The sequence below is a fragment of the Akebia trifoliata genome, chromosome 10 (genome assembly GCF_017979445.1).
Source record: "Akebia trifoliata isolate Shusen 1 chromosome 10, ASM1797944v1, whole genome shotgun sequence".
NCBI lineage: Eukaryota > Viridiplantae > Streptophyta > Magnoliopsida > Ranunculales > Lardizabalaceae > Akebia > Akebia trifoliata.
Window position 1 is genome coordinate 24,287,370 of NC_141384.1, and position 60,948 is coordinate 24,348,317.

A 60,948-nucleotide genomic window follows, 5' to 3' on the forward strand; every position below is an offset into this window, starting at 1 on the left:
TTTCGTACCAATGAATATAATAACACAGGTGTAGCCAATAGTTATAAAACTCACCAAGTAAACTTAACAAAACATTAACTCACTCATCAATTCAACTAAATCAGGTTGAAAATGTTATGAGTTGTTTCCAAAACTCGATCAAGTTATTTAGCAATGTATAATATTTTGTGAAGAAAAAATAAATATCGTTATTTATTCTTAAATAATAAAATTATTTTCAATATTTATATATTATTTATATTTTCTTTGACACTCTACGGGATGAAATTTGACATTGCTTTTCCTTGCGATTTTTAGCAAAGAGTCAATCAAAATCGTCTCCAACCATTGTTATTTAGCGGTAGTATTACTAATGATCTTGGTCTAATCACCATAATAATCAAAAGAATGATGCTAGAGTGAGTGTGTGGGACACTTTTTTCAACACTAGGCTGATGTGGAAGTGTGCTCAGAACCATAGATTCTATAATTTTCACTTATATATCTCAAGGAAAAGTTTCATGTCAGTGCAATGTTGTACACAGTAGGAACTCACTTTAGCATTTTTCTAATCAAATTAATCAATTTACAAATTACAAACGGATACAATACGAATCAGAAGAGCAATCAAAATGCTATAGCCGACCCAATTCAAATTGAGAATCCATTGATTTTTCAAAGTGGATCTTTTAAAAATTTGTATTTTGTACTTGTAATGAATTTTTCTTTTCTCAATATCATCTTCTTTTTTTTTCCTTTTTTTAGAATTAGGATAATTACGTTAATCTCTCCAAGCCAAACTTTTTATTTTTTTCGAGCTCGACACTGGATAAATCTTCACAAAATAACCTAAATGTATATTATAGTGAAAAAAAATAGACTCTTAGATCAAACAATATGATTCAATCTTTAAAATTATAAATATGTCGTTCTTCCTTCATCATCCTTCGTCACATATATCATTGAAGTAGATTGAAAATTACATTTAAATCTTTACAAGCAATGTATGTAATTCTCTTTTCATCATTTATCGTCATAAATAGATCACAATAACTATTGAAACTCTTGTATAAGTTAAAAGAGGTGAGAGAAAACTTATTTTTTATCTTCAAAACTTACCCAAATTTCTAACCTCATCCAAACGTTTGAGGCTTTCCATTAAACAGATTGTTTAGTGTGGGGATGTAAATATGGGTAAACCTGAACTAAGCCGAATTTTCATGTTTGGCCTAGGTTTAGCTAAAATTGAGACCTACCCAAAATCCTTGGTTAGGGTTTGGTCCGAATTCAAGTTACAACGATCGAAACTAAATCGATATTTTTTAGTACTTTTCGGGTTCATGTTGGTCCGGGTTCAGGTAAACCGAAAATTTTGAAATTTAATTAAAACGTTTAAATTTGGATTTTTTTTTTTTTTCTAAACGGGTTTGGTTTGGGTTCAAGTAGATCAAATTCAACATTTCTACTTATAAATATTAACCTATATAAGTCTATAAATATAAATCTATAAGTTTATAATACCTAATACATAAGTATATGAATATGAACCTATATAAATTTATTAACTTATAAACATGCACCTAAATAACTTATATATATATATATATATAGTATTATTATATAAAATATAAATTATAAATATACAATTACATAACTTATAAATAAGTATATAACTTTTTTTTACCTAAATTGTAGTGATTGTATTAATAAAGAGAATAGACACGGGACAAAGGCCTTTAATGAACAGTGCGGACTAGAGCTATTTCAAGATTATCCCATATTACACATTTTCTTGTAGATAGCTGAACTTTGAAATACAACCTTGACAATCTTTCACATTCGATAGAGGCATCTAATTCTAGCAGCCAATTCAAAGCTCGTTGAATTACAACTTCAACCGAAGTCTTCTTCTCTTAGAAAATGACTTCATTTCGTGTTATCCATAAGCTCCACAAGACCACCCAAGGAGTAATTCTAGAAACCAGACCAAACTGAGATTTTGAATGATTTTTCCAAAGGGAAATCACCTCTAATGGCAACAAAGGGCAACTCCTATCAAGAAGGCGCAAAGAGAAAAAAATTCTAGACTTGGGTAGCCCCTAAGCACGTGAAGAACATTTTGAAGGGAGATTCAAAGACCATTTCTTCCAAACTTCATCAATTGGGACAGCACCAAGGAGAAGTTTCCAGTCAAATGTCTTCATCTTTGTTGGGACATAAGCTTTCGACTTCCAATGAATCGTACTCCTTACTCAAAGCGACTCCCAGGCAAATTTAGCAGATAAGTACCCCGAACTACTATCAACCTAGATCAATCTTTCTATAGGATAGACTTTTTGGAAGATCAGAAGATTTGATAGCATATGTGGAGGATATTTTTTGGAAATGCAATATGCGACAATCTCGAGGAAACATAGCCGAATTCCCGAATTAATCTAACTTGCCAAACGTCGAAAATAACAAAGGGATAAGAAAGGCCAAGCATAAACTGTATCCACAAAAATCAAGGCAAATCCCTAAATGGGTGGAACCATTCAAAGGGAATTCAAAGAGAAGATCTAGGAAGATCTAAAGGAGGAAACCCCTATAAAAATATGGGTGCAAGGCACTGAAAGATATGAGATTTCTCTCTTAAAAAAGACCATATTCTACTTCTTATACTAAATCCTAACTTGGGCGTCGGAGTCGTGTTGTTGCAAGCTCATCCAGAAGCATAGGAAGGTGAGGGATCTTTATTAAGGAGAATCACGAGGTAGTGCAAGTTTTTGTATCTACAGCATCAATAGCAGCTTGGTCACCTATCAATGCTCTCATATGAGCCTCCACCCAACGCCTATTAGCCTACGCATCTCCTATATAAAGTTTTTTGTTAGCCTCGGGAAAAATAGAAATGATAGGGTCATCACCTTTCCAATTAGCTATGAATAGAGAAGTCTTGTGACCATCATGAACTAAGCTTTTTTATTTCAACAAGGTATGATACATTTGAGATTTAATACTCCTCCAAATCAATGATCCTCCCTCCAACTCCATACTAGCATTCCACCAATCATTATCCTTGGCATATTTCTCTCTCAAGTAATCTACCCACAACCCTGTTTCTATTTGGATCCTCCAACAAATTTTAATCATGCCTGACTTGCAAATATCTTGAAGGGTCCGAATACCCAGCTGACCTTCATTCTTTGGTTTGCAAATTTTCTTCCATGAAACCAAGTGATGTTTTCTCCTATTTGCATTGTCATTCCAAAAGAATTTAGCAAAATAAGATTCAACTTGAGAGGTAATCGATTTGGGAAGAGGCAAGATTGAAAGAACGAATTGGGATAGAAGAAAGAGCCCAGGAGAGAAGTGTAAGACGACTTCCTTCTGATAAGAATTTAGCCTTCCAACCTTCTAGTTTGCTAGAGATTTTAGCTACTAGATCTCTACACATATCCCTTGTTAGTCTTCCACTGAAAAGAGGAACTCCGAGATAATTAGATGGAAGTGATCCTTTCGCAAAACCCAACAAATTATTGACTAGTGATAAACAACTATTATTTACTTGCCAATCTTGAGATGAAATATCGGCTTTTCTCAATGCTGATTTGTTGCCTCAAAAAACTCTTACTGCCTGAGGAAAGTCATAAGGGAAGACAATGAATTTCTAGTTGGCTTGGTAAAAATGACTAGATCATCTACAAAAAGAAGATGGCTAGGAACAAGGTTGCCACCAGCGCCAACGAATCGATCCATCTTACCCGAAGAAATTAAATTTTGAAGATCAGCACTTAGAGCTTCTTTTGCCAAAATGAACAAGGCTGGAGAGAGGGGGTCGCCTTGTCTGAGACCAGGAGATTAGTTCTGAAAGAATCCATGAGAGGACTCATTTATCAAAATCGAAAATGAGGAGGTTGCAAGGTATCCGCGAACAAGCTTCACAAAGTCATCAGAGAAACCCAATTTTGAGAGGACTGAGAAAAGGAAATGCCATTTGAATCTGTCATATGCCTTCTTCATGTCGATTTTGAGCATAATATTTTTTTTCTCTTGTTTTCCTCTCTAAATCTTCAAAAACTTCATGGGTTACAATTACATTGTCATAAATATTCCTCCCTTTTATTTAACTTGTTTGTGGAAGGTTTTATCCCTAGATAAAACAGTCCTGAATAAGCATCTGGGACAGTAGATCCATAGGCATTCATACCCTGAATTGCAGCGAAAATTTCTTCTTCATTTGGAATAGCACAAAGGCAAGAATTTTGATCTTGGGTGACCACCTGATATAAGCCCTATAGGAAATCTGAGGAGATAACTTGAGAAGCAATTTTTGTCCTTCTGGACCTTGTGAGCTTCGGAGAGCCAAGATTTGAGTAAGGGTATGTTTGGTAACACTTCTAAAGTCTGAAGTTTGAAGTCTAAAATCCATTTTTTGAAATCTGAAATTTGAAATCCGAAATCTTATTCTGGAAAAGTTGTTTATTTATCATTTTTAAAAGCTTATGGTACAAATAGAAATTTAAAACATAATGGTCATTTTGACAATATTACCCTTTTGTACTTCTAATAAATTGCTAACCGAAAAACATAACATGTTATGCATAATGAAACCATCCACACATTTAATTTCGATTTCTAATAAATCAAATACCCCAAAAGTATTGTTTTCAATTTGAATTCATACTTGAAAAATTATATTCCAACAAGGTAATACTCAAAAAATAAATAATCATTCGTTTTCTAGTTAAAAAATATAGGATTTTAGGGTTCGTATAAAAATATAGGATTTTCGAACACGAAACAAGATAAAGGGGAGAGACCTAGACAACACAGTTGTAGAGGAAAGAGAGGTAGAAAAGTTAAAAATAAAGGTTTTAGGATTTGTATAAAGAAATGATAAGTGATAGAAATTAGGATTTTGAAAAGAGTATTTTAAGAATTAAAAAAAAAAATCAGATTTTAGAAGTTTCATCCAGCATCCCTCCATCACTGATTTAAAACTTCTAAATTTTGATTCTAAAATTTGAAATCTAAACCAAAACAAACGGAAATAAAACTTCTAAAGTCTAATTTTAAAGGTGAACCACCTCCATTCAGACTTTAGAAGTGTTACCAAACACACACTAAGATCTGTTTGGACTTTTTAGAAGTGCAAACACTATCAAAATTGTAGTCCATCGAGTTGGGAACTAGATTTGGGTCATAATGAAGAAGTAATTCTGGTTCAGGTTGAGGGGGCAATGGCCTAGTCTATAATTACTGCTAACGAACAGAATCTCCCCAAAGTCCTCCTTTAATTGCTTTTGAAATAATCCAATTCCAAGATCTTTGATTGCATCCTCCAATAATAGAAGGAGTATTATCAGTTAGGATTTCACCTCTAGGGTAGTCAAATTATCACGACTCATTCAAAGTTGGGCAAAGGAAGATACGTTGAACCTTTCAAATCAGTTAGGATTTCCTCTTCGAATTCCAAATTTACAAGTACTTGAGTCTTGAGTCTTCCTTGATAATGACTTGATCTCGATGCGTTTGAGCCAAAATGATGACTTGATTTAATAAAATTGAGATCAAATCCCAATCTAGTAATATAGAAACCTTAGAGAGATTAAGAAAATTACTATATAATTATTGCAATAATATAAAAAATAAAGGATTAGAGATAATTAAAAAGATTAAGAGAATTTGTATAGTGTTGAGAGTAGTAGATTATTTATACATATATGGGGTATTTATAAAGTTATGAAAATAACTTTATTAATGTTATTAAAAAAAAAAATCAATTTTCCCCTCACCCCCCTCCAATGCATTTATAAAGGTCATGAATCCATTGGGGAGTTGGGGAGAAAATTCAAAAATTTTGAATTTTTTTATTATTTTTAAATTTTTGGGTTTGGTTTGAGTTGACAGTTGGGGGGGAATTAAAATATTTTTCATTTTTCAATTTTTTTTTTTAATTTTTGGGTTTTATTTGGTATGGGTTTGAGTAGACTTGATGAGTCTATAAATCTTTATTTGATATGCATATGTGTTTCTCTATTGAAAATTACTACTCTAGTAGGAATTAATTTGTATTGCAACCTTATACTCACATATCAGATCTTTTACATGACTTTTATAGTATTTGTTTAGATGTTGATTATGTTCTTATGAATTTTTATTGATTGCAGGTAGTGCATTATGGTGTTCATAATTAAATATGAGAGAACAACAACGTCAAAAGACCACATTTGAGTAGTTAATTTTTTATTTCTTAATTTTATTTTCTTTGTTTATAATGTTAGTGTTTCAATTAGTACTTGGTTTGTCACTATAAGAATTAACCCTTGTATGTTTTGTAATGTGAATGATGTGTTTTATTCTAATTATGGTGTGATAATTAATTGAAGTATAATAAGTAAAATGTGTGGTGTCAATAGCATTTCTTAAGCAATTGAAGAATGATAAGTGAAATTTGAGGTGTCAATAGCATCTCTTTTTCTTTGTATAATTGCAAGTTTTATTTTGAAATCAAAAATTTTAATAAATTTTTTGTACAACATTAGAGGCAGTTTTGAACCGCCTAAAATAATACTTATTAAAAAAAAATTGTTATTAGAAACAGTTTTAATCCGTCGGGTATAGTTAATCTACTTAATTATAGAAATTAATTCAAAGTGATTTTCAAATAGTCTCTAAAAATATAAAAATCGCTCTTAAATCACATTAGTTAGATTATAATTAGAAGTACTTAGAAGTCTCCAATTTGAGTTCTAATAAGATTAGAAAGTTAGTATTATGTTATAGATAGGTTAGGAATATTAATTTTTAGTTTTATTTGGATTACAAGTTGTTTGATAGAGTTATTTATATAAGGAATTCCAAATCCAAAAATTTTAAAAAAAATCAATCAATTCAATTATCTTTTATCTTTTAATTACTTTTTAGTTTTATGTTTCTTTTTCTTTCAAGCTATTGTTTGTTTATCACTTGAATCTATTGATTCAAATTGATTTTGAATGTTTCATTGAACACAACATATTGAATCTATTAATTCACAAGCTTCCGCTACGTCACTAGGACACAATATTGTCTATATATATATGTTGTCCATTAAACAAACTTTTGATACGATGCTCAGGAATTCTAATTAAGAATAATTTATCCTTGAATCGTGATAATCCGACTACCCCATGTGGTACACTCAATTGACTCTCCTGACGTGAATCGTTCGGGAACCATAGATTTGTACGCCTCTCGAGATACACAATTGCACTTCCCATAAAAAAAAGTGTATCCCAAAATGTACAAATCTAAGGTTCCTAAACTTATCACGTCAAGAGAGTCGATTGAGTGTGCCATGGGGGGTAGTCAGATTATCACGACTCTTTATCCTTATATAAAATTTCTATAAATCTCTAGAAATCAATATTGATCTCTATTTATTTATTTTCCCTCTTGTCCCAATTTAAAAGTTCAATAAACAAACAATTGAGATTATGAGTGTTTACGGGTACCCATTTAATTAGAACCAGAATCAAAGACCCCAATCTGGATTCTTTTTTTTATTAGAACCAAGTAGAATCAATTAAGTTGATCTCTTGGAAATGATCAATTTAGAATCAAAATTGATAGGAACCAAGAGTGAGAACCATTAATTTAAAGAGAAAATTTTGGATGATTCTAATTTTGGTATCGGCTAGTTAAGAATGGGAACCAATAAAATTTAACGGTTCCTTAAGGAATCAGATTGGAACAGACCCATTAAATAATTGAGATGCCACGAATTTTCATGAAAAATGTAACCCTAAGAAAATTATACAAATCTCGATCTAAAATAATATACTAATTCTAGAAGGCTCGAACGTGGGTTAAGATAAGAAAAATCCATCAACTTTGGACTCTTCTTCAAACGGACGTACAGCTAGGATTTGAAAAGAAAAAACATTTGAGGCTATCCATTACACATAAAACAAACGAATGAGGCATCTCAACTCCTCATTTAATGGAGAGCCACATTTCAAACGTGAGGTGAGGTGAGGCTTGCCATCTCAACTCCTCATTTAATGGAGGTAAGGTGAGGCTAGCTTTTCAACGGTAGAAATGATATAAACTAAATGTCACTAGTGTCTCTTTCTGCCCTTCACTTGGTAGGAGTAGGATGCACGTGAAACAGGCCCAAATCAAATCCAACTAAGTACTATTTACATTATCCTCCTAAAATTAAGAAATCTCACTACAAACCTTACTTTTCTATCTTTCTTACAAATTCTCCCCTTTCATAAAATCATTCATAACCCCGTCAACCAATTGTGCTTAGTACTTTCCGAGAGGGCGGTGTGTGTGGTTATGGGATTAGTCTCACCCAAAGGGTGAGGATACCCACAATTATATAATATAAAAAAAAAGGGTTCACTTCATTTTGGATAAAATACAAAAAGATTTTGGTACTTAAAAAAAATTAAGTCTTAAAAAAAAAATGTATATTTCTCAATTGACTGAAAACATCGAGTTTATCAACAAGTTCTAATTTTTTTTTAGAATGTATAGAGAAAGTAAATCACACTTATTATGAATAATATTGTGTAATCACCTTTTAGAGTCGTGATGAATGCACACGATTTTTGATACATGGTTGGTATGCACGTGGCAAGGGCACAGAACCACGGATCTTTTCTTTGGGATACACAGGAAAAAGATTTGTGATTTTGTACCCTTGCCGCATTAGTCATGTATCAAAAGTCGCGTGCATTTATATCATTATTCATATTTTTAAGGGTGTTGGAAAATATACTTGATAGATGCAAAATGGGGGATCATCCTGTCATTTAAACATATGTTTTAAGAGGGGAGAATTTGTAATAAAATTAAAGAAATAAGGTTTGATGAGAGTTTCTTTTACTTTAGGGGAGAAAATATAAATAACACTTTAGAATTTGGGGTAAAGGACTCTTAAAACTTCTTGGACTATTTCGATAATTGCGTCAGCTACCATGACGACGTTGGAGTCTATGCTTCACGTGATCTGTAATTGTCGTTGAAGCATACATAAGAGATATTATGAAATATGTAGGTGTAAATAAAGGAACTCTATGAGGACATAATGGTAATTTGACTCTCAATTACACATTATAAGTGTTTTTGAGATAAGAGAGAGAGAGAGATAGAGAGATGACGAGTTCATTCAAATTGATTATATATTCCTCTTGACCATGGTCTTCTCTTATAGATTAATTATAAATAATCAAAATGCCCTCACCTTCAATCTCTAGCCAGATCGGAGATAAAAACTTCAGGCTATTTTAATCTATTTAAGCTTATCTTCAACACCTTGCTTTAGGTTTGAAGCTTGAAGTAGATATATAGTATCTTCAGGTGAAGATAACTGGTTTTGAGAGAAAAAAATATATTAGGAAGGATATAGGTTGAAGATGAGGGCATTCAAGTCACCTTATGTCAGTTTCTAAATGAATACTGAATTCAAGGGACGTATGTCATCATTTTGGAAAATATAGGGATATCTCAAATACTTTTCAAAACGGGAAGAGATATAGTTAAAGCACCCAATCATTTATTTTTTTCTTTTAGAGGTGTGCAATAAGTAAAAGTTGGGGTGCTAATAAAAGTTCTCAAAAAATTTGAGATTCCTTGCCCATACCCTCCAAGTTTTGAAAAATATTTGAGATATCCCATGTTTTCTAATTAGATGACATGCCCTTGGTTTCAATCTTCTCTGATAGATTAATAAGAAATGACCCAAATGCCCTTGTCTTCAACCATTAGATGAAAAAAACCTTCAATTTTTCTTCTCAAAACGAATCATCTTCAACTTATTGTAAAAATCTTTATCCTCAACGCTAAGATTTTATTTATAGTTCAACTTTCAATCCTCAAGACAAGATAGGATTTCTAGGGAGTAGAAAACGATGGAATTTTGAGTAGAAAAATCAAATATTAATTTCCCACAAATAATAAGGCAAGGTCGATGAAAATGATGTATTAAAATTAAAATTATTTTTTCCTAATGGTTGAAGAGGTTAAAGATGACTTTTTTCGGAAAAGATTTTTAGAAAGTAGATTTTGATGGATTTTAATTAAAGAAATCAATGGTTTCCTACAAAGGATATTAAGATTAGGTCAAAACGATGAATAAATGATAAGGTTGAATATATTAAAAATAGAGAAATTTACTGGCTCAGGGACCAGAGATCTTGAAATTATTGTGACAATACAGATTTATCAAATCACATTTTTATGGTCTTGGCGGTAATTATTAATTTATTTTATTTAAAATAAACGTAAGACATAATAATGTATATAACAAGGGCATAACCAGTATTTTGGGTGTTTACTAATAGATTTTTAATCATTTAAAAAAAATAACTCATTCATCAAAAATGCCTATTTAAAAACTTTGTAAATAGTTTGAGGAGTCATCTTGGAGTGACCTCAAGGTACTTCATACCTCACTTTTCTGATGTGGAAGAGTGTAGGAACCATAGATCCACATCAGAAAAGTGAGATATGAGGTACGATCTTTAGATCACTTCAACATTATTCTAGTTTCATAAATAGGATGATATCACTGCATGTTTTGGTAACTCACCCTTAAAAACATATATTATATCGTAGAGATCGACTTAAGAGAGTTGACGATGTGAGTTAATTACAATTTTACAATTCTAGTACTATTTAATCGCCCATGGAAAAAAGTAATCCAACCTTGAGTTGCAGAGAACTCCAATATTTGAATGACCAACTCCCAGTAAAATGATATATATATATATATATATATATATATATATATATATATTCCCATGCAAAATGCATGTATCAATCAATAAAGTCCTTTTAATTGATTTCTAACTTTGTTGATCTTACCAATAGCCTTAGTAATATAAGGGTTCTCACTTCTCACACACATAGGGGCATTTGGGTCATTTCTAAATAATTTACAATAGAAGTCTCAAGGTCAAGGAGCATAAAGCAACAAAAAAAACACACACAAAGACAGATGTAATGTGGTTCGGCCATATGCTTAAATCCATGGAGGAGGAGGAGAGTTTTTCTTATTATTCTTGCTCTTTAATAAGCCTCAAAATACATAGAGATAATTAACCAAAACAAAGAACAACTTTCCTAATACAACTTGGACAGCAAGAGTCCACGACGTGTATAGTAAGAATCCTCAAATAATAAATTTTCTCAAGATCAAGTTTCCAATATTTTAAGGATTCTCAAGATTAAGTTTCCAATACTTTCTTTCTTCCTTCTCTGCCAACAATCCTCCTCAAGTTGGAGTGTAAATGTCGATCGAGCCCAACTTGGACAAGAACTGTTGGAATTGTGTTGATGGCAGGCTTTGTTTAAAAATGTCTGCTAGCTGTTGTTTACTACAATCGTATGGAGTACAAATGTTGTTGGCTTGAACATTTTCTCGCACAAATGACAATCGACCTCAATGTGTTTTGTTCTCTCATGGAACACAAGATTTGAGGCAATGTGTATGGCTGCTTGATTATCGCAAAACATTTCCGTAGGTTGAGAGGAAATAAACCCCAAATCATTTAATAAAGCACGGATCCAAATTTATTCACTTGTTGTAGATGCCATTGCTCTAAATTCCGCTTCAGCACTAGAACGAGCAATTACATTTTGTTTTTTTTTTTACTTTTCCATGTAATCAAATTTCCCCCAATGAACGTACAATACCCAGTTGTAGATCTACGATCAACTGGGCTTCCCGCCCAATTGGCATCAGTGTAGACAGTAATTCAAGTATGACCATTTTTTTTCATCCATATTCCTCGACCTGGAGAAGCCTTCAAGTATTGAAGGATTTGAGTAACTGCTTTCATATGACTAGTTCTTGGAGCATGCATGAATTGACTATCTATGCTAACTGCATAGGCAATATCAGGACGAGTAATGGTTAAATAAATTAAGTGACCAACTAGTCTCTGAAATTGACCAATGTTAGATAGTAGTTCTCCATCTATTCCAAGTTTTCCATAGCTATCTGTAAGAGTTTCTATAGGCTTGACACCGAGTTTCCCTATTTCCTTTAGCAAGTCCAAGACATATTTTCTTTGATTGAGGAATAAACCCTTTTTTTTTAATAAGCAATTTCTATTCCTAGAAAGTATTTTAAGATTCCCACATCTTTAATGGCAAACTTCTTGTGAAGAAGAGATTTCAGCTTCATTATCCCATTTTGGTCATCCCCTGTAATAACAATATCATCAACATAAACCAAAGTCACAATAGTGCCAGATACTCCCTTTTTAACGAACATAGAGGAATCTGCTGCACTTCTTTGTAGCCCATTATTTACAAGGACAGAACTAAGTTTAGCATACCAGGCTCGGGGTGATTGCTTGAGACCATAAAGGACTTTGTTCAATTTGCAAACTAAGCCTTCCTGTGACTCTTGTGGATGTCCTGGAGGTAGACTCGTATATATTTCTTCTTCCAAGTCTCCATGCAAGAATTCATTTTTTATATCCATCTGAAACAACAATCAATCCTGATTAACTGCTACAGACAGGGGCATCCGAACAGTACTCATGTTTGCGACTTGAGTAAATGTTTCCTCGTAGTCAACTCCATGAGTTTGTGTAAAACCTTTAGCAACTAATCTTGTTTTATGTCTCTCGACGGTTCCATCATTGTTGTACTTGATTTTATAAACCCATTGACATCCCACAGGTTTTTTTTCAATTGGTAATCTGACAATGTTCCAAGTATTATTTTCATCAAGACCCTGAAGTTCCTCCCTCATTGCTTTTCTCCACACTGATTGGGCATTAGCTTCTTGAAAATTAGTAGGCTCAATTGTGTTGGAAGTATGACTCAAGAATGCTAAATGAGAGTGAGAGACATTGTTATAGTCTAAATCATTTTGAATGGGAAAAGATACAGCATGATAAATAAAAAAATCTTGCATCCGGGTTGGTGGCCGAGTAGTTCTTGATGATCGACGTTGAACAATGTCAGGAGGGGAATCTACAACTTCTTGAGGTTCTGGAGTAACAGAATCAAAAATCATCATCTCATTATTTGGTTCTGATTCATTCAGTGTGTTTGATCGAAGTTGGAATAGATGTAGTAATTGGAAGAGGAACAGTATCAGTGAAACACTCCCCCTCAAACCAAGCCCCTGAATTGCTACTCAACTGACTTTTAAAGAAGGATTCTTTTCCAACGAAGTGAACGTCACGAGAAATAAACTTGTGATTTTTAGGATCATAACACTTGTACCCCTTTTTTTGTGGAGGAATACCCAAAAAATACACTTTGTGGCACGTGGCTCAAGTTTGTCTCGTTTTTTTTGCTAAGACGTGCACATAACACAAACATCCAAACACTCGTAAGTGCAAGAGATCAGGTTTTCGATTTCTAAGAACCTCAAGAGGAGATATAAAACCAATAACACGACTAGGAAGTCTATTTATCAGGTAAGTAGCAACAAGGACTCCATGAGACCAATATTATTTAGGAACCTTCATCTGAAACATCAGAGATCTAGTTACTTCTAGAAGGTGTTGATTTTTTCTTTCAGCAACACCGTTTTGTTGAGGTGTACCAACACAACTAATTTGATGGATAATTCCTTTACTTCTTAGATAGTCTGAAAAAGGTACTTAATGTACTCTGTCATTATCAGGACGAACAATCATAATACGAGCACCAAATTGATTTGCAAGCATGAAGTCCTTGAAAATAGAAACAACTTCAGTTTTAGATTTCAACAAATAAGGCCAAGTAGCACGAGACCGATCCTCAATAAATAAAACAAAATATTTATAACCATCATAAGAGTCAGTTGGAGCAAGAACCCCACAAATCAAAATGAATCAATTCAAAAGGTTCAGTAGATTCAGATACTGAAGAAACAAATGGAAGACGGGTCTATTTAGAAAGTTGGCACACCTCACATGTATGTGATTTAGTAGACATAGAAGGGAAAAGATGAAACAACACCCGATTAGAGGGATGGCCCAATCATTTATGCCAAACATGACTAGCCTGAAGAGAATCAACGTGCAATGCTTTATCGGTTTAGTTAAGTAAGTATAGGCCATTAGAATAGATGCCCTCACCAATCTTCTACCCTGTGGTTCGATCCTGAAATACCACAGACGTCAAAGAAAAAATGACATCACAATTTAAGTTGTAAGTGATTTTCCCAACAAATAAAAAGTTGAGTTGGAAAGGAAGGAATATAAAGCACTTCTGAACTAGGATAATCTTTAAAAAGATTTATTTTCCCATGGCCTTGGATAGGGACTGAAATCCCATTAGCAACAAAAACCGATTGTTTATCAATTTTAGGTGTGAAGTTGAGAAGACAATCCAAATTATGCAATTCAGCCACTGGTTTGGACTCAGTGCTCATGATCTTTTTTCTTGGTTCTTCTCACTGAATAATCGCACAAACATTAGAAAATGATGGAAGCTCTGAACTCATAAGAATGTAGCTTCGAAGACTTTCATACTCCGATTTCAAGCTACCAAGTAACTGAAATATTTTATCCTCTTCAGCTCTTTTTAATAGAACGTTGGAGTCCTTGGTATGGGGACGATACATGGCTAGTTCATCCCATCCCACATGCTCTTCATTTTCCCAAGATGTTCAATAAATGAATTTTGACCTTGGTTAGATTCAGCAATCTCATGTTTTCATTGGAAGATTCGAGCAGCATTATTTTGGTGTCCATACATTTCCTTGACAGATTCCCATAGGTCCTTGGCAAATTCGGAAAAAGTAAAAAATTTAGCTATCTTGGGTTCCATAGAATTGAGTAGCCAAGACATGATGAGTTGATCATTTGATTGCCATTCTTCAAGCTTAGGATCATCTACACTCAGCATACCATTTTTTCCATTAATGTAACCTAGTTTAGACTTTCCACCAAGAGACAAGGAAACAGCCCTAGACCAAGGGATGTAATTAAGCTCATTCAAAGGAACTGAGGAAAGCTTCATGCTTGGATTAATCTCGAAATCATGGACTATGGTTTTGGTATTCTCAGCAGCCATTAAAATAACAGCGCAAAAAAAATAGGTCTAACTGAAGGACCGACCTATGCGCACGCACTTGATGAACAGAGATGAAAAACTCCGTTCTTTGATAATGACCGATTGAACTTCTCACTCTGATACCATAAAGCAACAAAAAACATACACACAAATACAGATTTAATATGGTTCGGCAATGTGCCTACATACATGGGAGAGGAGATAGTTTTTCATATTATTCTTGCTCTTGAATAAGTCTCAAAATACATAGATCCGAACAACTTTCCTAATGTTGGATGTAGTACTAGAGTGGGTTCTTTTTGTGTTGTTGACTTTGTTGTAAGTTGTATTTCTCTAGTGTGTATGGGGAAGTATGGAAACACATAATTCAGATTGTGTAAAAATGAAATCCGACAATCAACCGACATTTATTCTCTAAATAAATATTCTTAATATATGTTTTTATTGTGATGTGAATAAATTTCGACTATTAGATATCACATTTACACGGTCGGGATCATATAATTTTTTCATTAAGAGATTGGATTGTATGGACCAAATTAAAAGACAATCTATCTATGTGGACTAAACATTTATGTGCCATCCAATAATATGATTGGGTGTAACATATATCAATACTATAGAGCATACAATTTATAAACTATAGCTAAGACAAAAAAAAAAAAACACACACCGTGATTTTTAAAATTCAAAGTTCAATGGCCATTCATTTTAAGAGTCTTTGTTCGACAAAAAAAAAATCTTTATCCTAAAAGAAAATTCAATTTTGATATAGATCATGAATTCTAGAACCCCGAGGGGTTGGCTTAATGATTATTTCGAATCCAATAAAGAGTGAGAGTCTGTAGGTTTTGTGTTAAATGCCCAATATGAAAAGTGGCTTCTCGAGGCCACCTGTGATGACGCACCCTCACTTACTTGGTGTGTGTAATGTGCAGGCATTGCACGTGCTTGGGGGAGGGAGCCATATGCCTTGGTCCAAGCCCTAGCTCACCCAATCTCACTAGTCGGACGTAAGTTCGGATACCCCACCCCCCGAGGTTAACAAAAAAAATCATGAATTCTAGAGGGTTGATGAGGCATTCATTAGAACTAACTTCACAATCCACTTGGATCAAATGAGGACACCAACCAAGATCTACATGATTGTCCACAACATTTACCATATATATGTTAGCCCTGATTCTCTACTACCCCTTTTCTCGCACGCATAAACCCCCAATTTTCGGAGCTCTTGAGGTGGTCCACGATTTCTTCATCACGTCTCTTAAGGCTTAGAGACGTGACCCACTAATAGATCGAAGTGTGGCAACTAATTCGATCATGAACGAATGCTTGATGGAAACCTCGTTCAAGGTTAGTTATTTAAGTTTAGTTTTGGTCCTCAAACTCCTCACTCTCTTAATCTCTCCTTCATTATTTTACACCATCGATCAAGAGTGATTCTGAGTTTGGAAGTGCCAAAACCGAAACAGAGACCAGTGGAAAGACGTGCATGAGACTCAATGGCCAGTGATACGAATTTTGGGCATTTTCATATTTGATTCTCGTAATTTTATTTCCGCATTATTGAGAATCAATTTTCAGATTAATTTATGATTAACAATATAAACTCAATTTAACCAAATTATTATTGTATCTAAAAATTGAATTCTAATATGAAATTGGCCTCTAGTTTTCATCGTCTAGATGAGGATTGAATTTTTTTTTTTATTATTATAAATTTGGTCAAATCTAAGTCTTTGAAAATGTACGGCCACCGCTAAATTTAAAATTTAAATCCCATTGTGAAAATATATTTTTTCTTAAAAAAAATTTCATTTTAGAATATTTAAAATTTCTTTAAAGAGTTAATAGAATATTATACCTATGTGACCATAGTCACAAAATTCTCCAAAAGTTTCAAAAAATTAGTCAGAATATCCGAATTAGAGGTTAGCCGATTAATTGGGCGAACTGACAAATTAATCAATGATCCCTCAATTGATCATAGAATATAGTAACATTTTTACTCTTCACCTCCAAAATTTTAATTTTTTCTACATTCAAACATCAATAAGATGGGATTTAGAGAGAGGTTGAAGATGATAGTTTTGGGTAAGAAATTCAATAAAATATTTTATAGAATCTCTGAAAATTTACAGACTTTTTAACGAAACTTTCTCAAATTTATTCAAATTAATCGAATTGAACACTCACCAAATAATTGTCAAACTTTGTTACTAGAATAATGTTGAAGTGACCTAAAGATTGTATCTCACATCGTTCAATGAAATGCATCTATGGTTCCCACACACTTCCACATCAGGAAAGGGCGATGTGAGGTACGATCTTGAGGTCACTCCAACACGACTCTTGTTACCATGTATGTGACAAACATGTAAAGAAATTGAAAAGATAAGATTTGGGACAAAAAATGTAAATAAGAAAAAGACTTGTATATGTCAAGAGAAAGAATATTAAAATTTGAGTAATTAAGGCATACCTCTCCACGCTTTGGTCAATATTAGAAATACCCCTATGTTTTCAGAGTGATGTTATGCCTCCCTTGTTCTAGTTTTTAAGAGACTAATGTAAGATGAATAAAATGTCCTTGTCTTCATATTTTGTTTGTTAACCAAAAATCCATCATCTTCAAGCTCTTTAACCTATATGAAAAAAGAAGTTAACTTATTCGTCCTCTTATTGAATTATTTGATTTAGTCTTGCGTTAACCTCTTGTAGAAAACCCTTGCATTTTTTACCCATAACCAACCATCCATTTTTTACTTTCCAAGAAAATCCTATCTCGTTCTTTAGATTTGAGAGTTTGAAGTTTAATTTTTAAGTTGATGACGAAGAAGATAATGGTAACTAATTTGGAGAAACCCATCCTTGCACCTGGCTAAAAATATTATCTTTATTATTGAGGTTGAATGTTGAGCAAGATAGGATCTTAAGGGTTGAAAATTGAGTGTAAAAAAATATTTATCTTTTGGTCAAAGAGTGGTTTCGAAATAAAATAAAGGGGATTCATGCTCAATATCTAAGATTGGGCATTTAGGTCATTTTATCCCTCTTAAGAAGACCTAGGAAAAGTGGAACTTCCGCTCACAACACCTTTCATGAGTCGACATGTGGCAAAGAGAAAACGGAAAAAAGAAAAAATTTCTCTCTCCTACCCACATTTCTTCTATCTAGAAATTTAATTTTAAGATTTCAAATCCTACTAAAGGTCGTTGGGCTCACAAGGATTACTACATTGACAATCTAACACCACATCCGTCTTGCTTTCATGGAAAACCTCAGATTCAAAATTCATAATAAATAATCTTTTTTGAACTTGATCCAAGGTATTGAAAATGGACGGTTACCAAACTTCCAATTTTAAATTTAATGATGAAATAACTTTGTTTTAAAATTGTTATTTTCAAAATTATACAATTCATCCTCTACAACCATGTGGCATCAGTTCATGCTTTTGGATGCCACAAGGTGATGGGATAAGAAAACGAATCAGGATGGTATGCAACCATGGTGAAGGATTGAAACTAGACCACAACACATGCCACATAAGTCACAATCCAAGGACTTAATGCATAAAATCTCTCATTTTCAAAATTTCCTTGGATTATGACTTACGTGGGATTTGTTGAGATGTGGGATGAGGGTTTCAATCCTCCATCCTAGGTGCATGTGATCCAAACTATAAGGAAATTTCATTTGAAAAATTCTCCTTCTTTTATTGTGTCTTCGACACATGTCAAGGAGGTGGTGTGAGCAAAAAAAATCTCGTCAAGTGGGCATGTCATTAGTTTGAAAACATAAGGGTCATGTCTAATATTAGCCAAAGAGTAATGTTGGGGTGACATCGGGATTTACTATGATTTTCACATTTCTGACATGGAGGTACACACATAACCATAGATGTTTTTACTCATATCTTAAGGAAACACGTCTGTGGCTATCACATCAACACAATGAAAATTATAGAGGTATTTTTTGTTTACCTCAAGATTCGCAAATTCTTAAATGGTTGATGTGCAACTCCTTGAAGTTCCCCCTGTTCCACAGAGCCTCCTATGCCAATGTCAATTCACAAAATAAGACTATAGAGGATTTAAGAGCAAGAATCTCATACCTTTTTGTGTGTTGTCCTCCCCTTATTTTTAACGAAAGAATTCTCCCCCTGAACGTTTCTTCCCCTTATCCCCCTTTATTTAGAGATTTGATTCGTAAGATATCCTTAGATAAGAGTCCTTCTTGGGTTTTGGCTCTCAAATCCCGAGAATTCTATGATTAGAACTCTGTTTGTTCACGGAATCACGTTTCTTTGAGCTCATTTCGAGTCCCTCTCTTTGGAGCCTTACTTGAGCATTATAAATCATCGATTCGGACTTCATTCCCTACTGAGCCATGCATTTTTGTGGACACATGTCATTATCTTAGAGGTCAAGGATTTTATCCCTCTATAATGCCCCCTCTCGAAAGGTCAGGGAGTATCTCATCATTTCGAAAACTTATGTTTCTTCTTCCATAGGCTTGATGAGATCTGATTGAGACTTTTTGGCATGTCTTTTGATAAGAGAAACTCAATTTCTCTCAACAATGTTTGGATTGGCAAGAGAAAACTTAGGACAACTTTAAAATTTTAAAATATCTTAAAAGAGATCTATAAACAAAGTTAGCATTATAAAATATTTTAAAAGAGTTTCTCTCCACTTTTGGAGAGAAAGATAACTTACCATTTTTTCCTCTTTTCTATTCTCTCCCCAGTTAACAATCCAATCAAAAGAAATGGAGATAAACTCATTTATTTTCTCTCCTCTTCTCTCAATCAAAACACAACAAGGAAATTTCATTGGGAAAATTCTCTTATTTTTAGAGTCGTGACGAATGCATCCGGTACATGTTTGACGTGATAAGAGCATAGAACCATTGATTTTTTTTTTTCGAGATACATAATAAAAAAGATCTGCAATTACGCGCCCTTACCACATCAGGTGCGTACAGACTACGTATGATTTATCGCGTGCATTCGTCATTATTCTCATTTTATAGTTTGTGTGACACATGTCAAGGAGGCGGTGTGAGCCTTGTCAGCAAAAAAGAAAATTTTATCGTCAAGTGGGCCTCTCTAATATTAACCAAAAAGTAGAGGGTCAATGTCTAAATCATCCTAAAATTTCTAGATAATTGTGGAAGATAACATCATGAAGTAGGAAATAATGGAACTCTAAGAGGACAAATTCGTAATTTAACTTCCTCAATTATACACTATAAAACTATCCAATGCCCCGCCATCTATGATTCAACGTCACAAAGAGTGAGTGAAAGACGAGAAGGAAAGATGACGAGCCGCCGCTTCTGGTCACTGGTTCTACTCGTCTTCTTCCTGTCTGCCGCAGCTGGAGAATCCAAATCGGTAAGTAGATCATCTCAACCGTCCATTTTCCCCTAATCATCATAAAAATCATTTTTTTTTTTTTGTTTTGTTTTTGCATCACTAGATTGATTGATCTTTTTGACGACGCAGGAGGATGATTGCGTCTACACCTTATACGTAAGAACAGGATCCGTTCTTAAGGCTGGAACCGACTCCAAGATCACGGTTACTCTTGGTGATCCGAATGGCAAATCAGTGAGGATCCCAGATCTCGAGGATTGGGGACTAATGGGATCTAAACACGACTATTTCGAGCGAGGTAACCTCGACATATTTACTGCGAAAGGACCATGTTTAGGTTCCCCACTTTGCTATCTCAACCTAACATCAGATGGATCTGGATCACACCACGGATGGTATTGTGAGTACGTGGAGGTTACATCAACTGGACCCCACAAGGACTGCAGTCAGAGCCTCTTTTACGTCCAACAGTGGCTTGCGACAGACGCTCCTCCCTATCAGTTAACCGCTCTCCTTGATGGGTGCGCACAGGAGACAATTAAACAGCCAGCGCACGATAGAAAGGGCCCTTTCGTTGTTGGGAATTCTAAAGGATCTGGGGTTGGGGTTGGTGTTGGAGCTGTTTCTCAGTAATAATAAGTTGGATCTAATCGTAATCAAGTGTTGTCTGTCTTTTGTGTTGTTTGGTTGGCTTTTGTTTTGTTGTAAGTTTTTTCTAATCGTACTTATGAGGAAGGAGTGACGTGGAGTTATTTTGAGTATGGAGCTAGTTAATCCAGTAGAACTCGATGCACTTTAATACATTCCTACTCTTTTTTTTATTTATTTAATTTAATTTAATATTCTGTTTTGATATGATCTGATTGAGACTTTTTGGATTGTCTTTTGATAAAGAGGTTTGACAAATCTCACACATCTCTTTTGATCAATAACACACATCTCGATGATACTTATCTCACATATAAATCTTGACCATAGGATTTGCTATTTTACCACTGTTGGGTTCGTGTGTTTTTTTTATCATTCTTCACCCTTTCTTTAAAATAATCAATTTTTCAGAAAGCGGTCAACAGCTTTTAAAAAGAGCTTTTGGATCTCAAAAGGCATTTCCATAAATAGTAGCTGCCGGAATCCATTAAAAGATGATGACAGTGTAGATCCAACAAGAAGCTGTTTACCCTGGAATTGAAAAACCCCTCCCAAAAAAAAACAAAAACAAAAACAAAAAACACTGACTTATCAAATGCAATCGGTCCATGAAGAAGTTATTCAAACAAAAGTGTTTCCAGGGAAGCAATTCTGTTGAAAGCATAGGTGCCCAATCAATGTTGCAATCCCCATCATGATTCTTATATGATTACACATTTTGACACCCTGTTACTTGTATGGCATAATTCCAATTTGACTCCCTAACATGTACTAATTGCACTTACCTCCCTTGTAGTTGTCAAGGGATTCACTTACCCCTTGCACCAAATTAACAGTTAAATTCCTTTTATAAAGACTATTTTACCTTTTTTTTTAATATTAATTCTTTATCATTAACAAAAATACACTTGTAAAAAAATGAGTTTAATTAGTGAATGCCTAGGCGGGGGCATTTCAATTATTGTTTTAAAACAAAAAAAAACTTCTACTAAAAAGAAATAACATAAAATAAGAGGGTAAAATAGTAAAATAACATCTAATTTTTATCCACGTCAATAAAGGGGGAGGTAGGAGAAATTATCAAAATATTAGGGGGTCAAATGGAATTATACCAAACTAAAGGGGGTCAAAGTGTATTTTACCCTTAAAAGTAATTCTATTATTAATGTACAAAAGTGAAAAAGCAAAGCTGCACCTCCATCCCACCCATTAAATGCCTCACAGATCATAAGACAACCCAAAATAACAGGTCTTCTTCCCATACTTACAGTGTGAAACTGAGATTTTAAAGCTCCTACCAAATAAAATTGATTCCCTGATAAAAATTGACATTTAATAATATATAATAAAAAAAAAACAAGATAAATCCATCTACAAATAAAACTTTGAAATATCTTTTTAAAATTTATGAAAGTTCCTGGACTCATCCAATTCCAGGGTGGGGGGGAGGGGGTGTGTTCACAGACCAACTAATTATGAAAAAGATTATTACTGAAAATGCCACAGATTTTACAAAACAGAATGAATTACATGATGAGGAGACAGAACCAACAACCCCTATTATATACCCACCCCCACCCACCCCTACATTCACAACCAAAACAAAACTCTTAAATCTCTCTATTCAAAGCTGAACCAAAACTCTGCATCAAAGATCGATCACCAACATCCTCTCTCAGAAAGAGTAGCCGAAATCTTACCACCAGTTTAAACCGACGAGCGAACCTCCATGGGGGCTTTCTTTAGAAACAGTAGGGTTGTTTGTTCTGGTGGATCTGCAAATAAAAGGAATATTCCTATGGCTCCAAGGTGCTAATTGGGTTGCATCATACTTTACATATAAGGAAACTTGAGAACGTGGGCGAAAACCTATACCCCATAGCCCTATTCCACAAATATGAGATGCAACTTGTATGGATTGGGTTGGGCGGGCGAAAAATCACAGATTTCTGTCAACAATTTTTATAAAAATCCTTGATACAAATGGGAAGTTTCGGTGAGAGCCAGAACCTTGTTGCAGATTGTTTGATCCAGAAGGCAGGTTCACCTCTTCTGCAAAGCCAAGACAGCTAAAGGTTCTCATATGTAAACGGGTTTCACATCGTTAGGCCCGAAACTTGTAGCACATACTGCACATTTCCGATGACGATTTTCAAGAATTTTCTGGACGCAAGTGTTGCAGAACAGATGGTAGCATTTGGTGATGACAACCTGAAAGCCCAGTATAAGTTACATCTCAGTTCGGAACAACAAGAAGCAAAAATTTTAAATTTTATAATAAAAAAAAACAAAAGAGAGAGATGGGTGAAGCAGCAAACTTACGAGTGTCAGAGAAAAGGGTGCAGGTCTTTTCATAAATTATGATTATGTATTTATAGAAAATGTATCACCATCAGATATTCATAAGTGGGGCCTATACAGAACATACTTAAACGTGCAAATACGAGAGATTTTATGAAAATCGCCCTTTTCCAAAGTCGAAACCTCAAACAATGTTTGAAAATCCAAAAATGAGGGAAGACAAGAAAAGATTTTCCTGGGCTTAGACCCATAGCTCAGTTGGTTTGACACATTGCAAAGCAACTTTGAGGTCATGGGTTCAAGACTAGTTTACCCATCAAAATATAAAAAATAGAGTTTCCACGTTTTTTGTGCAAATGGCACAAAAAAGAGACAAGAATGTTCATATCATCCAATGCATATCAGACATTACCAACTGAGACAATGCATATCAGGATAAATTTAAGAATTGTCTTATCTTTTGAGAAATTGTATGGAGTATATCTTTCCATTAACAAAAGGCATAAAATGTTTTCCCATTTCTGAATTTCCTTTGAAAAAATAATTAACTCAAATTTCAAAATTTAGTCCCAAAACTTTAAATCATGGTTTTAAATCTTTTCTGAGACTGAGATGACTCACCCAAGTCATCTTGGTATCATTCACCAACGAACCGGATTTACACAGCGTCTCAGGAATCACATATCTCACGAAATAACAATACGACACGGATGATATTTTTGAAAATCTCATCCGAGTCAGTAAAACTCGGACGAGTCAACCAGGATTTTGTATATTTTAATTAAAATTATTATTATTTTTTAATAATTTCAATATTTATTATCTAAATAAAATATGAATTTATGATTAAACATCTTCTAATCTTCCCTATTTCATAAAGATATTTATAATTATTTTTATATAAACATACATGAATAAATAATTGTAAACAGAGTTAAATGCTTTATCTCGCCCAAAACGAAATGACTCGTCAGAGACAACTAGATCTCATCGATGAATGAGATGCGACGTCAAATCGAGATTTGAAACCCATGCCTTAAATCCTTGGTTGGAAACAACACCTGAAAACCTAAAGGCACTCTTCTTTCCATGAGAGGAAATCCCATATCCTATTTGTGTTGGGTGCTCAAACACCATAATTTTAGCGTGAATCAAACAATAGACACAAGCCCCCCATAAGATGCTAGAGAAACACAATTAGATCCTTACCTCTTTGGTCTTTCATGGCAGATACTGCACTTTAGTATGTCCCTGTACTCTCTGACTTCTTGCTGAAGCTTTTCCAAGATAGACGAAGCCTCGGTGCGTACACTAAGATGTGTTGCTTTCCTTCCTACGACTTCCAACTCCTCCTCTATCCTTTTCTTGTCAAACCTATAAATTTAAAAGAAGAATGAGTCATCTTGGAAACCTCGGATTCACCTTAACAAGTAGAGCAATGGATTACCTCTCTTTCTCTAGATCTATCTGCAACTCAGCAACACCCAGTCGGCCTAATCCAACCTTGGACTGGGATTCCTCTAAGGATTTCCTTGACTGCTGACATTCTCCCCTCACATCCAACATCCTTTTTTGTGTGGCTTCCAAGACATTAGAGCTGTGCCACCTGTCTTCTGTGAGTTTCCCAATGTGCTCTGAGCACATTCTCAACTGCAAAGCAAGTAACGATTAAAAATAATCTCTAAACTATGGATTGATTTGGTTTGAATTTAACTGAGGTTTAGAGATACCTGTTCTTCAATCCGCGCTCCTTTCCGGTCATAGAAATCCAGAGATACATTTCCTTGATGCAACTCCTTTTCCATGGTCTGTTTTTCCATGCGCAAAGCATCTTGCATCTGTCTTGCCCTCACACCCTCTAAAACTAGCTGGAAAAGCAATCAACAATATCAAAAGATTACATTCAAGGAAAAATGCTTCAAAAAACTTCGTAAAACTAGTGAGATAATTAAAAGCCCATGACAGTTTCCAGTCCATCGATGATAAAACAAACCAATTAGGATGATCCATAAGCAAGTACAACAACTATTTTAAAAAATATCAATGCGTGTGAGGCTTACTCACTGCATTGAGGCATAGATTCCTAGCCATGAGACCAAGTCTTCTAGTTTATAATAGGCTTATGGTTAAGCGTCGAGGCAGGCTTGAGATGTGCGGTGTAGAAAGGCTAAAGGCCCAAGCACATACATAGGCACAAATATATAAAACTATAATTTTAAATTTTTAAATAAAAAGCATTAGAAATTTCATTAATTAATTCTACCAAAAAAAAAATCAGACAGATTATTTATATTTTTTCCCAGCAAACCCTAATTTTATCTATTCTGCCATAAAAACCTTAATAAAAGCTACTTAAATCACATTGCCTCTCAACAAGGATGCAAATTTTTTTACATCTTTGATAAAATCAGAAAAGTTTAACTCACATAAAAAACAGTTCAGACCAATACAATTACACTAAATTATGTGCACCTCCGAAAACTCCTCTATCTTAACAACTTGGATTGACATTCTAAGAACCAATGTACATGCAAATATTTTATGAGAACTCAACCAAAATATTAGATGCTGTGAATTTCTTCTTAATTGATACATATTTACACTACTTTACATATAAAAGGAATTAAGCAGTGCATGGAACCAACTTCATGATTCTCGCCCTTCAAAATCCATCGAAGCTTTCCAAGTATCTAAAGATCACTTGGCACTTAATACCAAAACTATATGTTGTACCTTTTGATCAAGCTGAGGTGTGTAGAAAGATCCACCACCCAATAAAACCCACTTACAAAATTAATATTCGAAAAGAAACAATGAGCCATGTTGGGACGAATACATCCATAACTGACCAGATTATTCCAAAGGATGGACAGGAACCCGACCAATCAGCTTGAGTAATCAATTACCCATTGATACAACTAAAGAAATTTAGGGCCTTTTTTTTTTTCCCTTTGTTGGTAAAACACTAGGTCATATTGTACACAATGATTTCAATGTACAGTTTTGAGCACACACCTCTTAACAGTGAAGCAACTGTCTAATTTTTTCACGAAGAACAAATGGTCATAAAAGGGAAAAGAACAAACAGAAACTGCCAGTAGCCAATATATATAGGGAAGCGTTCGGAGGCCCTAAAGAGATCCAAACATTTTTCAAAATAGGGGTTAGGAGTTCCGGAATGGACTGATTTTTTGTGAGGATGATCTCTATGGTGAAGAGATCATCCTCACAAAAAATCAGTCATTCCGAACACTAGTTTGCAAGTTGAAGAATCGTGGACTGTCTGATTTTTGTAAACCAGTTCTGATAGGGTTAGAAGTTTTGGAATGGGCTGATTTTTGGTGAGGATGATCTCCTCATCATAGAGATCATCCTCACAAAAAATCAGCCCATTCCGAAACTTCTAACCCCCATACATTGAAAAAATGTTTGGCTCTCTTTAGGGCGTCCAAACGCCACCCATATACATATAAATTACAAGCATACCAACAATATTGAAACTGAATATCGCTTTATAGCCTGACAAGATAAAAAAAACAAATTTGCCACCTTGATGTTGTAGTCATCCCTCTCCGTGATTTGTTGCAACAGGTGCTGGTTTTGAGTCTGTATATCTCCATATGCCTGCCCAATTGTCTGCAAGTGCCACAAGCCAGATAATGTGATTCCTGAACCCAAAACGGATGTATTTCATATACAAACGGGGGAGAGAGCTAACCTCAATCTCTGACAAGTAAGCTTCACCTTCCTCGTGTTTCGATCTTAGGACTTCAGAAAGATTGGATGCATCACTGAATGATTTAAATCTAGAATTAGTGATCTATTTTGTGAAAAATTGCCCCAAATCACTATATCCAAAGAAAAAAGTACTCCACAACAATACACTATAACATAAAACTTTGTTTGGAACTACAAAACAAAAACCATGTGTAGAAAATGCTACAGCATACAAGAGATGGGCACAAAAGCCTTGCTTAGTAGATGAGTTTAAAGATTTTAACTACATGATAATATAATATAAAATTCTTAGGATCAGACTGGAAAATACACTTCACAGAGGTCTAAAGGCTTGCGATGAAGAAGCTTTGTCCGAAAAGTGGTAGTGATAAACTTAGATCCCTCTCTTATTTTTTTATTCTTCTATTTATATTTTTTCCTTTAGAGGTAGGGTGATTCTGAGAACCCAAAGAACTATTACATAAAAATCTTGAGACATTAAAGCCAAAAAAAATAGGAAAGAAACAAATAAAAAGGACCTTCCAGAAGCTTCCAACTTCTGCCTGAGGTCAGCAATTTCAGCTTCAGCTGCAGCCAGCTTCTGTTGGGATATGGCTTCAGCTTCATTTGCTGCCTTTACACGAGACTCCAAGCTGTGTTCATCAAGAGAAGATTTAAGACTTTGAACATGTGCCCATGCCTGGTACTCCAAATCCCTAGCCTCAATGACATCCCTGCACAGTCCAAAAAATAAAAAGATATCAGCATTATAGCAACATTTTAAACTACGAAGTGAACAACTCACATTCTCTAAGGAACATATTTCAAGTAAAATTCCAGAGTTGAAGCAATTTCAATGAATTGAGTTAATACAGATATAAATTGAAGTCATCTCAAGGACAGGGTTCAAGTAAAATGTATGGATCAACTAGAAACGCCAATTTCAATGAATTTAGTATGATATAAATTACCACATATGAAGGTGCCAGCTTGCTTAGTTGGTTAAAATATGTGAGTGTTCATACCACAACTTGGATTCAAAAACCACCTTTTTTGAGAAGGCTTTAACGTACCACCCTCTCAAGAAGATCATGGACCATCTTTGGAACAGTCCTTCAAATGCCGGAAAGCACGAAGAACTTCACCCATATCTACAAAGAAACTGGGCAATGCAATTGAAAATAGTTCACCTTTTTCTCTATTTCCTTACACATGATACACATTCCAAATTGTGAAGCCTCTACTAATGTAAGTGACTGTGGTAAAGATTTTATTCAACACTGTAGTTCATGCAAATAATTTATCACGTAATTCAAATATGGTTCATGTTTAAAATTGTAGAAAATTAACCATAAAATGAGGAGGGCAACCAAACCATCATAGTGACAAACAGCTAAAGTTTTTGAAGTTGATATAAGCATTCATCTCGTGAATCTAGTTCTGGGGAGAGAGATGGCATTGTAGGTTTTGGGTACAAAGAAACGTAGGCTCCAAACGAAGCACTGAGCAATCTTGGGTTCCAACAGCCAGCAAAATAAATTGAACTTGAATATAATGAGCCAACCGAAGGTAAAGAAGAAAATTATACTCAAATGCCCAACGATGAAGGAATAGCACTTTAAAAGGGATGTTTGGTTAGACAGATCCTATATCACAAGCTGCTTAATATCAAGTGAAAGAGCCTGTAGGGCTCTTATGCTAAGTTTGAAAGGCTCACTAATGGGACTACACCGATGATGGTGGTTTTTCTTACTTCCAGTTTGAAAACTATCAAACAAAAATGGAATTATGGAGCTTGGCCATTGCATGCTAGGGCTGCAACTTGGGCGGGCCAAACCCTACCTTAGGTAAGGCCTGGGCATAGTTAGCTTGGGTTCGGTCTCAGGTTCGGGCAATAAAAACAAATGCCTGACTCAAATCGGGTTGGGTACGGGCGTAGACATTGGGCAACCTGATTTACCAAAACCAGAACTTAATATGCTATAATTTAAAAATATTTCTTATATCTTAGTTTCTTTTGCATTCATTTAGTATTTATACTTTTGTTTCTTTATATATCAAAACTGATGTGTGATTATTTTCATAAAATAAACAATTACTTGTTATAAATGCTTTTGTTTGTGTAATTCTATATTGACATACAATGTAAATGTCTGTTTTGTTAGAAATTACGACAAACAATAAATGAAGTAAGATGCTAGCTTTAGTTAATCATCAATTTCTTCGCTTTTTTAAATTCGCTTATAATTTTATGTGTAAATTTTAAAACACAATTTTAGGAAAAATAGTGTAAATTGTGATGTTCTTTTACGTACCACTTATGTTTATAAAAGCCCTTATCATTGCTAAATTATCCAGTATTAACGGGGAATAAATTAATCGAACTTGGGTTGGGTTTGGGTTGAGCATTTCAAGCCCAAGGTCAGATTGGCATGGGCGCAGGTTGGTGTTTGTCAAGTTCGGGTTGGGCGCATTGCAACCCTATAGCATGCCACCAGAAATTAAGATCCTGGCACCTCCAGCTGAAGCTTGAGCTCTTAATCAATTACTATCAGAGCTGAATTCCAAATGCCCCTAGTAAGTTTTTCAACTGTTCGGCGGCCACATGTCAATAAGGGTTGGAAGCCTCCTTATCTCAACACTTTGCAACTGCTTCAAGAAGGTCATCTTTAGCTCCCATTCTTGTAGAGGTATATATGAATTCTGAATGGTCAAATTCAGTCAAGTTGGATGATGGTGAGTAAATAAAGGTCAAAGCTCCATATCCACGGAAACCCCCTTGTATTCAAATTGCAAAGTGATTGATCATTACATGTTCAAGTCGTAAGAACATGACACACACAGGCGCGCGCATGCGCACACACACAAACCCTAAAGGGTGCAAGTATTGGCTATCTAGGGAAGATTGAGCCTAGCATTTAACCCCATCTATTAACAAAATGATGATCCAATCGAAGATGTCCAAGTTGTTCCAAAGTAAAAAAAAAGTAAACTATTCTACACTAATCCATCTGGGAGAAATGCCATAACTTATTCCCAAATAGAATTAGAAAACAGAAGTCTAAAAAAGGGATACCAACAAAAATACCCCACCCCCTGACAAACAAACAAAACAGGAAAAAGATCCCCCGACTAGAAAACCAAGCATATGACGTTCTAACCTGGAATCAGTGGATTCACGTCTATACATTTCCAGAAATAACTTTAACTCTTGATCACTCTGCTTCAGATCATGGACCTGCAGCAAACAGGACAAAACCACTCAACTCAACGTAAAGTAGACCAGAGTTATTGAGAAGCTAAAATCAAAGTGCTTGAGGAATTCCGAGGGGTCTTCTTCAAGGACCTTATGTTTTAGATGGGACACTGTTTGCAAGGATTGATTTTGTTTATGGCATGCCTTGTTTTTTCTTTTGTATGCCTCTAGTAGACTGGTCTTCTTGGCCTCTTTTCTCTCTCTTCTTAATAAAATTACAACATCCACTTTATTACGTAAAATACTTGTTTAAATGCACAAATTTCTTTTCCTTTTTAAATATGTAAGAAAACATAACTAATTTATACAACTAATTACAACATGGATGACAGACAGTGTGTAATTATATGGAAGTGCCAATATCCATAGAATGAGTCATGATAAAATGAGGTGCTAAATCACACTTGGCCTGTAAGCGGCTGGCGTGGCAAGTGCACAGAAACATAGAACTTTTTCTTTGGGATACACAAGGAAAAAAAATGCACTTGCCACATCAGCCACGTACAGACCACATACGATTTAGCGCGTCATTTTATCATTAGTCCCATAGAAGATATCAACATAATATAAGATGATATAGCAGATGCCAGCTAGCTTAGTTGGTAAAGTCTTTGGGTGATGATACCAGAGACCTAGGTTCAAATCCCACCAGTATCAAGTTACTGAACTCATTAAAAACAGGCTTGCTGATAATAAAAAAAAGGATATAGATACCTAACTGATCAGAATTCATTTCTACCAATGAATGGATATTGTAGTATGTTCTATTAGCAGATATTATGATGTATAATTTCACTTGTTCTTTCAGCAAATAATTTCTATATTTTGTTATTTTATCAATATTTTTAGAATAAGCTTTTCAATAAAGAACATTCCGGTTTAAATTTTACTGTTTACCGAAATGTTTCCATTGAAATATTGCCTTTTTATACCGAAAATTTGATTATTTCAGTAGAAATTGCCTATTAACTGAAATACTTTGCACAATGAATGAAGATCTCTACAAATTTCGCATCAATCTTTGGAAATGAAAATATTTTGGTATATTTCATAAAAACAAGACGAAATTTAATACCATATGTGCAATGAAAATGCTCTACACTATTTTTTTTCTAAAGTCGAGCACAATTACCGACCTTTGTTCAAAGTGCTATCCTATTGTATATTAGTGGTATCTGCTCCGTTGAAAAGACCCTAAACAATAAAAAATAAAAATAAAAAGCCTACAGATGATAATCATACCACAGCTTGCAATTTATGTATTTCAGCAATTTGGTCAGCAGATCTACCAGATAGAGTTCCCAACTCATTGATCTGTGTAAGAGAAAACACACATTTAGCCCTTCGAATGTGCACCTAAAGAGTACGGTTGCATATAAATCGTAGAAACTCACCTTCCTATCAAGGATATTTGACAGAGACCGAACTTCAGCTCGTAAGGAATGAACCTCTAAAGCAGCCTCTTTGTATTTACTCATTTGACTTTGCATAATACCCATGTTCTTGGGAAATGACGAAACCAAAGCTTTAAATTCAGCAATGATTTCTTTCCTTCCTGAGATACACAGGAAGGGCTATCTTTCAAAACAAAACAACATAGGTCATCAAGAATTTCTGAAGATTGAAAAATACACCTCAGAATTAAACCTGGTTCTCTTGAAGCCTCATCTAGCTTAATCTCAAGAAGATTTCTTTCAAATATTTGATTCTGTATTTCTTTTTCTAGGTCAGCTATTCGGGAGTCGGAAACTGCAGAAGCTCTTCGAAAAACATCAGCCACATCAACTTTCACATTCACTTCAGCTTCCCGCCAAGCAAGATTATCCTTTTCAATCTACAATTTTGAATTAAAGAAAATATTCAACTATGCCCAAAAAAAAAAGGCAGACAGAGACATCTAAATGCAACTCCAACCTGTAGTTTCTCGAGTAAAGCACGATACTGGACCACTTCTGCCTTTGATTTTTCAAGTTGATCGCTTACAAGGAGGTAGGCTTTGGACGAAGAAATGTGCTTCAAATCTTTCAAAGTGTTCTGCCACAATATTACAAGTTTAAAACAATTGGGAACAGCTTCAACTATGTTGATAATGAAAACACCCATTGAATAAAAGAAGAGAGATTACATTGCCACACCAACTTTTGCTAACACCACCCCAATTCATATGCAAATCACCAAAGATTAGCATGCATCTTGGTGTGGCATTAGCAAAAGTTGGTGTGGCAATAGCAGCTCTCTCAAAGAAACATATTCAGAATCATTAAATGGAAAACAAAACAAACAAACAAAAACATTACAAGCCTGACCTGTAAATTAGATAACTTCTTCAGAATTTCTATCCTTTCAACATGGAGGCTTTTGAGTTCTAGCAGTCGACTTGAAGCCAGCTCCTGTTCAGGAGCTCAAATAGACACAACCGTTGTCAGTTACATTTCAAATCATTGCAAAGTGCATCCATAAAGCAAAGAAGAGGTTTCCTAATTACCAACAACTCTTTGAGTTCAGCCTCCATATCTTGTAAATCTTTTTGCTTGTCTCCAGAAACACAGCTGTTCCCCAAATTCAAGACAGGGAAAGAAGCACCTTTGGCTGCATCTCTCTGTGCTTTAAGAGATGACAATTTACAGTTGTTTTCTCCCAGTTCTGAAATAGTACTTTCCAATTCACCTTCAAAGACACCAGAGAAGTAGCCACAAAAACTTGTATCAATTAGTGACTTTTCAGATTGTATGTTTAATACTTACAATCAAGGACAGAACAGTTTTTGAAAGAAAAAAAAAACTCCAAATAGGTCAGCAAATTCTAAGCTCACACCGAGTCACTGAACAAGTTATTTTCAAATTTGACCAACTTACCCAGTTTGAAGATATCAGTTTAAATGGATAATATAATGGAAAAGAAATGAAAAAAGAAAAATGCAAAAGAAGAGGAATAAAAAAATCTCTTCTAAGATGCAAGAAAATCATTATTGGAAACAATCTGAAGAGATCAAGGAATCCTAGGATGGGCTGGCAACAACTTCTTGGATTGATTTGGAAGGTCTATTGGCAATAGTGTTATTGGTAAGAAGAAAGAAGAGAAGTAGGAGACAGGAAGGTTATGAGGAATGGTAAAGACAGAAACGAAGGTCAAAAAACAAACAACCTTATGGCTGTAGCTACGACATAAAAAGTAAATGTACTTGCAATGCACATCATAGTCAAGACATGTCAGCACTCCAATGTTGATTTCAAGAGACGTTTCTACAGAAAGATACCACTCCTTCTTCCGCTAACTTTGAGGAAACCCAAGTCATCTCCTCGTATTCTAAGTATAGAGGTAGGGTTTGGAGAGGTTCAAGAAAATCCATCTTTTTTCCTTATAAAACAGAGGTGTAGCAGTGTTAAAATGAAAGTTTTGTTACTTGGTAACCAGGTCTCAGTTTTAAGGATTTAGGGCATTCTTTTAGAAGAGAAAGACATTGTTGTCTTTAAACTTTACCGGGGTGCAACACACAAAAAAATGGTATGCCAACTGGTAGATTCTCTTCTGGATGAAAAGGTTATTACCTTCCAAACGTTTCAATTCAGCCTTGTTCTTTGCATTAATGACTCGATAGCTCTGAACTTCGCTTGCCACTGATTTGTGCTTCAAATGAAGATCATCAAGCGCCACTCGTAAGTTCTTAACCTCCTCCTTTAAATCATTAATTGCATTTTGTCTCCCAGGCTCTAAAGAGAAAAAATAAATAAATTAAAGAGACAAGAAACTAAGAATGAACCAAAGGTTCTAAACTGATAGACTGAACAAACAGCATCTGTCCCACTACATATAAAATCTTACCAACTTCTGGAAGAGTCTCTAGCAATGCAGCTGAATTTCCGTCCTTCAGATTCCACACATTATTAATGGAAGCTATTATATTTTCTAAGATGTTTCTAGTAGTCGCACTAGATGTTTGACTACCTTCCACTTGATTAGAGTTATGTGTACCACAGCTTTCTGTTGCACCCGTCTCTAGAAGCCTGTGCAGAGAAGTATCCTCGGGGGGAGATGATGCCTCAACTGCACTAACACGGGAAAAAAATAGTTATAAATGGCACCTCTATCAACATGTATTCCCATAAAATGGTTTTTAAAAAAAATTAGAGAGCTGCTATTGACACCCGAGCTTTTACTTATTGCACCCCAATTTCTTAAATTATTTATCATCCCCCAATTAAAGATTAAACACACACTTCAAACTTCACAAAGGTTTGGACCAAATTATAATCTTAAAATTACAAAACATTATAACACTCGTTCAAACAATTTCAATAGTTCTTTACGATTATGATTAGGCTCATAAAATTCCTAAACCAAAAAAGATAGAAATCTAGCAAAAAAATGAGAGAGCTTCTATATGCACCTCAACTTTTACTTATTCCCAACCATTCACGTATTTTTTTTATTTTTAATTGGAGTGTAAAAGAAAAAGTTGGGGTGCCAATAGCAGCTCTTAAAAACTATGACCATTTGAAATGAAAAGATTATGATGCTCTAAGCTACTGCACATTGTGCAAATGGAGCTTCCCTTGCAACATAAGATTACTATTCAACTCTCAGAGAAATAAGAATACACAAACCAATTTGTCAATTGTTAGGCCCTGAATTTATAAAGTTGATAGTTAATTTAAGGATTTCACGTTTTCTTTCTAATAATCATCATGGATGCCTCCCAAACTACGTCTCTCATAGTTTCAACGTGATCATCTAGTGTTTTGGTAAGAGAGAATCCTATGGAGTTAACTCTGTTTGTCGTTTGTTTGGGTATCTAGAAGGAGAGGAACAACTGCGTTTTCGAGGGGAAGACGAACTCTATAAAAGAGGTTATCATTAATCAGGTGTCCCTAAATTTATTGACCACAGATGTAAAATAAATCCATGCAGCACATTCTTCAAGCCCTATAAGCTATGAAGTTTGGCCTGCCTCTTGGGAATAACCCCACCAGCAAAAAAGGAGCTTGACCGGTAATTTCTAGCAGTCTATAATAACCCTTTTCTTCAACACACGGTCCTAGACCACGATAAAATGTTCAAACCAACCACAAATTGAGTTTAGGTTTGGTGCGTAGACCCCCAGGAGTGGACCAATCATTCATATGTTATATGCCATCACCCCAAATTTCTCTGGCTGAATTACACGATGTAGTAGAAGACAGTTCAAAGACTGACCATTAGCTTTGCAACTAAAGCCACAAACACACACACACAGACACAAAAACAAACAAAAAGAAACAACAATCCGTTTGCAAGCAAGTGATGACGTGGCCCCAAGCAAAGAATGCTACCTCAGCAAAACTTTAGAAGTCCTAATAGTAGTAGGGAAGGAATATCAATGCAAAACAAATGCTCCCTAATCCAGGGTGGACGTTTAATGCAAGTACACATTGTAATCAATGTAACATATTTGAGACAATAGTGGAAGTCAAACTGAAGTTGAACAAAGTTGGTTCACTTGTCAGATGATACATGAAACCTTAGCCTGAGCACTATGTTGCAAGAATAAGGTGAAGGGTTTCAACACGGGAGTGTTGGATTTGTCCTACTTCAAAAAATAGAATTAATGGACTTGACACTATATTGTAAATAAGTTAAATAAACAAAAAAATTATTTTATATAATAACAAGGATAATAAAGGAATATTTTGGGGTTATCTAAGGGGATGATGTATCACACACCAGTGAACAAAATACTACATTTCTTTGATGTCATATTTGCTACAAAGAAAACTTCAATTGAAAAGGGAAGAAATCATAAACTATGCTAAATGCTAATCAATATCTTGCAATATGGGAAGAATAAAAAATAAATGTGTCGCACTAGACTCTCTTGAGTGTCAGATTCTAACACGTGTTCGACATGGGTACATGCAACAATGTAGCACGATTTCATAGATGAGTCAAATAAAATAAGTTTCAGAGATACAGATGTGATCGACATCTGTCACATTGACATAAATACAAGTGTTGATGTGGGGTATAGGACACCACAACACCCAATACAATGACAGACATTCACCAGTGGATAGCAAGTAAAGATAAGGTTTTTTTCTGTAAAATCTCTATAATTCATTGTTTTCTTCTTGTTCTTCACCTTTTTCTGGCCTCTACTATTTGGGATACAAAAGTCTCATCTAGGATCTCCACTTTCCATTTGGTCAGCAGCTCTTGGAAAATTCCCACCATGGATAAAATCATGTTAAGGAGTTCAGCAAATTGTATTTGTAAAGTAAGTCGGAAATTGGCTAATCACATTCTTATTCATTTTTCCTTTTCAAGGTTTTCCTTCTCAAGGGAGATTTGGGCCCATTTTCTATTGTCATTTCAGATCTCTTGGTGTTTTGTGTATTGCATTTTGGATCTCATACAAAATTGGCATCTGAAAGTGAATTCCTATCAAATGAGAGTTCCCTGGTCTTTAACCTCTTTTGGCATCTGCTTGGATATTTCACTGGGGTGGAACAATAGGGTTTTTGAAGGGAATGAGCATCCCCTTCGCAAGGTCATTATATCAAAAGTGGCATTCATCTTTATCTATCAAAAAAAAAAAAAAGTGGCGTTCATCTTTTCTTGGAGCAGAATCCTTCCCAGATTTTAGAGTTTTTTTTTTTTTTTAAGACTTCTTGTTTAAGTGGGATATGCTTTGTGATGCTTGAGTTTTTTTTGCTTTTGTTTAGTATAGTTTGTTTCTCTCCTTTTCTTCCCTTGTTCGGTGGCCACCTTCTATTTCTTTTAGTAAAAAAAATTATATCTATCGAAGAAAACGTATATTTCATATCTAAAACTAACACAACATAAATAAGTTGATATACATTAAAATCATATAAACAATACACAAAGTAGAAGGCAAAACCAAAATATTTAAATAAACAAGTATACGCTTGGCATGGTGTGTTGCCGTGTGTTAAACCCAATGTCCAACAACACATCCTTCCAGAAAAATCCAGTGCCCTCATGAATAGATTCATATAACCCATATCCGGGAACAGTACACAAACAATTTTAAAAAAGGATCAATTCCATCAGGTACTAAAGAGCAAAATTAACCAAGTGCATCCCAAAAAATAAACTTAGAAAAAAAAAAAATTTAAAGAACAACCATTACAATAACACATTTAGAAGATAGTTGGCATTGCTCACCCTTCAATATTGAGGAATGTTTAACATCGTGCCCACTGCTTGTAGAGTCTCTTGCACGAATGGTACATGATTCCAACTCATCAACCAGCTGTTCAAAAATAATGCAATCAATTTTCCATAAAATAATTCATAGAATTGTCTTCTAAGCTAAAGAAGACATCTTACCTTATTCCAAGACTTATTGACCACTGTTAATGTGTCATCATAAGCATGTTGTTTCCCCTTTAGTTGACACAACTTATTCTCAAGGGCAGAATGCTCAGCCTTCTGAACTTCTAATTGTTGAACAAGCTTTTGATTTTGATATTGTAGAACGGCAGTGTCAAGCTACAACATAGTGATAAAAACCACCACAATAAGAAAGCATTTTTGGAGCAAACAAATCAACATTAGAGATGGAGTTCGCATCATTGATCCTAATTTTAATTCAAGGGAGCAAGGGGTACTGTATTTGTAGTCAAATCCAATGATATTTTCCACAAAATATATTATTTCTCTTAAGAAACACATAAAGATAAAAATTGAAAACTCACAAAAGTTTGTAATGTATTTAAACATTGTACAGATTACACAATGCCAAGAGCAGAAGAATCAAGAATTATTAGAAAAATATATGCCAAATCCTGAGCAGAATAAATGAATTATCAGTTAGAAAACTGACCTTTCGAAAACAAACAAAATCAGTTAGAAACATTCATATGATATGTCAGTTTAAACACTCAAACAAAATAAGATCGTTCTATAGTTGCAGATTGAGATGGATATGCTTCTGCAATAAGGCATTTTTGTATCCGAGAACAACCTGGATTCATCCTTTCAGTGATCAAATAGGCTCTAAGGGTGGTGGAAGGGGAGTACACTATCCTTTCTGGCAAAGAACAAATGTCGAACATTTTTTTTATAAGTAAAAAAAATATATATATTAAAAAAGAAGGGAGGTCAAGATGACAAACCCAAAACAGTATACAAATGCAAAATAACAAACCAACATACAAAGGAGCCTATACTGCAGAAAAATTACAAACTCCATCCCATCTCACAAGAAAATCTTCAAAAAACACCCCTCTAAATCCTTCAAACAGTTTGCCCCAAAAAAAATAGAATAGCTAGAATTGAAGTAATATGATCCTAACTGAATTCTCCTTCCCTCAAAAATCCAGTTGTTCCTCTCCTTCCAAAGGCCCCCAACAAACGGCAAAAGGTGTAAGACCCCAAAGGATCCGCTTGACAGCCAAAAAAACACCTCCAAGCCAACCAAAACTCAAAAATACTGGCACAGAAAACAGAAGAAAAAAAAACCAACCAGACCAAACAAGAAGAGGAAATGAGACCAAATTTGTTGGGCCACAGTGTAATGATGCACCAGAATATGATCCGTCGACTCTCCATTCTCTTTGCACGTAATGCAAAAGTTTGGCATTTGGGCTCCTCTCTTGATAATCGGATCCAACATAGTTATCCTCCCCAACGCCAGTGACCAAATGAAGACCAAGAATTTTGAAAGACCTCCCCAAATAAAAGAAGCGGAAAATCCCAAGGTGCAAGAAGAATCTCCAGCAAGATACAGAGCACACCGAGAACAAGCCCTCACGCATCCCAAGACAAATATGATATTAAAAAGAAATACATTGCTGCAATTATGTACCAATACACAGCCAGGAGGCGGTGAGGATATTAACACTTTCTGACAAAAATCCATGTGCTATGTACCATAATTTACAATCAAGAAAATATTTCCATATGCAAGAATCATTCAATCAACTAAGAATAACACAAAATATGACTAGTATGAAACAAAAGAATATAGATATCATAAAAACATCATCCCCTAAACACTGTAGTAAATACTAGAGAGAACAGACATGTCACCTGCAAGTATAGACAAAAATGCTACTGAAAACCAAAATAAGCTGAAATGGAATTAATCCAGAAGATGTACGGTAAGATACGAATGCAAGGGAACTTTAATTCGTACATTGAAAAATACCCACAAAATATACCTACCATTGGGGACAAAAAGGAATCATAATTAGATAGTTCTAATGAGAAAAGCAGAAAAACATAAAAAATAGTTCATATCCTTCAGATATATTGAATTTCTTAGTTCTACATGTTAAATTGCTTCTTATTTTAAGAGGTTGTGTAGCGTCCCTGCAAGTATAGACAAAAATGCTACTGAAAACCAAAATAAGCTGAAATGGAATTAATCCAGAAGATGTACGGTAAGATACGAATGCAAGGGAACTTTAATTCGTACATTGAAAAATACCCACAAAATATACCTACCATTGGGGACAAAAAGGAATCATAATTAGATAGTTCTAATGAGAAAAGCAGAAAAACATAAAAAATAGTTCATATCCTTCAGATATATTGAATTTCTTAGTTCTACATGTTAAATTGCTTCTTATTTTAAGAGGTTGTGTAGCGTCCCTGGTCCACACTTGTAAGATATTTTCAGTTTGGATTTTACCCCATACGGCTTTAAAATGTGTCTTACAAGATAGAGTCAAGCTTGCCCTTACAGTCCAAGTTCTTGATGTCTACCCAGTTGATGTGGGACTGAACTCACAGCTCCTCCCACCATTCCATCCAACAATAGATGACTCCACTTCAACCTCCTAGGTCTCAACAGCCCTTTTCCCTACTTGGGTAAGCTCACTGGTGGGATCGTGACATTTTCCCCACCCAACTTGATGAGCCATCCTCGGCTCTGCTACCATTATGTAGTGTGTCCTACCCACATTTGTAGGAGATTGTCCGCTTTGGCCCCCACCCCCCCCCCCCCCCCCAGAAAAACATAATAATAATAATAACACACACTAAATTCAAGAAAAATGTAAGTAAATGCTATGTTGATTCCTCCAAAATCTCCAGATACTTCAACCAAACCAAAGGTACACGGACATAGAACAATAAACAGCCCACTTCTTAACATACTGCCCCACTAGAATAAAAAGCTTGACCAAATTGATGACTGTATATCGGTACATCAGAAGATAACTTCTAAAGTGTTTCTTTCATTTATACAATATTTTGTAGAGTCATTTTGAGACCATCCTGAACTCAGATGTCCTCTGTATTTTTGTCTCCATTACTTTTCTAGCAGTGCTTTTGTCCATGAAGCCTTATCCAAACAGGCCGTTTTAAATATTCAACATGCAGGGAGAGAGATAGAAATAGAAACTGGCATTTAAAGCAATGCTCTACTCTCAATCAACAGAAATCAGAGGCCAGATCCTAGGTGGATCAGCAATCAACACATCTTAATTGTAGCAAGGATTGATGCTCCTAGTTGCTAAATAAGTAAAAGCCTGATAAATGACAATTATGAAATCCATTAAAGTATGTCATGCTATCTTAAAAAAAGGGAGAAAAATATTAAAAAGACCAGACTGAGGAACTAAATTTCTACATTATTAAGCAAGTCTTGGGCAATCAGACACATCTTCAGTGTTTCGTCAACATGCAGCTCTGGTCTTTTTTTACTTCTTTTGGTATGAGGATAATATTTTTTTCAGTAATCTATTATAAGAAAAAACTTACATTCATTTAGCTTCCAGTTTCTCACAAAAAAAAAAAAAAAAAACAAAGAATACAGGTATTTGCTAAATATTGATGAAATTAATTTGATAATCAAGATATTTGGGTCATAGCCATCAAGTGCTAACTTAGATATATAACAATGTAAACACATTTTTTATAGGGTAAAGAATTTTATTATAAAATAAAATAAAAGGAGCCGGATGTCAAGGAGACTGAACCACAAACAAGATACAAACAAAACACATATAGCCCAAAAGATGGGACTAAGCAAGAACTACATTACAAACCCAATTCCATCTCACCAAGAATTCTTCAAAGAAGCTACCTTTGAATTCTTTAAATACTTTCCCCCAAAAAACAATAAACCCACGATTGACAAGATATTATTTTGCAAGCAATTTTCCTTATTTTCAAAAATACGGTTATCCATCCCCTTCCAAATACCCCAAGAAACACTAAAGAGAATCCTCTTGGACTTGGCCAAGCTTGAAACCAGGACCTAACCGATGAGGTCAAGCACCCCACGATATAAAAGAATGAAAATCTTTGAAGGAGTATTAATGAGAAATCTTTATCCCTAAGTTAAAGATGATGCTTACAAAAAAACTATTTGTACATTGGGATGACATTCCCCAAATTTTCTTACTTGTTTTTTACTTAATCTTTTGCATTTCTAATAAAATAAGTATGGTGAAAACAGGGAGAAAAGGGAAACCATGTGCCGGATTGAGAGCAATGCTTAACAATCTCTATAAGAATTTGTGTAGCAATATTGTTGGCAATAGAAAAAACAACTGCAGATATCACTCTTGTCATAGGTTAGTAGAAGGGGTTTGAAAAAATCCTTAAGTCAAAATTGGGAAGATTTTCTTGCATCATAGATCAAGAGAGGAAGGCAAGGAAAGAAAATAAATAAAAGGACATCGCGGAGAGCCAAACAATTTTCATTTGTTTTAAGAGGAAAAGATTTTTACGTTTTAAAAGGGAGAACCGAAAGTGGTGGAGGCCATTTTTAAGTTTAATCAAGATTGGGAAATGATGGAAAGGGTTTTGAGTTTTACTCAGTAAAATAAGAGGTTGGAGAGGATACTAAAAAAGTAAAGAAAACGATGAATTGAAGATAGGATTCTAGTTTGCATCATAAACGCCTCACATGTCATGAATTTAATTTTCCCACTGTTACTCAGTAATAAAAATTTTGGTTAATTACAATTCGACCCCTTGTGGTTTGGCATAATTTTATGTTGACCCCCTAACTTTTTGATAATTGCACTTACCTCCCTTATAGTTATCTAAGGGGCTCATTTACCCCCCCCCCTTTCAACCCACATTCCGTCAACCAAACAGTTAAAAAATGATTTTCATTTTTATAAAGACCATTTTACCCTTTTTAAAATATTATTTCTTCTTGGAACACAAAAATATCCTTGTGAAAAAAATGGATTGATACGTAAAAGTGTGAATGCTTAGACGGGGCATTTTAATTATCATTTTAAAAATTATTTTTTTGTAATAAAAAAATAAAATGAAAGGGTAAAATAGTAAACAAACATCTGAATTTTAACACCGTTAGTGAAAGGCGTGGTAAGTGCAATTATCAAAATGTTAGGGGGTCAACATGGAATTATGCCAAAGTACAGGGGGTCAAAGTGTAATTTACCCTAAAATTTACTCTAACAAAAAAGATTCCGCATGGAAAATGAGATATTGGGTATTGTTTGCTACAAACAAGAATTTATACTAAAAGTTTCATGTTTCTATTCTAAAATTAGTTTTATACTGCATTTTAAGTCTAACAAAGAAACTCGGACCTCGAGTTTTCAAACTCCCAACAATGCAATGGAAAATAAGACATGGCGTCGATAATCTCAAATAGATGAGTTTTCCAAATCTATACTCCATCAATAAGTATTAGAGTCGCTGGACTCTAATGGTGAAGTGTGGATCCATAGCTAAGTCTGTTGGCATTCCAATGCAACTTTGACTCCATTGGTTCAAGTCCAGCTTAACCACCCAAAAAAATGTGTAGGCTTCTGTCAATACCACGGTCAACACAATGCAATGCAACTTTGACATCACAGGTAATGATAATAATAATGGGGTTTGGACCCACAGCTCAGTTGGCTGCATGTTGCAATACAACCTTGAGGTCACAGGTTCGGCTTACCCACCAAATAATGATAATAATAATGGGGCTTGGACTCACAGCTCAGTTGGCTGCATGTTGCAATACAAGCTTGAGGTCACGGGTTCAAGTCTGGCTTACACACCAAAAAACTAAAGGAAAGAAAGAACATATCACAATGTAAAAAGTGAGGCGCCAAGATGCATTTTGCATTCGGTTCCAAAGTGCTTAGGGTGCCAACCTGTAATATAAAACACATATTTGGTCCAATGCATTCATGGGATATGTATGACGAACTTTTGATGAAGATATTGATTTACAGAAACCTAAGGGTATTTCGATTATTTCATGAAAGCATACGGACATTTTGGTAAGGTCATAAGATGTTTAGGTGATTCTATATTAAAATTTAAATTCCTGATCAGGTTTATTAACTTATAAAACATCAAGCAAAGAGCTGCACGGAACAGGTTTAGTAAGTCATAAAAGCAAGGATTTATACCAAAGATTTGTTTATTATTTAGGCAAGAAAGATAAAGTGACAACTTAACTAAGTTGGTGAGACGTGTGGAGTGTTGTCCCCACGTCTAAAGTTCAAACCCCTTGAACCCAACTTCGCCTCTTTTTTTATAGGTAAGCTGGACTTGAACCCACGGCCTCAAAATTGGTTTGCAATGTGTCAAACCAACTGAGCTATGGAATATGGATCTCTAAGCCCAAACCCAACCCAACTTCACCTTGCTAACCAGTAGCCCTTTACCTATCAGAGAGAGAGAGAGAAAGTAGCAGCTTCGGGGCAGGTTTAGTAACTCATAAAGCTAGGATTTATGCAAGCGATTTGTTAATTATTTTTATTTAAATTTGAAGAGCATCATTGTTCAACTTTAAAGATACAAATTAAATAGAATCACCAATATAAACACATACATGTATGTGCACATGAGTGTGTCAAATTATAAGTAGATACAGCCTACAGGTACATACGTCTATCTACCTAGCTGGACACACACCAATATATAGTAACTCAAACCTGTATTCGACATACCTTTGAAACCATAGAATGGATTTAAAACAGCTACCCCAATAGCAGATACTATTAAATACGCGAGAATTTCATCCATGTGCAAATGATTTCCATATCATAACACCTTCAATTGGTTTAACACAGGTAATAAACCGAATAATCCAACCCACCTAAAAGAACTTAATATACAACATAAGACTGGTGATCACACATGCATGGTTCACAATGTCGAATCGTATAGTATTGGAATGTATCAGCCAAAACATATCGGGCAAGACTGATACGAAACATTGAATGTTCTAGGAATGTATCAGTTGAGACGTTATCAGTTTTTCTCCTGACCGAAACATTGCCTCGAGACAAGGTTTTAAAACCTCGACGACTTGCAGACTATAATTAAAACTCATAAATCCATAAATTTATAAATATCCACACTTCCCGTAAAAAATATATAAAATCTATAAGATAACATTTCTAAAAGAAAAATCGCTGTGTAAGCAATAAAAGCAGGGATGCATTCAATGAAGGAAAATAACCGTAAAGCAACAAACTTTCAAATAATCCGATAAACTTGGAATAAAAATGCACAAAAACTTGAATGAATCGAACCATTAAAGAGGAAAAATTATACCTTTTTCTCTTCCGAAGAAGGTAAAAATGGTTGCTTTTTAGGGGCAGCAGCAGTGGGCGAAATAGAGCTGAAGTGACGCCGCTTCCGATCAGGTTCTGTGCTCCCCATGGGCACAAACGAAGAGAAACCCTAGCCCTAATCCTTCACACTCACATTAGGGCAAATAAAATTTTCTCTTGTTCACAGTGAACCAAAAAAGAAACAGAAAATAAGGGCAAATGAATCAAACGTAAAGGGTTTGTTAGGGCTTTTGAAACCCTAATTCGCAGAACTTTGATAGCTAATAACAAGAGAGTTAGGGATAGGAGTTTCGACGGTTTTTTGGAGCAAAAACACTGTTTTCTTTTCTTTTTCCGATTGAAAACCCTAATTGTGGAGAAATTGGAGATTGGTTGCAAACCGATTTTCACAGAAAGAGATTTAAAATAATTTTAGGTTTGAAAGATAGATGATCTCATGGTCTCTCTCTCTATCTCTCTCAGTCTTTCTCCCTGTACATGCAATCTTTCTCAACTCCCACATAGAATAAAAGAGAGAGAAAATAAAAAAATTAATATTTATACGCAATGATAAAGGTTTTCTGGAGCTGAGGTCCAGAACTTTTCACAGCTGTATCACCTTTAAGCCTTGAAGCTGACGTGTAAATCATCTAAACCGTTTATCTGATAAATAACTCTGTTAATGAACCACGAGTGCAATTTTCAGAAATAACGCCGTTAAAAGCTCAACCTTTCACGTGAATTGTGCTGATGTGGCAAAGAATTGGATTTTTTAAGTTACACGTGTCAAGGATTGATCCTGCCACTCTTGTATAGAATTCTGGGGTGTAGCTCTAGAAAATCTAACTGAATAGAAACAGGAGACATTAGTTTTGATTTATAAGAGCATTTGGGTCATTTCAATTGGGCGGAGTTTTCTTTCATTTTAATGCGAGAATATATGATTATTAACCATCCCAGGTGTTATTGACAAGGGTAATTATAAAAGCACCCCACTAATTAATAAGGGCAGCCTACAACATAGTCAAATTGTTTTGTCTTACATAGGCTAAAAAATTTTAAATGAGGTGACATTTGGTAAGGATGATTTCTATGATGAGGAGATAATCCTCACAAAAATTCAGCCTATCCTAAAACTTCTAACCCCATCAAAATAAGTTCAAGATCATAAACCGTCCATTTCTTTTGTAAACCAATCTTGATGGGGTTAGAAGTTTAAAAATGGGATGATTTTTGGTGAGGATGATCTCCTTATTATAGAGATCATCGTCCCCAAATTCAACTCATTCTATAACTTTTAACTCATATAAGACAAAACAATTTAACTATGGGTAGGTTGTGGTGCTTTTATAATTACCTTATCGACAAGGTAAGATCTCTTTATTTAAGAGAGATGTTATTAGCACCTCAACTTTTACTTATTACACCCCAATTACAAATAAAGAAAATGGTGAATCTCCATTTCGTGTGCTAAATATGATGAAATTCTGAATTTGATATACTGTTCATTTTAATTCCCAAAACATGTTTTTCTAGTGAATTTGTCATTTTTATAATATACAAACTTGTGATTTCTTCACTTTTAATATCAAGGAATTCGTAGATAAAATACTAGCGATTTTATCATATTAGCGATCTCGTTGGTAATTTATCGACGAATTCATTAATTATAAAAGTAACAAATTCACAGGGAAAACATCTTTTGGAAATTAAAATGAATAGTGTACTCAAACCAAAATTTTTATATGAGTTGCGCATGTTATAGAAAAAATCCCTAAAGAAAATAAGTGAATCATTAAGAATGAGTAGAAGTTTTTTTTTTTATATATAAGAAGAGTATTTGGGCCAGTTTACGCGCACCAACTATTCCCTCCTCCCCGAACAAGGCTTGTGAAAAAGGGTTTTAATCCTACAGTCCGTGGCCACTAATATTAGTAGCCGATGGGAATCGAACTTGAGACCACAGGGGAGCACACCCCTTGACCCCGAAGTACTACCACTCGGCCACACTTCTGGTGGTTAATAAGTAGAAGTTGGGGTGCTCATAGAAGTTCTCTTTCCCTCTTTTTCTAATTTGTTTTTTTTTTTTTTTTTTTAGCTAGATTTCTAATTTTTTTATTTAGGATTTAATGTGGGCCTAATCATAAGTGTAAACAACTAAAGAAATTGTTTGAATAAGTGTTACAATTTTTTTTTTTTGAATGTTAAGCCAAACCTTAGTCATGTTTGAAGTGTGTGTTTTGATCTTTAATTGGAGTGCAATAAATAATTTAAGAAATTATGGTGTAATAAGTAAATGTTGGGATGCCAATAACAACTCTTTTATTCAAGAGAAAATTACTTAGTAGGCATGAGGGGGGTGTCTCTAAATGCACCTAGAATATTAAGACGGAGTCGTAACAACACTGTTAGTAAAATCTTTGGGCCTGTGTGGATTGACTTCTCTAAGTACTTCTGACTTTTGTGGGGAGTCAGAAACACTTTAAAGGTGTTTGGATAAATAACTCCTGGAAAAAACTACTTTACTGTGGAGTCATTTTAGTGTTTTTCACGGAGTACCAATGGTGCTACTTCTTTAAACTGCTCTTGCGTGGAGCCAGAAAACATTGTCAAAATGACAATATTAGGACAAGTACCCCGCATAAATTTTAAAAATTACAAATCTACCCTCAAAAATGCAATTGAAATAATATAATATTACTATTCATTGATATGGTGGTAGCCTTTTGGTGTAACATTTGGGACAATTATACCCCTCATAAATTTTGAAAATTACAAGCATATCCTAAAAAATGCAATTGCAGTAATACTATATTACTATCCATTAATGTGGTGGTAGCTTTTTGGTGTAGTATTTGGGACAAGTATACCCCTCATAAATTTTAAAAATTACAAGTATACCCTCAAAAATACAATTAAAAATATTTTATTATTATCCATTGATGTGGTGGTAGCCTTATAGTGTAGCATTTGAATTTGGATTTCTAGCTCTCCCAATTACTCACTCAATGATTTATCCATGAGCATTCCAACCATGATTGAAATTTTCTTATTGCAAGATTGATGTGAATAATTACACACAAATTTACTATCCATTGATGTGGTGAAAGCTTCTTTATATTTTTAGTGGTTGTATATATTTGCCCACAATATCTTCTATTTGTTTATAATTGTTGGGTGTTTATATTAGTTTTTATGAATAAAAACAATAGCTTTTATTTCTTTTGAAGAATAATTTGTTGAGTTATACTTTTAAAAATAGTAACTGATACTTATAAGGGCATTTTAATCATTTTAACAAAATCCAAAAATAGTTTCCAAATACAAAATTCTATCAAAAGTACTTCTGGCAGTACTTTTCAGAACATTCATCCAAACACACAACAGTTATCCACCTACTCTAGGCAGTACTTCAAAAAGTACTTATGTTCTAAGTACTTCTGGCTCCTGTATCTACACGGGCCCTTTGTTTCTTAGTGCCCCCTTAACTTGATAATACAATGAACTCAAATCGTCAAGACCAACAACATGAATCATTAAGATCAACAATTCAAATTGTCAATCTTGACAATTTGAATTGTTGATCTTAATGATTCATGTTGTTGGTCTTGACAACTTGAATGTTGATCTCAGTTATTCATATTCAAATGTTGAGATCGACAATTTACAATCTTTAATGTCAAACATGTGGATCTACTATTTGATCGAAGGTCAATCTCAATAGATTGAATTATTGATCTTGACAATTTGGGACCAATTGAAAGGGATTAGGGGCATTAAAAAGATATTAAAAAAATTACTAAATGAACCATCAAGTTACAACTGAAAATTTTGGGGGATTAGGGAGGGAAAAATCTACGAGACCCAGGGGATGACACGTGGCTTCACACAATATGAATAGGTCGGATAACATATCTTCTCGACCCAAAGCAAGACCAAGAGTTCAGAAGAGATGCACAAAATCATAAGGTCGGGGATTCCCATGAATACAACACAATCACGTAAGATTCCTGATTCTAAGGAATTAGAAGGCTTAAGTGGAAATGATAGCAATAAGGAAAGAGAATGACTGAAAAGGAAGGGGAGAATCAAGATAAGATCAGGTTACTAAATCAAAATAAGAACAAACAGGAAATGTTCTAAGAAAGGAAATCTATTCATGCGTCTATAAAAGGCACACCAACACCATCGAAATGGTATGCAATTCTTGGATCGAAAACCCTCAATGTGATCTTTGTGTTGCAAGGACCCCACTATAAAATAGTGGTGTTAATGGGTACCCATTTAAACCAATTGCCCTGATTTCAGATCCCTTTTTTATCGAAACCGGTTAGAATCGGGTCTAAAATGGACCTAAACTAATAGGAACCAAAACTGTTAGGTTCAATCCAATGGGTACCCAGAACCGATTTATTTTTTCATTTCTTTCCATATTATAGATGATTTAAAGTATTTTTTATTTAAAAAATAAATGCATGTTATATAAAATTCTTCAATTTTTCATATAAATTATTGATTGAAACTTAAAATGAGTTACTCTTCTAAAAATTATTACTTTTAACAAAGATAAATTTTTATTTTTGAAAAAAAAAATTAATTTGTATCTTAAGTATAATAAATTATAACTAAAGTTAACAATTTTGTTGATAATATGTTTTTTTTTTTTTATAATGATTTGAAATACTTTTTTTGTCATTTGTTTCTCGAGAACTGGAACCGATGGGGGTATTTGTGAATTTTGGTGGTTTCATTTATTTTGGAACCAGATTCGAAACCGAGCTAATATAATGGTTATGGATCTAAGTTCCATAGGAATAGAACTAAACCTTTACCATAGAGCAATCAGAGGAGAGTCAATCATCATCAAAGTCGCTGATCTCAAGGTATATTACAAAAATCACCTCTACAAGGATTTAAGTAATCTTTCCTTATTTAAAGGTGGATGATATCAGACTTACTGTTTCCATGTGCTCATTTAAATAAGTTTTTTATTACAAATTATAATTACTATTAGAGTAAATTACACTTTGACCCCTATAGTTTAGCATAATTCCATTTTGACCCCCAAACATTTTTATAATTGCACTTACCTCCCTTTTCAATGAGGAGCTAAAATTTAGATGTTATTCTACTATTTTACCTTCTTATTTTGTATTATTTTTATTAGAAAAAAAATATTAAAATAATAATAAAATACCCCCTCCCGAGCATTCATTGAACTCATTTTTTCGTTGTCATATTTATAGTTAAAAAGAAATAACATTTTTTAAAGGGCAACTTGGTCTTTATAAAAGGAATTTTACTGTTAGGTTGACGACAATTTTACAAAATTAGGGTAAGTGATATAAGGAGGTAAGTGCAATTATCAAAATATTAGGGGGTCAAAACAGAATTATGCCAAATTACAGGGGTCAAAGTGTAACCCTTATTATTATTATTAGTAGTAGGGTAAAAATAATAAATATTTTTTATAAAGACCATTTTGCCTTTTTTTAAGACGATATTCTTTTATAGAGAAAGTAACCTCTAAAAGGGACAAGTGCAATTGTAAAAAAAAAAAAAAAATAGGGGCCAAACATGGAATAGAAGGGTTCAAAACGTAATTTTCTCTTATTATTGCATAATTACGAAAGGAGAAAAACAAATATAGACTGAATGATTAAAGTTACCAATTGCACTCCATCACTTAAAAATTCTCCTTTGCCCTCCTTTTGGATTATTATTTTCCAAAATTAATTGAAAATTATTGCATTTTTTTTCTTTTTTCTTTTCCAATTATTCTTCTTCCTCAACCGTATTCATGGAAGTTTTTGCTAGTTCAACAATTTTTGCAAGGAATAACTGGCCATTTATAAATCATATTTACAAAGTTGCAAGTTTTGAAATATTTTGCAAATAATACTTTGATTCCAAAGAGAATATGAGCGAAATCAATCATGAGAAAACATAGCATGAGTAGAGAATACAAAATTGCAGGGTTATGAATAAACTATAAACCCTTAAAGATTACGTATTGAAGTGCTATAAGTAGGTTAAAAAAGTAATTATAAAAAATAAGGATTTTTTAAGGTTGGTGTGTAACTAGTCGATTCCATGATTAAAACTAGGGGTGCACATGATTTAGTTTGGTTCAGGTTGAGAGTAAAATTGGAACCGAATCGAACTTTATTGATTCTACAAATCCAAAATCAAACCGGCTACCCCTTAAAACCGAATCAACCCAAACCAACCTTAGTTTTGTTTGGTTTGGCTCTCCGGTCTCCTAAACATAGATATCAAGACACCATTTACCAAATCTTACGGCTAAAAACCCCATGACCATCAATGATTTCAGTCAAAAGGTACAACAAAAAAAATGGCATTGACGATATAATATTAGTATATCTATAATCTCAATTATCTACTTAATAACTTGAGTGATTTTTCTAAAATTGAAACTCATTAGATGATTAGAGCCATGTCATTTGGACTACTTAGATTGATGACTAAATTTGTTAAAATACAGAAAGCAAAAGAGTAAGAGTTCCTTTTTGTTATATTTAATTTTATTTGTTAAATAAGGTGATGTTTGTTAAACTGAAAAAAATAAGTGCTGAAACTTATAAGCGCTGAATTTAAGTGCTGAAAAAGTCGTTTGTTTAGATGTCAAAATAGTGCTGAATTTATTAAAATTAAGCGCTGAATTTGCAGAATCATGTTTATTACATATTGCTGAAAATTGGTAAATTGTCTATTTTACCCTTATAATAGTATACATTGTTTGCATGTTTCAAATGCCCATTTCTTATCAAACATAATAAAATATATTATTTCTTATAAAATTAAAATGCAATTTATTTTTAAATAAAAATAATAATACTTTTCAATTTCTAAATAATAATTTGTATTTATAAAATCCCAAAATTTTCAAATTAAAAATAAGAATGTCATACAAGTCACCAAAATTTAAAATTAACACATCTATTAAAATTTTGAGATCAACATTGTCACATAATCCATTAAACTTGAAATACAACATTGTCATACTCAATAAAATAACATCATTTCATATATTTACACTACTAAGATGATTTGCAATCTGATCTCGTAATGTAATCATAAATGTTTGTTCAGATTGTCCAAACAACTCTTCCACGCCAAGATGAGTCTATCCACCATTAGTTACTTTGAGAAGAATATCTTCATCATCGTATTGATGAAAAAGCTCATCAGTTATTGAAATTTTACGAAGAAAATTGTGAATTGTCATGCAGGCAATCACTATATTTCTCTGAGTAAGAAAGAAATATGGTGTCATCCTTTTTAAAATTGGGAACTGCGCCTTTAAAACTCTGAAAGCCCTTTCAATTACATTTCTCAATCTGGCATGTGCATGGTTGAATATTTCATCCTTACATCTAGGACGTCCACGACGAAAATCAGATAATCAATAACGCATATTACGATATGGTACCATAAAACCTCGTGTGTGCGTGTAAGCAGCATCAACCAAATAATATTTATCTACATCAAAATAAATACATCGTTAAATTAGAAATATATTTAGATATTATATTTATTACTAATAAAACTATATAAAATACTAATAATACCATATGGAGGTATTGGAAATCTGTTTGTAGGATTACGGATATTCCATTAAAACCCTTAAATCATGTGCCACTCTTTCCCATCCAGCTTGCACGTATGTAAATATCGTATCAAAGTTACAAATAGCCATTACATTTTGATAGCATTCAGACCTTCCCCTTCCCCTGTAAGGAAATTTGTCTATCCGATGGAATGCAATGGATGAGTGTTCCATAAAGAGCACCAAGGGCACCCTTATTAATTAATTAAAAAAATACATTACTACTAGTAAAAAATATAAACATAAATAAAAATTATCATGGGTCGAAATTTAGGTACCTTAAATATTTGTCTAAGATGTCAATGAGCTCGAATTTTTTCCATTGGTTGATCGAAAGATGGTGATATGATCATTTCTTTGGAAAAGTACAACATAGCAATTAGAACCTTATGAAAATACTTGTGGATTGTTTGCAATGAATGTTGAAATCGATTTTTTATTAGTCAATACTGACAATTATGAGCCACTGTAATAATAAACATTGCAATCATCTCTGGTATTTTCACATGTCTACTATCCACAAGCCATCCTCGTTCTTGAAATAAACGACAAAGGTTAATGAATGACTATTTTTCCATTCTTAACAACTCGTAACAATTTGATGAAGGACCATTTAAAAGTTCATTCACAAATTGTTCACCCGTAAGTGTCGATACATTGACTGCATCTCGAGTGATAGATTGTCGTCTAATACGTTCCAATAAGAACTTCAATATTAATATTATTAGAAACCTCCGTTGTTTTTGTGTCATATTCACTGTTGCAAAAATAATTTGTATATATATAAAAAGTAATATAATAATCAAACATTTCATAATCAAATATCCATTCAAAATAAGAGTGTTCCAACATTCAAATCTAAATAAATTCATTCAAAATAAATGTGTTCCAACATTAAAATCTAAAGAAACCCATTTAAAATAAGCACTTTAACATGTCATAAACACAACAAATAAAATGTTCCATCAAAGATAAAAAAAATTTTACAAAACTACCACTAAGATATCACATCTGAAAACCTATGATAAGTGAATAGCATTAAGTCAAGACAACCGTAGTGTTGGATCTACCAATTCCATCCAAATTGTCCTATACTCATTTTCCTTAGCAAATGCATTAAGTGCAATATTGTAGAGGTGTCATCATTTCTCCACCATTGTCATTTCATTCAAAGAATTCATACAATCTTGTATCGAGGGTTCATTGTCTGTATTTTTCACAAGAACATCGATAAGTGTTTGAATATTATTTTGAAGATCATCTTGTTCATTCTTTTTACGATGTTTTTTTGACGATGAAGTATCCACATTTTCTAAAGGAGTTGATACATTGGGAACACTCTATCCTAAAGATTCATCGTCCAAATGTTGTGATTCAAACTCATCAAAATTCTGTAGATCCTCTCCAACTTGAGATGATACATCCACGAGCAATCCTTCTCTATGTGGACCCCATCCAGTATCTCCTGTGGCTATTGTACATTCAAATAATGTACATAACTCACGTACAAACATCAATGGCTTATGACGAATTTTTTTTGCTTCCGGATATTTCGGAGACACATTAGAATCATATTAAAAGTGAGTCCACTTATAATATTCTCAAGATTTATAAATATATAATAAAAGTAAAGGTTTAGACATGCCTTCAAGTAGTCATCCCATCGTTCATCAGTCCAATGAATGGTATTTGTTTCTGCATTGTATCCATGACCCGTGCAAGTTGTAAGCCGCATCCAAATTTTATATTGCTTCTTTTGATAATTTCATTGATTTTTTAGTTGCTTTTGCTTAAAAGTAGTTAAAAATTTCTTGTTCATTTCAACTATAATTCTATTCCATGACTAGGATTTTAGAGTTCCCCCCGATCTTTCTTCACGGTTAACTTCTTCAATACATAGATCAATAAAAAAAAATTTAACCCTTTCATCAAGCCAACACGCTCGGTTGCTTTCATTAGAATCCATATATAGACGCAATAGAAAAATTAAAATAAACAACTATATAATTTAAACAACTATAAAAATAATCAATGTTGATGTCAATTATATTCAAACATGGAAAATAGTGCAAACTATCATTCATATTTTCTATAAAATTATATTGGTCCTATAGATTATATTGATATATGAAGATTATATTGATATATGAATATTACAGCCTCAAACTCATGGCTATTGATACTTATAAATTTAATAAAATTAAATATTATTGTATATTTTTATCACACGCAAATGACACGTTTCTCTAAATAAGGAATATGCCATTGGTTACAAGAAACATTAGCTATTGATATTATGAGGTGAGTTGTCAATAGATGGCTGGGAACACCAATCGTGCTTATTGGTGATCATTATCTGTGAAGTCCATCACTATTACATACCACTATATTTTTTAATCTATCATATCCGATGTGCCATTAGATCAGGTAAATCATATCTTTTCCAAAAGTATACTAAATATTATCAAAAGTTGCATAAGAGTTGTCGATAGATGGTTGGAAATGCTCAATCATGCCTGTTGGTGATCACTAATTGTGAAGTCTATCATTATTGCATATCACTCATTTTTAAATCTATGGGATCTGATATCCTATTAGATCAAGTCCATCATGATCTTTTCCTAAATGTATACTAAATAGGATTGAAAGATTTTAACAAAAATGAAAACTTTTATAAAACAAGAGATAGTGAGATGTGAAATTAAAAATATGTGGCGCGTAGATGCATAGGTGAGTCTAGAGCTTTTATTGAAAGAAAAAAAAAACTAAATTAACAAATGGAGAAGGTATTGAGGATGTTGAACCCAAAACGGGTGGGAGCTGCTTGGGCAGAAAAGAGAAAGATGGAGCTGGAGATAGAGAAGAGAGAAGAGGTTATCACTAATTGTGATGCAGACTGACTCCCTAATTTTGGTAGAGTTTGGCAGTCAGGCAGTCGAAAGGAATCTAGGAAAGAGTTTGAGATGGAGAAACAAAAATTGCCCAAAGTTGACAATATCTTTGAGACTCCAATCAAGATACAACCTTACATTAGCAAACAAATGGTAAGCTTCATATTTTCAAACTATGTTAACTCATGTGATCCCTGTGAAAATATCTCTGACAGATCTAATAATCTGCTTTACAGTTTAATGAAACATGAATTCGTACATATTCTCCATGCTTGTATATGTCTATCATTTCTGTGTCATCTGTTGTGAATCTTCTGGATCTTTTTCTAATAATCTATTGTTTGTTAAACATGGAAGTTGGTGTAGAAATGTTATTGCTATCCTACTTTGATGATTTATGTATGTCACAACATACATGTTGTATAGATAGTGCTTTCCAAATGCTAGATGGAAAGTGGTGTGGCCACTAGATTATGGGTGATTTAGCTGCCAGACAATGTGCGACATGGTCACCGCTCGCCTTGATATATTCTGTAGGAGTTGAAACCATGTTGGGAAATGCTGGTGTGACATTCAGAAATCAGATTCTTGAATAGATACTACAGGTTTAAATAAAATATAGAACTTTGAGGTTTAATTGAAAAATAATAAGATACTGGACTTAGCTCTATGCATAATTACATGGAGTAGAAGTATATAAGAATCAAAGTTAATTCAAATAGTTTACCGGATCAATTTGAGGAGGGGAAGAAGAGATGATGGACTAGTTTAGAGTCTAGATTCTATAAGCCTTTATCTTTCTCAACTTATTTCTTGCTATTCTATAATTTGGAAATCCTGATTACCATTTTGGTAATGTATGTTGGGTGGTTTCAGAGCTTGTGAAGTAAAGTGGTGATATGGGTTTTTTCTTTTCTTGTTTTTTTTTCCTGGTTAAAAGATTTTTTTTAGCCTTTCTTGTGAATAGCAAAAGAAGAAAGGTGAGGTGAAGAAGTTACTGAATATAACGCTAGAGGAGAAAAATACGAAAGAAAGTTTTAAGTTAGAGATGGGACATTAAATCCAACTCAATATAAAAGCCTCTGTATATAGAAAAAATAAAAATTGGCATCTTAGCCATCAATTCGATGGAGAGTTTCTATCCAGCTTTCCTCCTCTCGAATTAAGACTTGTGAACATTGATCCTCATTCTTGAATTTGTGGATTTTGCAACAAATCTGACGACATCAATGACATAATTTGATCTACATTTATGAGTTTGTGGTCTATTCCAAAAATCAAAACAAATAGATGATCTACCCAAGTTGGAATCACCTGATGATCTGCTGAGATATGGCAAGAGAGAACGAAGGCGAGATTTGACGAGATCTGGTGAGGCGAGAGAGAAGACAATGATTTGGTGAGAGAGAGACCGAGAGAAACGATGAAGATGACAGATCTGATGAGAGAGAGACGAGAGAGATGCAGTCAATCGGTGTTCAGTCGAGAGAGAGATGCGAGAGACGAGAGAGATGCAGTTGCAATAGTGCTCAGCCAAGAGAGAGATGAGAGAGACGAGAGAGATGCGAGAGACGGTGGTTCAGTCGAAAGAGAGATGAGAGAGACGATAGAGTTGCAATGGTTCAGTTGAGAGAGAGAGAGACGAGAGAGGCGAGATCTGTCGTTTGGGATGAAATTGAAGACGGGGATAGACGCGGTAATTAATTTCTTTGTGAAGGGCATATTTGTCCACGAAAAAAAAAACGGTGCTGAGCGCAAATAGCAATAAGCATTCAACGTCTTTTTTGCGCTGAAAATTTCAGCACTTTGTGCTGAATTTTTTCGATAAACAAACGCGCTAATTTTTAAAAAGTGCTGAAAATAATTTTTTTAAGCGATAAGCACTAAAAATTAGCGCAAACAAACACCGCATAAATGTATAAATATATATAATGAATTTGATTTGGTTCGGTTCTCAGATTCCCTAAATCAAACCTGTAGACATCCAAATTTGATTGGGCCCTCGATGCAAAGTGCCCAAAATCTATCAAAATCGGAATAAGCCCCAAAGTCTAAACCTCCAAAAAACTCATCTTTTTCATTCAATAAATGGCCCAAGGCCCTTCCCACGTGGCCCATAGACCAAAAACTCATCACCCTTCCTCTACACTCATCAACCCAACCCAACCATAGCCCAATTCCATTCACCCGTTACTACGCCTATTCAACCCATCACCTAAGTCCATTCAACCCAATCATGTTCCAATTTCATTCAACCCATCACCTAAATCATTCTACCCAAACCCAAGCCCATTACCATTACTATTCAACCTACTACTCAATTACTTACTCAAGCCCAACCTATCTACCCAAACTCAATTCTCAACCCAAGCCCAACATTTCAACTAATCAATTAAGATCATCAAGGTAGGACACATGTCACCACCTCAATTTACCTCCCACATTCAATTACCAACTCCCATCACTTTTTCTCTTAAAAACATCATCTACCTACATCTCAACCTATACCTCCCCCTAACCTACCCTCATCATTCACTACAAATTCATATTTACAATCCAAACCCACACCCCTCCTTTCAAATGAAATACTCATTCTTTCTAATCAACTCATCTAACACTCCAAACCCATACCCCTCCTTTCAAATCAAACATTCATTCTTTCTAATCTAACACTCCAAACCCACACCCCTTTCAATACATGTCACCACCTCCTCTACCCTCCTAAAAACTTAATCAACTACCCTCTTACACAATCTATTCTTTTAATTAAAATCCACTACCCTCAACTCACCAAACACTCAATCAATCAACCACTATCTTAAACATTTATTCTCTCAATCAAACACTACTCATTTCATTCCACCTAACACTCAACCCAAATGGGTTGAAAGATCCAACTCATTTGGGTTACAAATAACCCATTTAACCCCCCTTCCACAAATGCCCTTCCATCACCCTCAATTTACACATCCCCTCCCTCTCACAAACCCTTAAACATTCTACTCATTTTCATCAATTCATTCCATTTTACCCCTAAAATAACCTCCAAAACTCTATAAAATCCCCCCATCCTCAATACAATTCGCACCTAATAAAAATTTAAGAAAAATACTCTCACTCTCATCCCTCTATTCTAAATTCTTAATTCCTAACTCATTCTTAAGTCAAGTATCACTCTCAAAGTCAAACATCATCTTCTCTCAATCTTTTATCTTCCATTAAAGAAAAGTCAAAGAAGACTCATCACTTTGAAGGTGAAAGCGCCTTCGATCCATGGGTGCGCGGATCCGTTTTTGACTTTTGAGATTTAGGAGTCGTCACCTAGTTATTACGGTCTAGGAACCGAATACTGACTCTAAAAGGCTAATAACATTAATCTACGAAAGAAAATAAGGGTCCGGGGATCACGTTACGGGGTTGGAAAGTGTTAGACACCAATCCCGCCCGACAAACGTCGGTCTCTACTAATTCCCAAAAAACGATTACATTGCATAGTAGACCACAACAAATAATAATAATAAAAAAGAAAATTATCTCGCGGAGTACAACGATTCCTTCAGCACTGGCGGAGAGTATCCTCGTATGTATTTCCTTTTTATTCGCTCGTCACCGGATTTGATTTCGAATCTCCAAGTTGAGGTATCTTCTTCTTAGATCTATGAATTTTCTAATTTTTTTGTTATGAATTTCAAGGTGTTTTAGAAGGATTTTTAGGTATTTTTTGAGCTAAAGTTGGGGTATGGATGTTAGGTAAGGAGTTAGGACTTCAAAATTAGGGTTTGAAGGAGGCTAGGGAAGTTTTTTGATCTATTTTTTTAGAGTTTATCTTTTTATACGAAAATAGGTTGTAGAAACCCCTATTTATAGATTTTTTTTAAGAGCTTTTTAGATAGAGTTAGAGTTAGATTATGTTTCTTTTAAGTAGTTTTAGAGTTTAATTATGTTTCTTTTAGATAGTTTTAGAGTTTAATTAGAATTATTTTAAATAGTTTTAGAATTTAATTAGAATTCTTTTAGGGTTTTGACTTAAGTCTCACTTGATTGACTAGAATTTAGGATTTTGACTTAAGTCTTACTTGATTGACTAGAATTTAGGGTTTTGACTTAGGTTTTACTTGATTGACTTTAATTTTAATTAGGATTTCAATTTACATTAATTAATGTTTTAATTATTAATTTTAGAATTTTTAATTATTAATATTTTAAAATTATCGTTTTGTCATCGGAGATGACTTTTTGCATTTTAAGTCTTTTTTCAATGTTCTAGGATGTTTTGGAATCGATTTTTCGTAAGGAATTCAATGGGAATATTGGTTTGTGTCATTTATGAAAAATTTTGTGCGAAATGGTCATGAACTTTATGAGGGGTATTTTCGTAATTTTGTCAAATTTTTTGAAAATTGGCGAAATAATTTATTTGGTTTCAATTTGTTGTTTTATGTGTTTGAAAGGATCTTCCTGAGCATAATGTAGGCTCTAGGGATGTTTTGAGGTTAGGAGTATTTTGATAATTTAATCATTTTTTAGTGATTTTTATCGTAAATGTTTTTTTTGTTTGCAAGATGATGATTTCTATGTTTTTGAGGTTATATTTTCTAGCGTAGTGTGATTTCTACTGTTTTGTTAGTTTTATATATTTCATTTGAATTTCTGAAACATATTTGGTAACAAAATAGAGCATTGTAATTACCATCCATCATTGAGAACCGTCGAAATTGGGTTGACGAGTTGATTAATCAAGCGAGTGCAAAAATGGGGTGTCTACAGAAGGTTAACAAAATCAAGGTGGGTTTTGGACAAAGAATACCCCATTCTATTCTCTCCAACTTCCCCTCTTCTACTTCTCCCCTTTCTCTACACCTATGCACACATCACAAATGACTAGAACCATCAAAGGGCCCCTTTTTCAATAAGGGTGCCCTCAATGGTTTGAATCAACATCGAAGTCCCTCACTCGAGGGCCCATATCGGATGTTTTCGACTTTTTTATTTTATTTTATTTTATTTTCAAAAAAAGATCGAATCTGAGGTTACCACCAATGGTGGAGTGAGTAGGGTGCCTAACACCTTCCCTACTCCTTAATATGAACCCCTTTACCTAGATCAAAAGTTGGACCAATGAACCCTATCCTTACGAGAGTTACTAAACGCCAAAAATGACATTTTTTCTTAAAAATGTATATCGGGTGACCATTCACACCCTTTTGCAAATTTGAATGGTAGCAAGTCCAAAATCCTCTAAAGTGATTGAGATATTCGAAAAAGAAGAATCTCGTGTCCACAGAACCAAATCAATCGATTTTTCAAAACTATAAACCAAAATTAAACTGATGAGCTAAAACATTGAACCAAACCAATTCGAAATAACATGGTTTGGTTCGATTCTCGATTTTAGTTCCGATCCAATGTGCACCACTAATTAAAACCACACTTCTAAAAAATTAAAAATAGTCGTGATAATTTGATTCCCCTATGTGGCATACTTAAAATATTCTCCTTACGTGGCACGTGCTTTAAATAGAGTTTTTGCCTCTGGATACACATCTGCATATCCTCACAATTATGTGTATCCCAAGGAAAAAGATCTATGGTTCTAGCACATGCCATATTAGGATCGTATTTTGAGTAAAATGAATGTGGTTAAGAACGTC

General features: G+C 34.2%; 2 protein-coding genes and 1 pseudogene across 3 annotated transcripts; 1 reads left to right on the plus strand and 2 right to left on the minus strand.

The window, feature by feature from the left end:
- Window positions 1-14,359: 14,359 nt before the first annotated feature.
- LOC147393379 (uncharacterized) lies at window positions 14,360-14,982 on the minus strand (annotated as a pseudogene).
- A 5,246-nt stretch (window positions 14,983-20,228) lies between these two features.
- On the plus strand, window positions 20,229-21,129 carry LOC147393380 (PLAT domain-containing protein 3-like). Its single transcript, XM_086456262.1, has 2 exons — window positions 20,229-20,386; window positions 20,498-21,129. Exons 1-2 carry the CDS (start codon window positions 20,312-20,314, stop codon window positions 20,999-21,001), a joined length of 579 nt encoding a protein of 192 aa, XP_086312388.1. The 5' UTR covers window positions 20,229-20,311; the 3' UTR covers window positions 21,002-21,129.
- Window positions 21,094-45,313, minus strand: HUB1 (histone mono-ubiquitination 1). 2 transcript variants are annotated; one of them, XM_086456260.1, is made up of 19 exons: window positions 44,778-45,313; window positions 38,755-39,082; window positions 37,617-37,778; window positions 37,452-37,539; window positions 34,113-34,334; window positions 33,839-34,000; window positions 32,776-32,957; window positions 32,597-32,680; window positions 32,205-32,324; window positions 31,938-32,124; window positions 31,685-31,845; window positions 31,533-31,604; window positions 30,196-30,272; window positions 27,574-27,768; window positions 27,036-27,108; window positions 26,867-26,953; window positions 25,048-25,185; window positions 24,765-24,967; window positions 21,094-24,691 (listed from the first exon to the last, which is right to left on the minus strand). In XM_086456260.1, the coding sequence occupies exons 2-19, from the start codon at window positions 38,902-38,904 to the stop codon at window positions 24,523-24,525; spliced, it is 2,532 nt and encodes an 843-aa protein (XP_086312386.1). In that variant the 5' UTR covers window positions 38,905-39,082; window positions 44,778-45,313; the 3' UTR covers window positions 21,094-24,522. The 2 variants fall into 2 exon arrangements, with proteins under 2 accessions (XP_086312386.1, XP_086312387.1); XM_086456261.1 differs by lacking the exon at window positions 38,755-39,082 and having other exon boundaries at window positions 44,778-45,312.
- Window positions 45,314-60,948: the final 15,635 nt, after the last annotated feature.

Excerpts from the sequence above, each read along its gene's own strand:
- LOC147393380 (XM_086456262.1), top strand. The coding sequence starts at position 20,312 with ATGACGAGCCGCCGCTTCTGGTCACTGGTTCTACTCGTCTTCTTCCTG. Across the intron at positions 20,387-20,497 it reads CAGCTGGAGAATCCAAATCG|GAGGATGATTGCGTCTACAC; the intron begins GTAAGTAGATCA and ends TTGACGACGCAG.
- HUB1 (XM_086456260.1), bottom strand. The coding sequence starts at position 38,904 with ATGTTGGATCCGATTATCAAGAGAGGAGCCCAAATGCCAAACTTTTGC. Across the intron at positions 25,186-26,866 it reads GGGATGACTACAACATCAAG|CTAGTTTTAGAGGGTGTGAG; the intron begins GTGGCAAATTTG and ends TTGCTTTTCCAG. Across the intron at positions 24,692-24,764 it reads ATAGATCTAGAGAAAGAGAG|GTTTGACAAGAAAAGGATAG; the intron begins GTAATCCATTGC and ends TTAAATTTATAG.